Below are 72,089 nucleotides of genomic sequence, written 5' to 3' on the forward strand. Positions count from 1 at the left end.
GCATCAGGAACAATTACGCCTTTATTCGAAATATTCTGCATCTCCTCTAAAACTTCAAGGAACTGATTTCTTCTGTCTAATTTCCTCTTCTGCATCTCCTCAAGTTGTGGAAGAATTCTTTGAAGTTCTTCCTTCAAACTTCCAGTTTTGTTCTGCCTGAAATAACACAAACTTAGAGAGTGAGAGCCCCAAGTCCTAGGTAATTGTCGTCTGTATCAAAAATTGTTGTAATCCTCCAATCTTTACAAACTGTTTCTTTAAAAGGGAAAGAAACAAAATATCTTTTATCTTTTATCCTACATATAATGCTAGAAATTTTAATTTCAGAAAGAAAAAATGTAATCAAGCTATAAATTTCAAAAACATGAAATAAAAATATTGCCAACGTGAAAATAAGAGGAAAAGAAAAAATCTCATTCACCTTTTTTTTTTTTTTAAGTAATCCCATTCTAACTTTTTGGAAAAGTACTTCTAAATTAAGTAGAACATTTTTATTAATAAACTCTATCGGTTCAAATTTATTTATGTATATATATTGTTTAGATCAGATAGCAATAGGTATATATATATAAAATTTAGCTTAAATTAGAGACTCGAATTTGAGAACTAATACAAAAGAAATGATATATTTTTTTAAATTAATTTTCAAAGTAACTAATATTTTAAATGTGCAGAATGACAATGTAGAATGAATGAAGGATGTTGGCACTGCTCAAAGACTTTCATTTGATAGTTGCAGCACTTATAGCAATAGTAACCTTTGCGGCAGCATTTGTTATGGATATAAAACATTTTTGGTTTTCATCCTGTGTAAAGATGGTACATGAATAGCTTATAAAGAGCTGTTAGTTGACAAAGATAATACAAGATAAATACAAGATAATTGTAACTATAAGATACAGCAAATATAACTTAAAATACAATCAGTTATAACAACGTGATAACAAGGAGATTTGTTATCTTAACACCCCCAGCGAGCTGAAGATGGCCGGGACAAGAGCTTGTCCCGATGATGACCGAAGGCCCAAAAGTTTTATCAAAATATCTGCCAGTTGATAAGCATTTGAAATAAATTTCACTTGAAGGGTTTTTTTATTTTTCTTCATACCATTAAAATCTGAGATCAAAATATCTAACCGTCCAACTCTATGCTAAGAAGAAACAAGACAAAAGCATAGAATTTATTTTATTTTTCTAAAAACTATATTATTAATAATAATAATTCATTAATATGTTGCTAATAAATTTTAATTTTTGTATGGGACGTCGTGGGTCCTTTCTTTTTTGGTTTTTTATAAGAAATTATTTTTATTAATAAGTAAAATCCTGACAAAAGAGGGTACAAACATTAATACAAAAGCATGACCAAAACAATTCAAATCCAAACTAAAGACAAATGACTACAGAATCACACAAAAACAATCAATGCATGCAGGATTAAGAGAAAGAAATTGTGGACAACTCAATCAAAGGACAGCAGATTGACAAATGTCATTGCAGATTTTGCGGATTTATAAATTATTTTGACTTAATTTTCTTTAGTGTCATGTAAATTAAAAATATTTATAAAATTAAATTTTCAAGATTAATTATTAAAAATTTTTAAAAAATATTTTAATATGAAATTATTTATAAAAATATTTTTATTTAAAAAGTTATTATAAAAAAGAATTTTTTAATAGATTAAAGTTGACATTAAATTTATAAATAATTTTTTTACTATTCTTTTAATAATTAATTCAATTAGAACATCGTACAAATGTTAGTAATAGTAGCAACTCCATAAGGTACCTCTGAGTCTAAAAAGCAACCTACACGAAATGGGTTGCAAGTTTTTTTTTTTTTTTTTTTTTGTCTTTATTCTCATTTCAAATTTTTTGTGTACTTGGCATTAGTCCAACAAATTACGGCATTGAACTGCGTATAAACTAGCCGCATTGTAGAATTACCCATGAGAGAAAGGCCATATATATATATATATATATATATATATATATATATATATATATATATATATATATATATATATATATATCTACTTTTTAGTCATTTCCCACTTAAATCAAGTCTTAATCAACATTCCCTTTTCCACATTATATATTCTCATTTTCTTATCTTGTGTTTTCTTATCTAGGCAGCTACACCACCAAATGGAAACTTGCACACACATTGATGCCGAGTTACTGAAAGCGGCAGAAGAAGGCACATTTGAACCATTCAAAGATTATCCAGAATCTCTCGATAGCCTACTTTCCCCAAATAAAAACACAATATTGCATATCCACCTTAGCACTCCAAGTGAAAGATCCTCCGAGTTTATAAAGGGGGTACTTAGCATTTGTCCGCCGCTGTTATGGAAGGTCAATGTCCACGGTGATACTCCGTTGCACATTGCAGCAAGGTACGGGCATGCTGATGCTGCAAAAGAGCTAATCGAGCAGGCAAAGGCTTAACCACGTGATGAAATAGATTTAGAGAGTGGAGAAGGGCCAAGAGAGAGGTAAACTGTAGCAGTGAGGGAGATGTTAAGGATGATAAATAAAAATAAAGAAACGGCCTTGCATGAGGCGGCGAGAAATAAAAGAAGTCTGGGTGTTGTGAAAGCAATAATGAGTAATGAAGATCCAAATGAGTTTAAATATTCTGCCAACTATCATGGGGAAACTCCGCTTTACCTAGCTGTTAAAAATAGAAATATGGAGATAGCTTTTGTACTATTAATTCATCCCGATTCAGAATGCCTGGCTTATGGCGGTCCCAATGGTAAAACGGCATTACATGAGGCAACAGTGCTGGACTTCGAAGATGACGACTTCACAAATAAAACAGTGCCGGACTTCGAAGATGACGACTTGACAATTAAAGGTAGATCAGTAAGCAGATCATAAACTTCCTATATACGCATATTGAGTGTGTTGTGTATTAGTGCAGGAAGTGAATTGCGAATATCTTTCTTTATAACTTTTTTTTTTTAAAATCTTATAACCGCAAATGATAGTAGCTGGAAATGGCGTTAAACAGCCATAAGCACCTAAACCCAGGACAAAGAAGCCAACTTAAAGAAGGAAAAAAATGTATTTATATATTTATTTTTGTATAAATAGACTTAGAGGATGTTAAACTTGGCTTATTACAGTTAGATTATAAACACGGTTTTTTATCAAAGGGGTGTAATAAAAAAAAAATTATACCAAAATAAGTGAGCTTGAATTTAATTATCAAAAGAGTGAATCACGATGAGGTAAAAGATGTAGGGATAGAACGCTAATTATAATAGCCTTTGTAGAGTCTGGACAGCGTCCAACATTTAAACTAGATAAAAACACTATTTATCTTTCACTTTAAATTTTTTAATTATTTTATTTTATATTTTAAATAAAATATAAATATTATTTTAATAAATAATATTATAATAATTAATATTATATGTTACAATATTTTTATTTATAAAATTTTTTTTATTTAAAATTAAATTATTTTAATAAATAAAAATTTATTTTAATAAATAAAATAATTAAAAAATTAAAGTAGAAACTGGACGCTACTATAAGTAGCGTATAGCTATCATTTTAAAATTTTTAATTATTTTATTTTATATTTTAAATAAAATATAAATATTATTTTAATAAATAATATTATAATAATTAACATTAAATATTATAATATTTTTATTTATATAAAATTATTTTTTATTTAAAATTAAATTATTTTAATTAAATAAATAAAATAATTAAAAATTTTAAAGTGCAGCTTCTACTTTAATTTTTTTAATTATTTTATTTATTAAAATAAATTTTTATTTAATTAAAATAATTTAATTTAATTTTAATTTCTAGAGAGGATTTATTCCAAGTGGAGAGAATGGTGCTAGAGTTATTATGGCTGTGTTATTTTTTTTTTTTCATGTGGAAAAATATGATGTGGAGCATTTTTTTGCTGAAGAAGCAAGTCAAATAGCAATGGAAGCATGCCAATATAAAAAAAAGAAGAAAAGTAGGAATTTTTTAATAATTTTGAGTAAAGTTGATTTTTGAACAGCAAATTTCACGCTCAACTGTGAGATTTTATTACAAAGTAAAGAATCAAGTCAACACAACACTTAATAGTTAATATAATAGGAAAATATATATTTAAATTTAATTTATTATAAATTTAAAATATAAATATATATGATTCATTATTTAATAAGTGAATTTTATTATATATTCTGTGTTTTAAATTCATGTAAACCTAATTTATGTAAAAAAAAATTCCAATATAATAATATATACCTAGAGTAACAGGCTCGTCCCAAGTACATATTATTATTATTATTATTATTATTATTATTATTATTATTATTATTATCTTTATCTTTATCTTAAAATGGTGGAATTAGTAGAGAATCATGCCAGTGGTATAGGTATTCGGATCTACAACACTTACAAAAGGAAGACTGCCTCTATGTATGTGATAATTGTTGTCTTACGTTGTTCTCTTTGGACTAGTAGTCTGTTTAGGGACACGATGCATCCTTTATAACTTGGACTTCGAGCTCCATCCATTTGCCATTACACTCATATTTTTGCCTACTTGAGAACCCCATTCAATAGCAAATATACAAATTTGGGACCTTTAAGCTTTTCAATTTTTCATGTGTGTATTATTAAGTTTCCATTCGCTAAAAATAACTTTTTAGCGGTAAGTTAATTATCTTTAACATTAAAAGATAAAACCTAGTTGCTAAGGAAAATTAATAATTTTCTTAATAATATTATCATAAATATTTGATAATATAAAAATATGTGTAATAGTATTTTCTATAATACTTTGATTTCAATTCAATTATTTTCTATTTTGTGTAATGATTAGATTTAACAATTCATTGTTATTAAAAAAATAAAATTTACTTTACAGATTATGAATTTACTACAGAAACACCCACATTTGATCATTACTTTTAATATCAAGTAATTAATAATAATTAAATTAATGTTATTAACTTTAATATTTAATATAGTTAAATTTTAAATTTTTATTAAAAAATAAAGATAAATCATTCATTATCAATTTCTCAATATTTTAAGAAAAACTTGATAATTAATTAAGATTTCGATATTAGTAATTATGAATTTGGTTTTATTGACTTTATTGCAGGGCTGAGGGAGCAACTGTGGCAGAAATCCTCATCGGGCATAAAAAATGACAAAGATGATGCTCAATCACAAATTGGTCAGTTTCTCATTATTAAAAAAAAAATACAGTTAAGGATTTTGATATTAGTAATTATGAATTTGGTATTTAAATATTTTTAATAATATTATCATAAATATTTAAAAATAAATTTAAATTTTTTATTTTTATTTAATTTAAATTAAGTGAATTTCAAAAAAATTTACTTATATATATATATATATATATATATATATATATATGATTTAAACTGAAATAATAGAGCGAATTAAAATAAAGGTAGCTAAAATTTTATGAACAAAAATTTTTAGAAGGATAGAATTTTAATTATAGGTTCAAAAAATAATTAGTGAAAAATCCTTTAATATACATGATGATATGAAATAATGTAAAAGTATTAAGTAAAAAAATATTATTAAAGATTTTGTATCTCTAAAATGAAAAATATAATTTACTAACATACCAGATAAATTAATTTTAATAGTTATATAAAAGTAAAGTTGAACATATTATTGCATGAATTTAATATTTTAAAAGCGGCTCTTAATATATCAAATTTTAAGTTTTTAATTACAATAACAATTCTGATAAAAATTAAATTTATAAATAAAAAATAAAGTAAAATAAAACTTCAAACTCAATTAAGATAAAATTATTAAGTTAAGAATTATCTAATACTAATAAATAATTTCATAATTACAAACGATAAGTTAAAATAAAATTTCAAACTTAGTTAAGATAAAATTATTAACTTAAGTACAATCTAATATCAATAAAAAATTTATAATTAGAAAAAAATAAGTTAAAAAAGAGATTTAAAAAAATTGTCATTTTTTATTATGCTAAATTTCAATAGTTTTTTGCTTATTACTTATTAATTGTACATTTTTTTTACACTAATGTTAGTTATAAACACATATTTCCTTTTTTTAAAAAAAAACAACTAGAATTTAGAAATTAACATGAAATTTATAAATATTTGTTAAATATTATTTAGTATAATAATTAAATTTATAAAAAAAATAAAATGAAATGAAATTTTAAATATTTTAATAATTGTAAAATTTAAATTTCTCTTATTTTTTAAATAAAATTATTATTAAAATATGCCATGTGTTAATTAATTGTGCATCTAAATGTCAAGTTTTTGTGAATCATTATTTTAGTCTTTATATAGATGTGTAATGGAGTTTTCTATAATTATTAAGATTTTAACTCAATTTATATCTATTTTATATGATGATTAGATTTTAAATAATAGTTATTAATAAAATGAGATTTTGATGCAGCGTGAAACTCAAATAGAAATACACTCTATGTAAGGGAGTGAAAAATAGAGAAAATTATCCATCATATTTATATTGATAACCATCTATCTTTCCAAATTACACACAAATAAGGGTATTTATAGTGTTTTTAGACTCCTAAACTTAATAGGAATGTGAAACTAAGTAGGGAGTTCTAAATAAAATAGGAAGAAATCCAAATTATAGATAAAGTAAGAAAACATTAATAAGTTCTAAATATAATAGAAAACTTTCTAATTCATTCTAATCTAATTTTTACAGCTGCTAGAAGTTTTCACAAGATGTCATAGGTGAATTAGGACTGTTGGAGATTAAAATTAATTAAAAAAAAAACGTTTCTTGCCCTATTGTCTAGTAATATCTCATAGCTGGGCGTGGGATTTGCTGTCCAAAAATCAACTTTACCCAAAATTATTAAAAATTCCTACTTTTCTCCCTTTTTACATTGGCATGCTTCCATTGTTGTTTAACTTGCTTATTCACCAAAAAATGCTCTGCATCATACTCTCCCACTTGAAAAAAAAAAAAATAATAAAGACTCATCCTTGAGTTGAAATAACTTGTGATGATCTAAAAACACAGCCATAACAACTCAGCACCATTCTTCTCCACCCGGAATAAATCCTCCCTTGAAATTTAAAGTGGAAGAGAAAGAGAATCTTCATTGGAGATGTGCACCATATAACTTTCAAGCATGGAATCAATAAAATTGACATGAACAAAGTGAAATTGAGGATCTTCATGTTTTGAGTTTCTTTGATCTCCATTGTTGTATCATGGATTGTTTTTCCTCGAGTACCATTGAAATTTCCATAGCATGATCTTCATTATTCCCCAAAACACATTCTTCAAGGTCTTCATCTTCAACCATAGCAAAAGAAAATTCAATTAAAGTTTCAGATTCCAATTCTTTAAAATTTGAATCTCTTTTTTTTGTTCTTCACTTTCTTGTTTCACAACCAAGAAAAGCTTTGGTTGGACCTCCTCTTGACAAAATTTTTGTTCGAATAAAATTTGCTCATAATTTAGAGGCAAAAATTCTTGTTCCAAAAAATACTTTATTATAAACCATGTACATACTAGCCCTTTCCCTTCTTGCTTCCTTTTAGATTTTAACCATTCCCACCAAGCAAAAGTACCACCTTTAAATCGACAAGCCGCTAATTGGGCTCGTTGTTCAGGTGCTATATCCACATGATTGAAGAATCTATCCACATTTGCAATCCAATCTAAAAATTCCTCGATATTGAGATTCCCATAGAAATTAGAAATATCAAAATAACCCACGCTTTTTCTCCTGTCACCACCATACCATTCATGCCTATTGAACTTGATTGGTTCATAGTCATCTTCCTCCTCTGAATCAATATGGTACACATATTGTCTACATGTAGAAATTGGTCAGTATATAGGGTCACCACAAGCTACATCTCTTGGCCTTCTTTTATCAATCCAATTCCAGTTTGTTTTAGTTCCTAAGGCACCAAGATGATCTATAATTGTTTTTTTTTTATTTCAATTAATTAGACTTAATTAGGAGTTAATTGGATTAATTAGGGGGTGAAAGATGTCCAACGTGGTGTTTTCCTTGCTCCTTAATGGCTTTATTAACAGTAAGGTATAATTGAACAAACATAAAAATATAAAGTTTAACAATTTTTTTTAATTTACAGTAAAATTATAAAAATTTTAAAAGTTGAGATTTTTTTTTTTCTTTTATAACTTTCCCTAACTTATTTGATTGCCATTTCGTTTTAAGTTATAAATTTCCTATTAGTGAAATCGGGTATGACACAATTACACTCACAGTAGCAACCAACATAAACGATTTAAATGCACTGTTCTTTCCTTAGGATTTTTTTTTTTTTTTTTTTGTGTTGAAAAAAAAAAAAACCCTTCATTCAACTAAGAAAAGCATCAGAACATAATGCAGTAGAAATAAATTTAAGAGGAACAGGATCCCGCTCTTAAAGACTAGACATAAAAAAAACTGTTATATAATTCTTGACTCAAATAATCCTAAAGTAATTCTGCCCCAAAATCTAATCTAATTATTAGAACTCAAGGTAGCTGCCTTTTTTGAGAGGAGATTTTTTTAAAGTAATGGGAGGTTTATTAAAATTTAAAAATTTTAAACTTGAGAATAAATATTTTTAAAATATGACTTTTCGAATTCTTGAAAATCTTCAAAACTTTCATTTTTCAACCAACCAAATTAATAGATTAATAAGATTTTTTTTTTTTAAAATCTCCAAATACCTTAAAAAACCTTTCTTTTCTCCATTACAAAGATAACTAAATATCTCCATTACAAAGTAAAGAATCAAGTCAACATAACACTTAATAATTAATATAATAAAAAAATTTTTATTTAAACTCGATTTATCATGATCCATGTAGACCCAATCTAGATAGAGTAACAGCCTCGTCCCAAATACTTATTATTATTATTATTATTATTATTATTGTTATTATTATTATTATCTTCTTAAAATGGTGGAATTAGTAGAGAATCATGCCAGTGGTATAGGTATTGGGATCTACAACACTTACAAAAAGAAAAGACTGCCTCTATATATGTGATAATTGTTGTCTTACGATGTTCTCTTTGGACTAGTAGTCTATTTAGGGACATGATGCATCCTTTATAACTTGGACTTCGAGCTCCATCCATTTGCCATTACACTCATATTTTTCCCTACTTGAGAACCCCATTCAATAGCAAATATACAAATTTAGGACCTTTAAGTACTGTGCGTCATTTGCCAACACCATGTTTAATAACTTCAGCTTTTAGAGCTGCTTCTGCTTTTCATTTCCGTTTGGTGCACCCATTAAGAGTAGCACAAATAACGGATCCGATTCTCAAGAATCTGCGTCTCAAGCTCACTGCTAGTGCACCTTATTCGCCATAGTCAAAATGGTTGGCTGACGGATATTGTTTTAGGTTGGGTTGTGGTCTCTCCTTCAAGCCCTCTGTGTTGATCATGAAACCTCACTCCTAATTGCCAACCAAGATAGAGTATGATGAAGGATGGAATTTAGGTGGGTCACCGATTATGGTGGTCTGAATCGGCCGGAGCAGGATTAGTCTTCTCTTTCCCTTTCCCTATTACTCATTCCTATAGCTAATGGATTTTGACTTCCAACAAAATTCCAGAATCCTCTTGGTGCCTCTTTCTTTATTTAATGGGTCAAAGAAGACCATGTCTCTAGAACTTTCTACTTTTAATTCAGGAATGTGGGTGTTACAAATTGAATGAATTTTTTATTTTAAGCTTTTGAATTTTTCATGTTTTGTCCTTTGAGCCTGCAAAATTACTTACTTTTGGGTGTATTATTAAGTTTCCATCCGCTAAAAGTAACTTTTTAGCGGTAAGTTAATTATCTTTAACATTAAAAGATAATACCTAGTTGCTAAGGAAAATTAATAATTTTCTGAATAATATTATCATAAATATTTGATAATATAAAAATATGTGTAATAGTTTTTTCTATAATACTTCGATTTCAATTCAATTATTTTCTATTTTGTGTAATGATTAGATTTAACAATTCATTGTTATTAATAAAATAAAATTTACTTTACAGATTATGAATTTACTACAGAAACACCCACATTTGATCATTACTTTTAATATCAAGTATTTAATAATACTTAAATTAATGTTATTAACTTTAATATTTAATAAAGTTAAAATTTTAAATTTTTATTAAAAAAAATAAAGAGAAATCATTCATTATCAATTTCTCAATATTTTAAGAAAAACTTGATAATTAATTAAGATTTTGATATTAGTAATTATGAATTTGGTTTTATTGACTTTATTTCAGGGCCGAAGGAGCAACTATGGAAGAAATTCAAATCCTCATTGTGCATAAAAAATAACAAAGATGACGCTCAATCACAAATTGGTCAGTTTCTCATTATTAAAAAAAAAAAAATAAAAAAAATATATATATATATATATATATATATATATATATATATATATATATATATATATAATACAGTTAAGGATTTTGATATTAGTAATTATGAATTTGGTTTTATTGGCTTTATTTCAGGGTCGAAGGAGCAATTATGGAAGAAATTCAAATCCTCATTGTGCATAAAAAATGACAAAGATGACGCTCAATCACAAATTGGTCAGTTTCTCATTATTATATATATATATATATATATATATATATATATATATATATATATAATACAGTTAAGGATTTTGATATTAGTAATTATGAATTTGGTATTTAAATTTTTTTAATAATATTATTATAAATATTTAAAAATAAATTTAATTTTTTTATTTTTATTTAATTTAAATTAAGTGAATTTCAACCATTTATTTTTTTCTATGTATTGACAAAAAAGTTTAGTTTTATATATATATATATATATATATATATATATTAGTGTTTGATTTAAACTGACATAATAGAACGAATTAAAATAAAGGTAGCTAAAATTTTATGAACAAAAATTTTAGAAGGATAGAATTTTAATTATTGGTTAAAAAATAATTAGTGAAAAATCTTTTAATATACATGATGATATGAAATAATATAAAAGTATTAAGTAAAAAAAAATTATTAAAGATTTTGTATCTCTAAAATGAAAAATATAATTTACTAACATACCAGATAAATTAATTTTAATAGTTATATAAAAGTAAAGTTGAACATATTATTACATGAATTTAATATTTTAAAAGCGGCTCTTAATATATCAAATTTTTAGTTTTTAATTGCAATAATAGGTCAAATAAAAATTATATTTATAGTTAAAAAAGAAAGTAAAGAAAAACATCAAACTCAAATAAGATAAAATTATTAAGTTAAGAACTATCTAACACTAATAAATAAATTCATAATTAAAAAAGATAAGTTAAAATAAAATTTCAAACTTAGTTAAGATAAAATTATTATGTTAAGTACTATCTAATATCAATAAAAAATTTATAATTAAAAAAATAAGTTAAAAAAGAGATTTAAAAAAATTGTCATTTCTTATTATGCTAATGTCAATTAGTGGAAGATATAAAGTTCAAATTTTGATTAATAGTTTTTGGCTTATTACTTATTAATTGTACATTTTTTTTACATTAATGTTAGTTATAAACACATATTTCCTTTTTTTTTTTTAAAAAAACTAAAATTTAGAAATTAACATGTGATTTGTATATATTCAAAATTATTTTAAACTATATATATATATATTGAGGATCTTCATGTTTTGAGTTTCTTTGATCTCCATTGTTGTATCATGGATTGTTTTTCCTCGGGTACCATTGAAATTTCCATAGCATGATCTTCATTATTCCCCAAAACACATTCTTCAAGGTCTTCATCTTCAACCATAGCAAAAGAAAATTCAATTAAAGTTTCAGATTCCAATTCTTCAAATTTAGGATCATCCACTTTAAGTTGCATTGTTGAATTTTGAATCTCTTTTTGTTCTTCACTTTCTTGTTTCACAACCAAGAAAAGCTTTGGTTGGACCTCATCTTGACAAAATTTTTGTTAGAATAAAATTTGCTCATAATTTAGAGGCAAAAATTCTTGTTCCAACGAATACTTTATTATAAACCATGTACATACTAGCCTTTTCCCTTCTTGCTTCCTTTTAGATTGTAACCATTCCCACCAAGCAAAAGTACCACCTTTCAACCGACAAGCTGCCAATTGGGCTCGTTGTTCAGGTGCTATATCCACATGATCGAAGAATCTATTTACATTTGCAATCCAATCTAAAAATTCCTCAATATTGAGATTCCCATGGAAATTAGAAATATCAAGATAACCCACGCTTTTTCTCCTGTCACCACCATACCATTCATGCCTATTGAACTTGATTGGTTCATAGTCATCTTCCTCCTCTGAATCATTATGGTAGACATATTGTCTACATGTAGAAATTGGTCAATATATAGGGTCACCACGAGCTACACCATCTCTTGGCCTTCTTTTGTCAACCCAATTCTAGTTTGTTTTAGTTCCTAAAGCACCAAGATGATCTATAATTTCTTCGAGGTGTCTCTCAATACGCTCAAATCTGAGATACATTTGTCACTCTAGACGTCGCTTCTATCGTTGCATCATTTTGTCCCTATGGTAAAGAGCTCTAGTTTCTCGATCACCGTCGTAAGAACCACTATAATCATCACCTCCATCAAGGTAAGCCATCTCAATTGGGGCGATTTCTCTACTTTAATACCATTTGATATAGCGTGAAATTCAAATAGAAACACACTCTATGCACAAGAGTAAAAAATAGATAAATTAATTTATAGTATTTTTATTGATAACCATCTATCTCTCCAAATTACATGTAAATAAGTGTATTTATAGTGTTTTTAGACTCTTAAACCTAATAAGAATATGAAACTTAATAGGAAATTTAGATTAACTAAAATAAAATAGAAAATCCTAAATAAAATAGGAAGAAATCTAAATTCTAGACAAAGTAGGAAAATATTAATATGTACTAAATAGAATAGAAAACTTCCTAATTAATTCTAATTTAATTTTTACAGTTGCTGGAAGTCTTCACAAGATGTCCTAGGTGAATTAGAATTATTGGAGATTAAAATTAATTAAAAAATTTTTTTTCCCTTGTTGTCTAGAAAATCTCACAACTAGGCGTGGGAAATCCCACAGCTGGGCGTAAGATTTATTGCCCAATTATCAACTTTGCCCAAACTTACTAAAAATTGCTACTTTTCCCATTTTCACACCGGCATGCTTCCATTGTTATTTGGCTTACTTCTTCACCTAAAAATGCTCAGCATCAGATTTACTGTAGAAACACCCACATTTGATTATAACTTTTAATATCAAGTATTTAATATATAATACTAAGGTTTCGTTTGTTTCATGGAAAATATTTTTTTAAAAAATATGTTTTTGCATTTTTTGGCTTTTAGACATTTAAAAAAATTAGTCAACAGAAAATATTTTTCTCATAAAAAAGAAGTCATTTTTAAGAAAAATAAATTTCATTTTTCAAAAGAAGCAGTCATTTTCTATTTTCTAAACTTTGATGATCATATTAAAATGTGAACACACTTATATATATATATATATATATATATATATATATATATATATATATTATTAATTTAACATTGCAACTAAATAATGGACAATATTTTCCTAAAAAATATTTTTTGAGAATATCATACACAAATTATTTTCCCTGAAACAATCAGAGTTTAAAATTAATGTTATTAACTTTAATATTTAATATATGGTGAAAATTTTAAATTTTAAAAAAATAAAGAGGTATCATTCATTATCAATTTCTCAATATTTTAAGAAAAACTTGATAATTAATTAAGATTTTGATATTAGTAATTATGAATTTGGTTTTATTGACTTTATTTCAGGGCCGAATTCAGAGCCGAAGGAGCAACTATGGAAGAAATTCAAATCCTCATTGGGCAAAGAAAATGACAAAGATGACGCTCAATCACAAATTGGTCAGTTTCTCATTATTAAAATATATATATATATATATATATATATATATATATATATATATATATATATATATATATAATACAGTTAAGGATTTTGATATTAGTAATTATGAATTTGGTCTTTAAATTTTTTTTAATAATATTATTATAAATATTTAAAAATAAATTAAAATTTTCTATTTTTATTTAATTTAAATTAAGTGAATTTCAAAAAAATTTAGTTATATATATATATATATATATATATATATATATATATATATATATATATATATATATATATTAGTATTTGATTTAAACTGAAATAATAGAACGAATTAAAATAAAGGTAGCTAAAATTTTATGAACAAAATTTTTTAGAAGGATAGAATTTTAATTATAGGTTCAAAAAATAATTAGTGAAAAATCCTTTAATATACATGATGATATGAAATAATGTAAAAGTATTAAGTAAAAAAAAATTTATTAAAGATTTTGTATCTCTAAAATGAAAAATATAATTTACTAACATACCAGATAAATTAATTTTAATAGTTATATAAAAGTAAAGTTGAACATATTATTACATGAATTTAATATTTTAAAAGCGGCTCTTAATATATCAAATTTTAAGTTTTTAATTACAATAATAATTCTGATAAAAATTAAATTTATAACTAAAAAATAAAGTAAAATAAAACTTCAAACTCAATTAAGTTAAAATTATTAAGTTAAGAATTATCTAATACTAATAAATAAATTCATAATTAAAAAAGATAAGTTAAAATAAAATTTCAAACTTAGTTAACATAAAATTATAATGTTAAGTACTATCTAATATCAATAAAAAATTTATAATTAGAAAAAAATAAGTTAAAAAAGAGATTTAAAAAAATTGTCATTTCTTATTATGCTAATGTCAATTAGTGGAAGATATAAAGTTCAAATTTTGATTAATAGTTTTTGGCTTATTACTTATTAATTGTACATTTTTTTAAATTAATGTTAGTTATAAACACATATTTCCTTTTTTTTTTTTTAAAAAAAACTAAAATTTAGAAATTAACATGTGATTTGTATATATTCAAAATTTTTTTAAACTATATATATATATATATATATATATATATATATATATATATATATATATATATATATATTCAAGTGTTAAGAATTGCAAGGCATTCATATTTTTATTTTTGACAAAGTGTTTGTGTTTGATGTTATATTAACACGTATTTTATTTGTATTTGTACATATTTAAAAAATATCATAATTTAAAATTTTTTTAAATATGTAATAAATATTATTTTTATTCATATTAATTATATCTTATATGTACTATTTAAAAAATAAAATGCTAGTTTATTTTAAAAAATGTATAATTCTTCAATTTTAATATATGTATATATATAAATTGAAATTATATTATCTAGTTTTATTTTATATTTAAATTTAAATAATTATATATTTAAAGATAAAATTATTAAGTTAAGTATTATCTAATTTCAATAAATATATCTATAATTATAAAAAAATAAATTAAAATGAATTTTTTAATATCGTTTTGTCAAATAATATGATATAAGTATGAAATATTGGTCAATGGCTTTTTTAGTCTTCAGCATATATATATATATATATATATATATATATATATATATATATATATATATATATATTAGTTAGTACAATAATTAAATTTGTGAAGAAAATAAAATAAAATGAAATTTTTAATATTTGTAAAATTTAAATATCTTTTATTTTTTAAATAAAATTGTTATTAAAATATGCCTATGTGTCAATTAACTGTGCATCTAAATGTCAAATTTTTGTTTAGTCTTTATATAGACGTGTAATGGAGTTTTCTATAATTATTATGATTTTAACTCAATTTATATCTATTTTATATGATGATTAGATTTTAAATAATAATTATTAATAACATGAGATTTTGACGCAGCGTGAAGCTCAACTAGAAATATACTCTATGTACAAGAGTGAAAAATAAAGAAAATTATCCATCTTATTTATATTGATAACCATCTATCTTCCCAAATTACATATAAATAAGGGTATTTCTAGTGTTTTTAGACTCCTAAACCTAACAGGAATATGAAACTAAGTATGTGACACTCCATACCCGTCTACTGTATAGTCTAGCAAGAAGTGCCACATTCAATGCTGGAGCACCTTATCTTGTTTTATCATATCTATTGTAAATTTTTGATGTCATTTAAAATATGTATTTTGTGTGTAGATTTTTTTTTAATATCTTATTTCTATGGAGACCCGGACAGAGCCTCCCTTGTTTTATTAGCATCTGGCGGGTTTCACTAAACATCTGTTAACAAGTCCATATTCATTTCACACATTTCCACATCATATTCTCTTGCATCATATCATTTACAATTATATATGAGATCTAAAAATGAAGTATCATCTATTGCATTCATATAGAAATTCATAGATAATAAATTACAAGTTTTCATTTCAATCTCAAAGTTTAATTACAAGTCCAAAATGAAATACATCACGACTAGACATAATGAACTAAAATACTAGTCTATACATAGGCCCTACCAAAATATAAAAGACCGGTGAGGTGACTCTAGACAGTGGCAGATCTGGTCAGAGCTCTGTCAGTGCACTACTGGTGCTGCTGCTGCGGCTGCTGTGGCTGATGGGACTGATCTCTAGTACCTACGCGATGGAAAATCAACGCGCTAAGCATAACGCTTAGTGGTACATAATTTATAATAACAATAATTTAACAATTGAAATAATATCCGCAAATCATAATTTATGGGTCTTTTACATTTTTATTGCTCTTTAGAAGCAATTAACATTATCGAGATCTTTTATGATTACTTATTATATTTTAAGTTTTAATAAATTTTTATTAGTGCCTAAGAAACCTATAACAAATTATAAAAGTTGGATGCATGGGTGTATACTAGTTAGATAGTTATATGTCTATCCAGTATACGTCTGTCAGGCACGAGGCCAGCTGTCGGGCACGAGACCTGCTGTCAGGCTTGTAAAGTCAGAAATAAAGTAGGCACAATGGCCAGTAAGTAGGCATATAGCCTGTAGAACAATCATACCAGACATATTTTGTCAGTTCATGATTTTCTTGGTAGGCAGTACTGCTATCTGTAGTCCCTAATTGATATACTAATTTATCCAAACTAAATAAATAAGTCTAGGTATACTATGGGCAATTAAACATTTTTAATTATTTTAGCACTATTCACTATTACTATTTTCTGGTACTGTTCGGTGGTACCATTAATTTCATATTAATAGGACATTAGTCCCAATTTACATATTCATATCATTTTTAATATTTAATTAGTCTTATGAGTATTTTAATTATCATATATAGCATTTTTCCCATGAACCTTTCTTTAGGTTCATTTTGATGTGTTATCTTTATCTAGGAATTTGACTAGGTTAGGATATCTATTTGGTCACACTTCCTTCATAACAATTGCTCCTCTATGTTTAAACTTAAATTTCAGTTTTTGAATAACTGAATTTGGGGTTATAGAACTCAAGTTATGGTCAAAATACCATAACTGGTCCCTTTGCCTCTAAGATGTCCAGAATTTACAATTCCTGGTCAATAAACTTTGACCAATCATTTGATCATTTTATGGTCATTTTTAGACTTAGGTTCCTTCACAAGATATGTTCCTCTATGTCTTAGGGACTCCTAGGTACAATTTCATAATTTTTCAAGCTTGGTATAGTGAGTTATAGTCAATGTATAAAGGCAATAACCAAACTTCAGGGCATTATGTTTAACCCTCTTTTTAGGGTCTTTACACTTAGAATTTAGCAAAGGTGTCTGAATCAATGTTGTAGCCTTAAATATCATGTTTCCAGAGATCATATTGGCACATCTCAAATGGAATTTCCTAGTGGGGGTTATGGTCAAATGAACACACGGGTATCAAATGGCATTCTGGGTTCAACTTAACATTTTCTAGATTTCAATTCCTAACTTTGGCTAATATTTTCCCTAGGATGCAATGGTTTCTAGAGCTTGGTCAAAACATAAAAATTGTTGTGCTATGTCTTATAAAACTTTTGGCACTAGTTTCACTCAATTTGCAGCTTTGGAGACCAAGTTATGATATTTTTGCCAAAATTGGTCAAGCATACCAAAGGAACAGTGTTTTGGTCAATTTCTTGGTTGACAGTTTTAGTGACCCAAATTATGCGAACAATTTGACTTGGTTAAAGGCAAAACTGGGTCAAGTGGTCTTCATAAAAAGTGTAGCTCTATGTCTAAGCTTTCCATTGATGTAAAGTTTAGGTCATTTGGACTAGTATAGAGAGAGTTATGACCAAATGAACACATACTATTCATTTGGTCATTTTCTGGGTTTCAGTGTTTGGTCATCCGGGTTTGGTCATCCGAGTTTGGTCATGATTTTGGCAAAATTTGGGCATAGTGTCTACATGAAAAATGGGCTATTTTGAGTCTATTTTCACCTTCAATTGGCCTCATACCAATTGGAGTCACACATTTTCAGTTATGAGTCAATAAACCCACTAGACTCATTGAGTCCAAACCTGCAGAAAATTAAACACTCCCAATATCTCAATTCCTTCAACTTCTTTACTTCAATTTGCATGCTATACACTTCTATAAGCAACAATCTCAACTCAATAGGTCAATTTCAACATTTACACCAAGTCCTCAAGCATTTACACAAACCCTAGTTTTAAAAGTTTTAAATTTTCACAAACACTACACAATCAAACACCCAAACATTTCAACTTATCACACATTCTCATGGAACCATTTTTCATCACTTAAAAGCAACAAACTTCAAGTTTCATGGCTGCCAAAAATTCAAGGGTTCTTTCCTCAAGATTTTCTTTTTATTTCATGCACATTTTCACTTGATTTAGCATGATACTCATGCTTAAAGAAGATATTAAAAGTTTAAAGCACTAACCTTTGTGGTGACCCAACTTCAAGCTTCCTAAACTTCAACTTTTCTCCTCTGTATGGGTATCTATAGCTTCCTTAGGGTGTGGGGAGTATTTTTTTTGTGAAGTGGGCTATGGGTTTTGGGTGGATTAAGCTTGAGAAATCAAGCTTGGAAGCTTGACATCAATGGAGGAAAGAAGGAGCAAAGGTGCCGGTTCTAAGGGGGAAAGAGAGAGAGAAGAAATGGAGGAAGAAGATGGAAGTGGGTGGGAGTTTGTCCTCTAGTGCCTATTTATAATTTTTTTAATTTTTGTACTTTAAATTTTTGAATTTTCCTAAGCTTTTTCTTTTCTTTTCCTTTCTTTTCTTTTCTTTTCTTTTCTTTTCTCATTTTCCTAATATATTTTATAAATTTTAATTAATGTTAATTATTTTATTCTCTAAATTTTTATTTTAACATTTAGGTCAAAATTTACCTCTGCGAGTGCAATGACCAAAATGACATTCATAATGCATATCGGGTCATTTTTATTATTTTTGTACCAATTTATGAATCCTCTAAACTTATATTTATTTTTCTCTAAATTTTTCCTATATTTTCTTAACATTTATTTCTTTAATTCATGCCTCCTCACTATAGTTTAGGTGTAGTTCTAGACATTTTTTACTGTCCGAATAGACATGAGTAGTCGAAATAGTAAAATGTACGGACTACCTATGGTGAGGGCGTTACAATTCTTCCCCTCTAATAGAAATTTCGTCCTCAAAATTTACCTAATGTGAAGAGCTGAGAGAACTGCTGCCTCATCGTCTCCTCACTTTCCCATGTCGCTTCTTCCGTGTTGTGGTGTCTCCACAAGACTTTCACTAGTGGGATCCTCTTAATTCTGAGTTCTTTCACTTCCCGTGCCAAGATTCTGACTGGTTTTTCTTCATATGTCAAATCAAGTTGCACAATTATCTCCTTTGCTGAAATGACATGTGAAGGATCTGATCTGTATCTCCTGAGCATCGACACATGGAATACACTGTGGATCTTGTCCAGCTCAGGTGGTAAGGCTAGCCTGTAGGCTACTGGACCCACACGCTCAATGATATCGTATGGACCAATAAACCTAGGGCTCAACTAACCCTTCTTACCAAATCTCAGCACTTTCTTCCAAGGTGATACCTTAAGAAACACCTTATCGCCAACCTCATACTCTATATCCTTCCTCCTCAAGTCGGCATATGACTTCTGTCTGTCCGAGGTGACTTTCAAATTGTCTCTGATGAGTTTCACTTTTTCCTTAGTCTGTCTCACTAAATCTGGGCCCACTACTTTCTCTTCACCCATTTCTGTCCAGCATAAGGGAGTCCTACATCTCCTCCCATACAATGCTTCATATGGAGCCATTTTTATGCTGGCTTGGTAGTTGTTGTTGTAAGCAAACTCTACCAAAGGAAGATACTTCTCCCAACTTCCTTCAAAATCAATGATGCAGCTTCTCAACATATCCTCCAATACCTATCATGTGATTCATGTCATTTTTAGTAGTCTTTTAACATCTATAATAATTTACTAGGTTCTAAGGGTTACCTGAATCACCCGTTCTGACTGTCCATCCGTCTGTGGATGAAAAGCCATACTGAAGTGTAGTCGAGTGCCTAAAGACTCCTGTAGCCTCTTCCAAAACCTCGAAGTAAATCTCGAGTCTCGATCAGATATGATCGATGTTGGCACTCCATGTAGCCGGACTATCTCATCTATGTAAATTTCTGCTAATTTCTCTAATGAGTAGTCGGTTCTAACTGGTAGGAAATGAGCTGACTTGGTCAATCTATCCACAATCACCCATATAGTATCATGCTTCCTCTGTGTCAATGGTAGCCCAATCACAAAATCCATGGTGACGCTGTCCCATTTCCATTTTGATATGGATATAGATTACAATAACCCTGATGGAACCTGATGCTCAGCCTTAACCTGCTGGCATGTCAAAAATCTAGTCACAAAACCACCAATCTCTTTCTTCATTCCAGGCCATCAATAATGTGTTTTCAGGTCTTAGTACATCTTGGTACTTCCTGGGTGCATAGCATGGAAGCTACTATGCGCCTCTTTCAAGATATTCTTCTTCAGTTCCTCATCTCTTGGTACACATATTCTGCCTTTATAGTACAGGCACCCATCTCCTTTCAACTCATAATCAGTTTCCTTCCCCTCTTGAGTTCTGCCCATAACAGTTAGCAACTTTTCATCCTTTAACTGTGCTTTTTGTATTTGCTGTAACAAACTTGGCTTTACACATAACTCAGCCAAAAATACCCCATCTTGTGCTAAAGACAACCGAGCATTCAATGCTCTCAAAGCCATCATGGACTTCCTGCTTAGGGCGTCAGCCACTACATTTGCCTTCCCAAGATGGTAGTCGATCACACAGTCATAGTCTTTAAGGAATTCAATCCATCTCCTCTGTCTCAGATTGAGTTCCTTCTGAGTTGGCAAGTACTTTAGACTCTTATGATCAGTGTAGATGTAACACTTCTCACCATATAGGTAATGCCTCCATATCTTCAATACAAATATTATTGCCGCCAATTCCAGATCATGAGTTGGGTAGTTTTTTTCACGTGACCTTAACTGTCTAAAAGCATAGGCAACTACTATCCCTTCCTGCATCAGAACACACCTAAGCCCATTGTGAGAGGCATAACTGTAAATCACATAGTCTTTCTCGACTGGCCGTGTCAACACCGAGCTTCAGAAGCATAGCCTTCACTTTTCTCAAAGCTGGTTTGACATTTATCATTCCAGTCAAACTTTGCATTCTTATGCAGTAACTTAGTTAGTGGGGCTGCTATAAGGGAAAATCCCTTCACAAATCTCCTGTAGTATCCAGCTAACCCTAAAAAGCTTCTGACTTCTGTTACATTTCTGGGAGGCTTCCATTCAACTATTGCTTCAATCTTTCTTGGATCTACCTTGGTCCCATCTGCTGACACAATGTGTCCAAGGAAGGATATCTCATCCAACCAAAAGTCACACTTGGACAATTTAGCATACAACTGCTTTTCCTGCAGTGTTTGTAGTACTACTCTCAGGTGTTCATCATGCTCTTCCTGGTTCTTAGAATACACCAAGATATCATCTATAAAGACCACAATAAACCGATCCAAGTAGGGATGAAAGATGCCATTCATTAGGTCCATGAAAGCTGCTGGTGCATTTGTTAGTCCAAATGGCATCACTAGGAACTCATAGTGTCCATACTGGATCCTGAAAGTAGTTTTAGGAACATCTGTCTCCTTCACTCTCAACTGGTGATAGCTTGATCTGAGATCTATCTTGGAGAATACTCCAGCTCCCCTCAACTGATCAAACAGGTCATCTACCCTAGGTAAAGGGTATTTGTTTTTCACAGTCACCTTATTCAGCTGCCGGTAGTCTATACATAGCCGAAAGGTACCATCATTCTTCTTCACAAATAGCACTGATGCTCCCCAGGGTGACACACTAGGGCGTATGAAGCCCTTGTCTAGTAGCTCCTGTAACTGAACTTTCAACTCTCTCAATTCAGTAGGTGCCATCCTATATGGAGTAATGGACATCGGTGCAGTACCCGGCATAACCTCTATGGCAAACTCCACTTCTCTATCGGGTGGCAAACCCGGCAACTCTTCTGGAAACACATTCAGAAAATCACATATAGGGATCTCCTGCATGCTTGGGCTAGTCTTCCTGGTGTCAACCACATGTGCTAAGAAAGCCTCACAGCCCTTTCTTATCAATCTCCTGGCTATTGTGGCTAATATGATGGTGGAAAGACAACTCGTTCCTTCACCCACAACTGTAACCTCATCCCCATCTACTGTCTGTAGTGACATCCTCTTTAGCCGATAATCTACCATCGCCTGATGACGTGATAACCAGTCCATACCCAATATCACATCGAACTCATGGAATGGTAGCTCAATCAAGTCAGCTAAAAACTCATACCCTTGTATTTTCAAAGGATAACCCTTGTAGACCTTTTTCACCATGACACTATGGCCTAAAGGGTTTGTGACTTGTATGTCCTTCTCTAACTCCTCTATTTGTACCCCTCTATCAACTGGTGGTGTGATACACACATATGAATGTGTGGAACTCAGATCAATCAATGCACATACTAGCAGATCATAAAGAGAAAATGTACCTCTAATGACATTAGCTGGCTCTGGCTCATCTGGAGCTCTCATAGCATAAGCACGAGGTGCTACCCTAGTCTCCTGCCTCTGCACTATCTTTGCAGTAGGCCTCTGTGATGTGCCAGTTGTATCAAGCCTCGCAGGTCTTTTACCCCCTTGTGCTGCTGGGGCAGACCTCTCCATCTGAGGTGGAGCAGTGGGAGCACTAGCGTTCCTTTGTGGACAATCCTTCAGGAAGTGATCCGTAGACCCACATCTGAAACATCCACCCATCAACAATCTGCACTCTCCTCTGTGGGGTCTACCACAATGCACACAAGCAGGTGGTGGGGCTGATCCCCGTGTAGCTGCACCAGGTGAACAACCCATTGAAGCACCAGACTGTCCTCCTCCTCTCCTTGGAGCAAATCGAGACTTCTGTTTCTTGCCCCCGACCCTGAGTCTGACCCTGAGACTCCTTAGGCCTCTTACTACCCGTGTCTGTTGAACCAGACTAACCAGATCAAGAACCCCTCTTGCGTTGCCTATCCTTTTTGGACTGCTCTTTATTTCTGACTCTCTCCACATCAAGGGCTGATGCTACCAACAAAGAGAAATCTGTGAAGTGGTGAGATGTCACTATCAACCTGATGTTGTCATTCAGTCCGTCCTCAAATCTTCTGCATTTATCAACCTCTATCGGCATCAACTCTAATGCATATCCGCTAAGTCTCATGAATTCCCACTCATATTCAGAGACTATCAGCTGCCTTTGTCTCAGTGCCAGGAATTCTCTCCTTCTGGCCTCTAAGTACACATGACTGATGTATTTCTTTCTGAATTCAGCTAGAAAGAACTCCCAGGTGATCCGTGCAGGCTGTACCATTCTCGATACTGTCACCCACCATCTATATGCATCCTCCTGTAATAGGGATAGAGCACACTCCAACTGCTGCTCTGGGGTGCAGTGGAGCTGCTGCAAAACCCTCTCTGTCCTCTCCAGCCAATACTCTGCTGCGGCTGGATCATCATCCCTCTTACCTCTGAAGTCAACTGCCCCATACTTTCGCAGTATCTCTAGTGGAGATCTGTGTACAGGTTGCGGCTGTGGGGGTGGAGGTGGCTGTACAGGTGGTGGTGGTGGTGGTGGCTGTGGCTATGGAGGTGGAGGTGGTTGTGGCTGAGGAATGGCTCCAGTGATCGATGAAACAGCTGTGTCATCTATTCATAGAAGGCCTGCAATGCCCTATTCACAGTACCTCGAGTTGACTCTACTCTACTACCACTTTTCCCCCGACTAGGAGTAGGTGCTGGTGCGTGACTCTCTACTTCCTTCTCTATTGGTCCTGGAGGTTTGTGCTCTGAAGGATCAGATGCCATCGATCCTATAAAACAGACAAAGAACAGATCTACACTAGTGTCACCTTGACTCTATTTAAAAGCCCATGCATATGATGCACTCTATCTATTTCTAACTATTTAGGTCTAGGACCGCCTAAACCTCTGCTCTGATACCACTAAATGTGACGCCTACCCGCTCATCAGATAAAGTAGCAAGAAGTGTCACATTCGGTGCCGGAGCACCTTATCTTGTTTTATCATATCTATTATAAACTTTTGATGTCATTTAAAACATGTATTCTATGTGTAGAATTTTTTTTTTTTTTTATATCTTATTTCTGTGGAGACCCGGACAGAGCCTCCCCTGTTAACATGTCCATATTCATTTCACACATTTTCACATCATTTTCTCTTGTATCATATCATTTACAATTATATATGAGATCTAAAAATGAAGTATCATCTATTGCATTCATATAGAAATTCATAGATAATAAATTACAAGTTTTCATTTCAATCTCAAAGTTTAATTACAAGTCCAAAATGAAATACATCACGACTAGATATAATGAACCAAAATACTAGTCTATACATGGGCCCTACCAAAATATAAAAGACTGGTGAGGTGACTCTGGACAGTGGCAGATCTGGTCAAAGCTCTGTCAGTGCACTACTGGTGCTACTGCTGTGGCTGCTGGGACTGATCTCCAGTACCTACGCGATAGAAAACCAACGCGCTAAGCATAACGCTTAGTGGTGCATAATTTATAATAACAATAATTTAACAATTGAAATAATATCTGCAAATCATAATTTCTGGGTCTTTTACATTTTTATTGCTCTTTGGAAGCAATTAACATTATCAGGATCTTTTATGATTACTTATTGTATTTTAAGTCTTAATAAATTTTTATCAGTGCCCAAGAAACCTATAACAAATTATAAAAGCTAGATGCACGGGTGTATACTGGTTAGACGGCCATATGTCTATCTAGTATACGTCTGTCAGACACGAGACCAGCTGTCGGGCACGAGACCCGCTGTCAGGCTTGTAAAGCCAGAAATAAAGTAGGCACAATGGCCAGTAAGTAGGCATATAGCCTGTAGAACAATCATACCAGACATATTTTGTTAGTTCATGATTTTCTCGGTAGGCAGTACTGCTATCTGTAGTCCCTAATTGGTATACCAATTTATCCAAACTAAATAAATAAGTCTAGGTATACTATAGGCAATTAAACATTTTTAATTATTTTAGCACTATTCACTGTTACTATTTTCTGGTACTGTTCAGTGGTACCATTAATTTTATATTAATAGGATATTAGTCCCAATTTACATATTCATATCATTTTTAATATTTAATTAGTCTTATGAGTATTTTAATTATCATATATAGCATTTTTCCCATGAACTTTTCTTTAGGTTCATTTTGATGTGTTATCTTTATCTAGGAATTTGACTAGGTTAGGATGTCTATTTGGTCACACTTCCTTCATAACAATTGCTCCTCTATGTTTAAACTTAAAATTCAGTTTTTGAATCACTGAATTTGGGGTTATAGAACTCAAGTTATGGTCAAAATACCATAACTGGTCCCTTTGCCTCTAAGCTGTCCAGAATTTACAATTCCTGGTCAATAAACTTTGACCAGTCATTTGATCATTTTATGGTCATTTTTAGACTTAGGTTCCTTCACAAGATATGTTCCTCTATGTCTTAGGGAGTCCCAGGTACAATTTCATAATTTTTCAAGCTTGGTATAGTGAGTTATAGCCAATGTATTAACTTGGACTCTCAATCCTATAAAGGCAATAACCAAACTTCAGGGCAGTATATTTGACCCTCTTTTTAGGGTCTTTACACTTAGAATTTGGCAAAGGTGTCTGAATCAATGTTGTAGCCCTAAATATCATGTTTCCAGATCATATTGGCACATCTCAAATGGAATTTCCTAGTGGGGGTTATGGCCAAATGAACACACGGGTATCAAATGGCATTCTGGGTTTCTAGATTTCAATTCCTAACTTTGGTTAATATTTTCCCTAGGATGCAATGGTTTCTAGAGCTTGGTCGAAACATAAAAATTATTGTGCTATGTCTTATTAAACTTTTGGCACTAGTTTCACTCAATTTGCAGCTTTGGAGACCAAGTTATGGCATTTTTACCAAAACTGGTCAAGCATACCAAAGGAACAGTGTTTTGGTCAATTTCTGGGTTGGCAGTTTTAGTGACTTAGTTAAAGGCAAAATTGGGTCAAGTGGTCTTCATGAAAAGTGTAGCCCTATGTCTAAGCTTTCCATTGATATAAATTCTAGGTCATTTGGACAAGTATAGAGAAAGTTATGACCAAATGAATATGTACTGTTCATTTGGTCATTTTCTGGGTTTCAGTGTTTGGTCATCCGGGTTTGGGCAGAGAATTGGTCATGATTTTGGCAAAATTTGGGCATAGTATCTACATGAAAAATGGGCTATTTTGAGTCTATTTTCACCTCCAATTGGCCTAATACCAATTGAAATCGCACATTTTTAGTTATGGATCAATAATCCCACTAGACTCATTGAGTCCAAACCTGCAGAAAATTGAACACTCCCAATATCTCAATTCCTTCAACTTCCTCACTTCAATTTGCATGCAATACACTTCTATAAGCAACAATCTCAACTCAATAGGTCAATTTCAACATTTACACCAAGTCCTCAAGCATTTACACAAAACCTAGTTTTCAAAGTTTTAAATTTTCACAAACACTACACAATCAAACATCCAAATATTTCAACTCATCACACATTCTCATGGAACCATTTTTCATCACTTAAAAGCAACAAATTTCAAGTTCCATGGCTGCCAAAAATTCAAGGGTTCTTTCCTCAAGATTTTCTTTTTATTTCATGCACATTTTCACTTGATTTAGCATGATACTTATGCTGAAAGAAGATGTTGTCCCAAAATAGTCCAAGAGGGGGGTGAATTGGACTTTAACAATTTTTCGGCCCTTGCTTGTAGCCTAATAAAAAATTGTGGCTTTGTTCAACTAGGTGCTTCTTAATATATAATGACAGTGATATGTATTTCAATAAGGTGTTCCTAAGTTGCAAGTCAAGCTTTAATCAATATTTATAGCTATCAAAACATGCATCGCAAAACATTCAACTAATTTCTCATCATACTCATAAATCCTCAAATATACCAACTCAATATATTCAATCAACATTCAAGGTCATGTATAAAAATTAAATTGCATAAAAGTAAGGAGGTTAAGGTTAGAGAGATCAAACACATTGATTTTATAGTGGTTCGGCTTAACTAGCCTACATCCACTCTCTCAAAGAATCCTCTTTGAGTCTTCTCTCCACTATTTGCTCTTTTAAAGGCAAGAGACCAAAAGCCCTTTACACTTTTTCAACACCAAGCTTTTACCAAGGCAGCTTGAACCTTTGACAAGTGCTATCTCAAGCACTTACTCTCTCTCAAGCTTCAATAGGTGCTTGTACAACCTCTCTTAAATGCAACTTAATGTTTTAACACTCACTCTTGCTCAATACAAATCAAACTATAAAGAAGAGATGAGTTGATTTGCCAATGGTAGCTCAAAGACTTTAAAGCTCTTGAATGAAAGCAATAAATGAAAAATCCAAGTTGGAGTTCAAATGTAAGCTTTCATCAAGTGTAAAATAGAGTAAAGAAGGTGTATTTATAGTTCCAAATTATTTTAGACCGTTTGAAACCTTTTTGGAACGTTATACACACTGCTCAAGACAAAATAGCCATTATTTTGTCTTTTTGTGCGAAGTTGAGCAGCTCTGATCATTTAGCAAACTAATGAAATTTTGGCAACAGTAGTAAACTAGTTAATAAACTAATGTTTTAGCAAACATATTAGCAAACTAATATTTTAGCAAACTAGTTAGCAAACTAAGTCAACAGCTGCATGTCTCAACTTGCAATATTAAAAAAATCTGATTTAGACCTTAAAAAAATGTTCCAATAGTAGTATCCAAGGTCATGATAAAAATAATCAGAAAATAATGTTTCATTTTTGAGCTCCATTCGACTAAACTCTCATCTATTCTTTTCACATAAGTCCTAAGACTCAATCTCTACCTCTATGACTTTCATACCTTTACTTTGGGTCTTGGTTTTCATAATCTTGTTCTTTGCTCATCTTGGATTTGTCTTAAAATGCCTTTGAGTATCCTTTCTCCTTAGATGCAACTTCAAAAATTCTTTATGAATAAGAGAAGGAATCTACACATCACTTTAAAGTTGGATTAGATAGATTCTGTTTGAGTTTTGTTATCATCAAAATCAATGCTCATTTTGAGCTACACGGGGTTAACAATCTCTTCCTTTTTGATGATGACAAAACTCAATTGAATCAATAATCAAAAATAAAAGTGTGTGAAAGTTTATGTGAATATGTGAATCTAAGCAAGATAGTATGCCGAAAGTGCTCACCCTAAAGATATGCACATAATTTCCAAGATATTTATTTGCTGTACAAAAGCTCCCCCTGAGTTTATGCTATAAAGCATGTTCATAAGATATTCACAATATTCTCAAAAAAAAATAATATGCATAATAGTTCCATTTGTCAAAGTATAAACACATATCCATCAACACAAGTATAAACACATATCCATCCTATTCTCCCCCTTTTTGTCATCATTAAAAAAGGAAACAGGAGAAAGTAACCCAAAAAGAATCATGTTAGCCCAAACTTAAACGCAGTAAGGTAAACAGTAGCAAACTAAAAACCAATAGTAGCAAACAGACTAGTAAACTAAAAATGCAGATAAGAAACTAAAAATCCAGATTATGTGCTAATCATTAAGTCTTTTGCTCCTGCGAGTGGCTTTGGAAGGCACCATCTTTTTTCTGGTGGGTTTAGCAGCAGGTGGCTGAGAACCTTGGTCAGCCAGCTGGTCATGCTTCTAGGCTTCATCTTCATCAGATGGTGGTTGAAAAGAAGCAGCTAGGGACTAGTATGGGTTTGACATGGTAGATTTAGATCTTTTTCTACCTTTCTTAGCTGGAGGTGCAGCAGCTGCAGAGAATTGAGATGGAGCACTCTCTTGGTAATCCTTTAGAGAGGCTTCCTTCTGCTGTGTAGAGGCAGCTGCAGGTTCTAGAAGTGGTTCACTCTGAGGTTTAACAGCTGGCTCACTTTCGGGTTCTACAACTTTTTCACTACCATGCTCAATAGCGACATCAGTTTCAGGACCAACTTCAGGTTCAACAACCTGTTCACTAGCATGTTCAACAAAGGCTTCAGCTGCAGGTTCAATTTCAGATTCAACCACTTATGCACTTTCATGTGCCACAGCAGTTGGAGACTTACCAACCTTATTACTTTCACTCTTATCAGTACTATGGGCAGAGACTTGAGTAGCAGCCTCAACTTTAGTTGGGAAACCAGTTTCCTTGGCCTGCTGAAGATCCACAATTAGCTTCTTTAATTCCTCATTTTGAGTAAGCAAGTGACTCACTTTGTAGTCAACCACATCCACAAATTTTCTCAGAAGTTCAATGGACTGATGGGTTGAACTAAATTGATCATTAATAGCAGTTTTTAGCCCTTGAAGCTCACTCATAAACTCATTTGTAGAATCTGAACCAACCTTAGCTGAGGAAGAACCACCTTTTTCAAACCTTTTCTTTCTTCCATCAGTGTCAGAGTGAATTTCTCGAAGCACAATCAAATCAGTCCTAGAACTTTCCTTAGAGACATTTATATTCAGCTCTTTGAACAAAGCAGTCAAGAGATGTGCATAAGGCAATTTTCCAATCCCATAAGCTTTGCACATGTTCTTGAAAATCAAATAAGCCAAATTCATCCTTACTTTGTTAACAATGTGCCACATGATACACATGTCCAGATAACTTAAATAACCATAACTGCCAGACTTAGGACAGAAAATGTAGTTCACCATACTATGAATGATTTTAATATGTTAAAAGGCTTATGTGCTAGTGGACTTTTCATTTGTGGCAGTGTTGGCAGGGAAGACTTCATTTTCAAACTCAGCCAAATTAAAGCCTGGAACCCTAGCAACATCTCTATGAGTGGAGATTTTAATCCCATCATTAGGCAAGTTCAAAGCTTTAACAATCATCTCAATAGAAACAACATACACACTATCATTCAAAACAACTTCAAATTTGTTTTCGTCATCAAATGTTCTTAGAGTTCTATAAAAGTCTTGAACCAGTCTAGGGTAATACGCATTTGTACACTCACAAACAGTCATCCATTCTTGAAACTCAAAAAGTTCTTTGAATTGAAAATTTACCTGACCAAAGTAATCCCATTTGATAAATTTACAATCAAGCAGCGCCTTATCCACTGAACCCGAAGATTGGGCAGCGCCCTTTTTGCATTGGGTATCCATCCCTTGCATTTTTCTCCTCTTTTTCTTTTCTGGTGCCGACACAGTGGGTTCGACAAGCTTAGATGGGTCAGAGGATGCACCAGTTGATTCAGGTTCAGGTGAGTTCTTCTTTTCTTTCAATTTCTTTCGTAATGCAGCGACAAGGAGATCGTCAGATGTAGATGAGGATGACGAAGTAGCAGCAGCAGCAGCGGGGGATTTGCTTTTAGTGCGAGCCATCGATGAAAAATAAAAATGGTGAAATCTAAAATGGCTTTCGGGGCAATGATGAATGAAGAAGAGAAGAGAGATGAGCGGTCTGATGAAAATGGGTTAGTTTTGCCGGAAAGAAAATTTTAGGAGGTGTAATGTCGTAAACCAATGCAGAGGAGAGAGGAAAAATGGGTGACGATTTCGTGTAGCAGAGGTTTTAAGTTTTCTTGAGTCCCGCGCTTTTCTATTCTAGTGTACCTTATCTGAACTTATTTCCCCCTTTTTTTTTTAATTTCAAATATATCTATCCATCTTTACATGCACATATATATATTTCTACATGTCTGACACAGCACTGAGAATGTGATACGAAATGTGAATAGATAAATGCATTGCTGGATACGCAGAGAATTTCAAGCACAATCACTTTTTGGTTTGAAATTTGAACAGTACACGATATAGCAAACTAGTTTTAGTCACGCAACATTAGCATACAACTTAGTAAACTAATTTCTCGTGTACGCAAACAAGTTAGCTAATGTTCTTTAGAGTTTTCTCAGCAAACTTATATCACTGCAAATCACTCACACATTGGATAATATGCAGATATATTCCTATGACTTAAATTTCAAGCAAGTGGTTCACACATACCAATTTCCCTTCTAATTTTACAAAAGGTTTCCTCATTAAGTGGTTTTGTAAAAATATCAGTAAGTTGATTTTTAGAGGCAACAAATTCTATTTTGATATTTTCATTTTGAACATGATCTCTAATAAAATGATGTTTGATCTCAATATGTTTTGTTCTTGAATGTTGGACTGGATTTTTTATCAAGTTTATGGCACTTGTGTTGTCACACCTAATTGGAACAAGATTATATTTTAAACCAAAATCTTCCAATTGTTGTTTCATCCATAAAATTTGAGCAACACAACTACCAGTAGCTATATATTCTACCTCAGCTGTAGATAAAGCTACTAAAGTTTGTTTCTTACTATGCTAAGAAACTAGTGCAAGACCAAGAAATTGACAAGTACCTGAAGTACTTTTTCTATCCAATCTACTTCCAGTAAAATCGGAATCACTATAACCAACGAGATTAAATGATTCACATTTTGGATACCATAAACCAATTGAGTGTGTGCCAATGAGGTATCTAAAGATTCTTTTAACTGCACTTAGATGGGATTCTTTTGGACACGATTGAAATCTTGCACACAAGCAAACACTAAAGTGTATGTCTGGTCTAGATGCAGTAAGGTACAAAAGAGAGCCAATCATACCTCTATAAACCTTGGTATCTACTTCTTTACCTTTTTCATCATTGTCCATTTTAATTGTTGAACTCATAGGAGTGCCCATGCTCTTCGAATCTTCCATTTTAAATTTCTTTAGCATATCCTTGATGTACTTTGATTGATTTATGAAGATGTCATCTTTCATTTGCTTAATTTGAAGTCCAAGGAAGAATGTGAGCTCACCCATCATGCTCATTTCAAATTCATTCTGCATAATCTTAGAAAATTTCTTGCAAAGAGATTCATTAGTAGCACCAAAAATTATATCATCAACATAAATTTGCACAATGAGCATATCATTATGATGCTTCTTAACAAAAAGTGTTGTGTCCACTTTGCCTCTTTGGAAATTATTTTGTAAAAGAAATTTACTAAGCCTTTCATACCATGCTCTAGGAGCTTGTTTTAAACCATATAAAGCTTTAGTAAGTTTATAAACATGATTTGGATGATCATGATTTTCAAAGCCTGGAGGTTGTGCAACATACACTTCCTCATCAATATAACCATTTAAAAATACATTCTTGACATCCATTTGATAGAGCATAAAGTCCTTGTAACATGCAAAGGCACACAACATTCTAATAGCTTCAATTCTAGCAACCAGAGCAAAGGTTTCATCAAAATCGATCCCTTCCTCTTGGTTGTAGCCTTGAGCCACTAGTCTAGCTTTGTTTCTAACAACATTGCCTTTTTCATCCATTTTGTTTCTAAAAACCCATTTAGTACCAATAATTGAATGATCTTTTGGTTTAGGCACTAAATTCCAAACTTTATTTCTCTCAAATTGATTTAGTTCTTCTTGCATGGCAAGAACCCAACTTTCATCATTTTGAGCATCTTCAAAACATTTAGGTTCAATTTGTGAAACAAAAGTAACATTATCAAAATATCTTCTCAACTGTGCTCTAGTCATCATCCTCTGAGATGGATCATCAATAATGTCTTCTTGGGGATGATTTCTATGGAATCTCCATTCTTTAGGTAAATCTTCATGTTGGGGCTCATTTACTTGTAATTCTTCCAAGTTTGGCATTTCTTCATTGATTTGATCATCATTGGCATTATGGACATCTATTGTAGTATCTCCTTGAGTTTCTTCATCTTTGTCATCAATTTGTTCCGTTTCTTGACTTGATATTATATTTTCTTTTCCAAACACCTGTTCATTATTATTGTCGACACCATATTTTGGCCAATCCCCAGAATCAATAAATTTCAAAACCGATCCCCAGCACTAAGTCTCCCTTTGCCAGCCAATTACATTTCGGATCTCTCTTTGCCGGACAACCACATTTCCGATCTCTCCTTAAAAGGAATCAAATCAATACTAAGTCCCCATGTCATTTAAAGCCTTGCCGACCTCTCAAACCAATTGTCCAATCTCCTGACTAGTCAATTACATTCCCGATCTCTCTTGACAAATGAAATTGAACCAACACTAGATCTTTATGTCACCAGTTTTATTGCCGATCTCCCTTTTAAAAGTTTAGGAATAATCAAGTTAAGGTTCCAATCCGGTTTAATGATGATCCCGATCTTAAGTGTTCAAGCCAAAATTCCAATTTTAATCAAGTCCCGTTTAGCGTTGGTTCCCTACCAATCTCATGCTTATTGTGTTTTCCGATCTCTTACACTTAGACTAATAATCACTTTTAGTTGTTTTAATACGCTCAGACAATCAAGTGCTTAAGTAATTTAGAGATTTTCCGATCACATCTATTCACTGAACAAAAGGGAATTTCATTTCATATTAAAATTTGTACAAGTCATTCGGCTGGAGGATCACCCCCAGCCCGATCTACATTTTGCTCACTTCCTCTCTCGCCTTCAACCTCCTCCTCGCTTTCCTCTTCGTCTTGGGGAGCCAGGTCGACCATCCAGGAGAAGTCCTCCTCGGGATAACGCTTCTGGAGCTCGGCCAAGAGATCCCTGTGAGCATTTACATAAGCGCCGGCCTCCCTTGTTACCACCTCTTCCTCTTTCGCTTTGAGCTCCTCAGTGAGGTGAGCAACTTCACCAGCCCGAAGCACCTGAACTTCTTCAAGAACATGGGTTCGCTCGGCCAGAACATGAGCTTGCTCGGCCAGCTTGTCCTCGTAGAACTTCATCCGCCCCTCAATTTCAGATATGTAGTTCTAAGCGGATGAGAGTTGGGATCGGAGAGAAGTCACTTCATGACCCATCTTCTCGACCTCCTTACCCAGGCGGTGAGCCTTCTCCCGGATGATGTGCTGATTCACCAAGCACTCCACGTTCAGGCTCATGGATCGGGTCAGGATGTCATCAAGATTGTCTGAGGACAGCCTGTCCCAATCCTCCTGAAGGTAGATAGAAGCCCCCAGAACCTTAGCCAAACCCGGATTCTCCCGAACAGTTCGGTTCTTCTCCAGGGAATGGATCAGCACCTGAGCACCACGGGAGAGGGTCCTTGGGGTAGGTTGGGAAGGACCCCCTTCCATACTCGAAGCGACTGGAGGAGGTGGACGTGGCTCTTCTTGGCGAGGAGGAGATTGGATCACTTCTACCTCGGGGATCGGCTGCCCCGAAGGTTGAGATGAGCCCCCTTGTATTTCCCCAGGCTCATGGCTGGGTGTCTGGAGCAGCTCGGATCGCTTCATCTCCCGCACTTTCCGGGAGACCTCTCTCTTTCGCTTTCGGCTCTCCTTGGAAGCTTCGCAGCTTGCCATACCTGCAAAAAGAAGAGGTCAGTGAGATCGCTAAGGTCCAAAGATCTGAGATATAGAAAATACCGATGCCGAGGTCAGAGAGCTGAAGCCCCCGATTTTCGCCAGTGATCAACTCCATTGTCCAGTGATGCAGTTCGGCAGTCACTGCATCCAAACAAGAGAACTTCTCTCTGCCCGCCTATTCTTTCAGCTCCATCACCATCTGGCCTTCTTCCCTATTCAAGGTGAGGCGCTTCGGAATTAAAGGGCCTTGGTGTAGCCAGCTACGAGGGAAACCCTCAAAGCCGTTCGGAATTTTGCTCCTTAAAATGAAGAAGCGATTCTTCCAATTCTTCAGGGAGGAGGGCAGATCGGTGAAAAGCCCGCAATGCAGCTTCGCCTGGAAGAACCAATACTCGTCGTCCTTTTGACGAGTTAATCTATGCAGTTCGGCGAATACCTTAGCTGTAGGACGGAATCCCTTAGCTCAGCAGAGGCCTCTGAAGGCTACTAGGATCCGCCACGAGTTCGGGTGGACTTGGGCTATGCACACTTGGTGAAATTTTAAGACTTCCTTGAAGAAGTCATCAAGAGGGAACCACAGCCCGGTTTTTAGTTGCTCTTCGTATACTATAATCATGTCGTTCTCCTCGAAGAAGTGATCGGCTCGGAGATCGCCGTGACACCGGATAAGTTCGTATGAATCAGGCTCAATGTTGTACTCCTGGCTGAACGACTGCAGGTCGGTTTCTTGCAAGATTGATGGCAGCTCGTCCATGGGAAGATTCTCTCTCCCTGAAGAAGGTACGTGCCTTGATGGTGCTGCTTGCCCCCGAGCTGGAACAGAGACCCTAGGAGGTTCAGGTCGCACGCTTGGTCCGACCACCTCCACTTCATCAGATGACCACGAGATCTGAACGGAAGGGGGGCTTGCCGCTCTCTGACCCTCGGCGCCGCTCATTTTCAAAGGAAATAGAGATTTTAAACTAAAAGAAAGATCAAAACCCTTACCGGAGTCTGATCGGTATCGGAAGAACTTGAGAAAATGAGAGAATTTTGAAGTTATTCGCGAGAGGCTAAAAATGACATAAGGGAGCAACTGGCTAACCCTTCCCCTATTATACCCGTCCGAGCATTTAATGCTCACGATGTCCCAAGCGGTGCATCGGTTAACGAGATCTGCCAGTCTTTTCTGACACGCCTCACGAATATTCCGGAGATTCCATAAAGAGATCGGCTAACTATAGAGCGGCAGATTAAAGTGCTTTGAATTACGGATCGGATAAAGTCATTTAAATTAAGAGTCAGATCGGGTAGATACTTCAGAGATCGGAAATAACCAATGAAATAATAATAAAAATGATGATTGACAAAATAAAATTTTATTTCCAAAAGGTCGGATTACATCATTTGGGCGATCTTTAGAGATCGGATTACATTAAAGGTCTGATTACATCATTTGGGCGATCTCTAGAGATCGGATTACATTAAAGGTCTGATTACATCATAAGGGCGATCTTTAAAGATCGGTGGAACATCCTATCTAAAAGGCCTATGTCAAAGCCTAGTCTCGTGGCTGAGTCAAAAGATGTGTTTGACCAGGAGACCAGCTGTTGACATCGGATAGATGTACAGCTTAGATGGGGGAGACTATGACTCTCATGAGAATGAGAGAGGTCGTCATCCAAGTTACCGCTCGAAACTGAGCCGCTGTCTGAACACCCAGTGTGGTGAGGAGCCAGATGAATGCCAAGGAGCAGTCACTGGTGTTAAGGGGAATATTAGCAGTCTTCTCACCCGAAATCAGTTCGCCATTTGTATCAGTCGAACGATTCGAGATCAATAAGATCGAGGTCCTCGATCCAGGTCGGTAAATTAGTCCGGTTCTCTCACGGTCATCAAATGAGGTTATCATAATCTCCCATTCACTAGGATTGTAAGTTTTCAGGCAAGGGACAATAAGGGCAACCGGAAAAAGATCAAAAGCGATTATCATGTCCGGGATTGTTGCCGGAGCAGTTAGAACAGGAAAAATGAGGAGAAAAGGGGAGAAAATCAAATGCAGAAAGTTTCCCTATTGAAGGTATATATAGAGGAGGTCCGAGCATTTATTGCTAATCAGAAAACGAAGCGGACGCCTCGAGAATTGAGGGAAATAAATGCTTTGACTGGACCGAACCCAATAAAAGGGAAGATCGGAGTGATAGAGATCGAAAAAGGAGCGTGTTAGGAAGACCAGAATTGAGGAGAGGTCGGAGGGCAAAGAGAACAAGACAACTTTCGCTAACTGTCATCATAATCGGAGCTGAGGTAGTTAAAGCGTTGCAGACGAGATCACAACCGCACGCCTCAGAATCGCCCACATTACTGACGGGCGCTAGAGTATGTCGTGACAGCACTATACATCCCAATCTCCACCGTTGATCTTACTTGTAAGGACGAGCCCGGAGCCCTTGGATCGAAGAAGAAGACGACAAGACCAGCGCCTTTCACTCCTAGCCCTCGGATCGCCCTTGATGAGAAAATTTTGGGTCGTCAGATTAGAAGAGAGAAAGGATAAATATTCTGAAAGGAATCTCAGCGGTTCGTTCTAATTCTCTTTAATTCCTGAGCCTCAGATCATGTCCTTTAAAATCCTGACCTTCCATCTCCCTCACAATGAATCCTGACCCTTCATGGAGAGTACCCAATCCCTATAAATACCTTCATAAAAACTGTTCAAGGGAAGGGATGAATAGTGAATATAGCAGAGGGACTCTGAAACTTAATTCAGTTCGTTACTCTGCTATTTTGAGCTTTCAGAAGAAAAACTTTTGAAACCAGTTTTCTGAAGTATTTTCTTGTAAAGGGATTTCTGAATACTGAAACTCTCCATTTTCAGTTCGTTCATTATCCTGTGACACTCTCACTTTCTGTCTTTGTTATCTTTATTTCCATTCCAGTTGTCCAAGCTCAACTTCATTCAAACTCAATTATAATTTTAGCAAGGTATTCTTCATTTTAAGGCGAACCTTAGTCTTCAGGTTATCAGCCCACAGCCCCATTACGTTTTGCGATCCCGTAGTTAGTTCAATAGATTTGGCTTCCTACAGGTGAGTGCTTATATCGCTGCTTTATCAAGTGCTTGTTTTAATTTTACGTATGTCCTTTATTTTTGTGTTTGTAATTTTCACCAAGTTTATATTGCGTTAAAAAAATGCGTAGAAGGTTATTCCCGGGTTTACTTCTTTGTTAATCAGTCCATTCTTTTGTCAATCTTCGTTACTTCTAAATGCAAGAGTTCTAGTTGGATAAAATGTAGGTAACTATATCTAAGGCATTTCTTTAAAAATGAAAGGTCTGAATAATAAGTCACGAAAATAGTAAAATTGAATCATTAGGCTAACGCAGAAGACGATCGGGTAAGACGCCATAAGGCGAAATAAAAACCAAACCTCAGATAAATAAATAGAACAGATCGGGTATCAAAAGGTACTGGCTAGGCGACCACTTAGGAGGTCGGTAAAATTCAGTTCGGTATCCCCTGTCTAGTCACGAGGTACCAAGGAGTTAAAAGAAGTCTTATTCCGATCCCCGGCACCTTTGAATGCCAGAACCCTTAGTCTTAGGCTCTTATGATGTATAGCTGTAATCAAATTTCGATAGGTCGGAAAAGTCCTTATCCGACTCCCATTAAAATAGAAGAGATCGGAAGAGAGTTCTTATCCGATCCTCAAGCCTAAAATTTTAACAAATATTTAAAAAGAGATCGGAGGAGAGTTCTTATCCGATTCTCTCTTAAAAATTTTAACAAATATTTAAAAAGAGATCGGAGAGATTCTCACTTAAAATTTTAACAAATATTTAAAAAGAGATCGGAGGAGAGTTCTTATCCGATTCTCACTTAAAAATTTTAACAAATGTCTAAAGGAGATCGGAGGAGAGTTCTTATCCAATTCTCTCTTAAAAATTTTAACAAATATTTAAAAAGAGATCGGAGGAGAGTTCTTATCCGATTCTCACTTAAAAATTTTAACAAATGTCTATAAAGAGATCGGAGGAGAGTTCTTATCCGATTCTCACTTAAAAATTTTAACAAATATTTAAAAAGAGATCGGAGGAGAGTTCTTATCCGATTCTCACTTAAAAAATTTTAATAAATATTTAAAAGGAGATCGGAGGAGAGTTCTTATCTGATTCTCAATCCAAAATTCTAATTTTAATCTAAAAGAGATCGAAGGAGAGTTCTTATCCGATTCTCAAATTGAATTCTAACAAATATACAAAATGGCCCCTTAAACAAAACTAATATGCAACAGTAACTCACTAAGGGTCGACTCATTTATTTATGTATCTGGGCAACCCGAATTGGTGAAAAATCAAATATTCATTTTTACCAAGAGGATTAACATCTCCATTCGAATCCCCTAACTATCAATTGTAGTTTATAAAAAGCTTGAAGTTAAATCTGCTTACCCTCATTGAGGGACGAGGTGGGGTGCCTAACACCTTCCCCACCCGTTTACGGACCCCGAACCTAGAATCTCTGTTTTTGAAGTGGTTTCGTTTTAATTTATTTTCGCAAATGGTTTTCTTTAATTTCCCACAAAATTAAAGTGGCGACTCCTCACTTTTTCCCACTTCGGTGAGGGTTCGTTCAGGAGACCGCAAAACCCCTTGTGACAATTATCATCACAAATATTTTTCCTTCTGATAGAAGGGTTAGTCTCATTAAACAAAACATGAATAGTTTCCTCAATAACTAAAGTTCTTCTATTGAACACTCTATAGGCTTTACTCTTTGTTGAATACCCAAGAAAGATTCCTTCATCGGATTTAGCATCAAATTTCTTCAAGTTATCCTTCTTGTTATTTAAAATATAGCACTTACAACCAAATACTTTGAAATATGAGATGTTTGGTTTTCTTCCTTTCCACAGCTCATAGGGAGTCTTTTTTAAAATTGGTCTAATCAAAATTCTATTCAACACATAGCAAGATGTATTAATAGCTTCAGCCCAAAAGTACTTTGGCAAATTATTTTCATTCAACATAGTTCTAGTCATTTCTTGCAACGTCCTATTTTTCCTTTCTACAACTCCATTTTGTTGTGGTGTTCTAGGAGCTGAAAAATTATGATTGATTTCATGTTTATTACAATATCTCTAAAATTGAACCATTTTACTAAAAGATGTGAATTTTTCAAAAGTTTCATCTTTGTGAGCAAGGAAGAATGTCCATGTATATCTTGAATAGTCATCAATAATAACTAAAGCATATGACTTCCCACCAAGATTAGTAGGAGATACGGGTCCAAATAAATCAAGATGAAGTAATTCTAATGGCCTAGTGGTAGACACAATATTTTTAGATTTAAAAGATGCTCTAGTATGCTTTCCTAGTGCACATGCTCTACATTGAAATTCATTTTCACAATTAATCTTAGGAAGACCATTAACAAGTTCTTTCTTAGACAATTTTGAGAGTGTATGCATGCTTGCATGACCCAGTCTTCTATGCCACAAATAACTAGAGTTATCAAAATATACTATACATGTACCATGATTAGTTTCAAAATTATTCATGTTAAGCAAGTAAACATTATTAGATCTATTGGCAATGAACAATGTGTCATTTTCTAAGTTATTGATTGTACATAGAGAAGAAGTAAACTTTACCTCAAAACCTTTATCACAAAGTTGGCTTACACTTAGCAAGTTATATTTCAAACCTTCAACAAGTGACACATCTTCAATGCAAGGTTTGGTTCCAATTGTGCCATTTCCAATTATTTTTCCTTTCCCTTTATCTCCAAATTTTACATGTCCTCCATCTTCCATTGTGATTTTTGAAAACTTATCCTTTTTCACCAGTCATGTGCTTTGAACAACCACTATCTATATACCATTTTTCACTTTCCTTCATCCCTTTGAAACAAACCTGAAATTTAATCACTGAGCTTTAGGTACCCAAGCAACTTTGGGTCCTTGGGGGTTAGTGACCTTAGGTAAGGTTCCCTTTGGCACCCATACCTTTTTTTACCTTAAGAAGACATTTTCTAAGTACACAAGAACTAATCATATGACCTCTTTTATTGCAATAATAACATGTAACATTAGGCAAGGAGGATGTAGATGCTTTAATGAAATGATTCTTATATTTACCATAGTTCATGAAACCATCAAAACCAATTCCATATTTTTCATTTGAAATTCTTTGGTTTCCAAGAAGTACATTTAGAGTTTCTTTTCCTTTTGTAAATTTTGCCAAATCATTTGTCAAAGATTCTATTTTAGCTTCAAGAACTTTGTTTTCCTCAATGAGCATTTCACAAGTTTCTTTTGAGATTTTCAACTCTAAATCTAGTTCTTTAAACAAAGCAATTTGTCCTTTGTAAAATTCATTTTCTTTATGCACATTGGACATGGCAATATTTTGTGATCTCAATGATTCAATTTCTAAATTCATTTTAGTGCACTTTCTCTTGTAATTTCTATACTCATCATATACTTTAGCAAATGCAATCTCAAGTTCTTCTATATTAGGAGATTCATAGGGGTTTACCTCATTGTCACTTTCTTCTTCCTTTTGTGAACTCTCGAATTTCTCTTCAAATGCCATCATACAAAGGTGAGCAGTCTCCTTGTCACTTGATTCATCATTTGAAGATTCTTCACTGTTGCTCCATACTACTTTCATAGCTTTCTTGCTCCTATCTTCTTTTCCTTTCTTCTTTTTGAGTAATGGACATTTGGGCTTGATATGTCTAGGTTTGTGACACTCATAACATACAACTTCTTCTTTTGAATCCCTGAAATGTTTATCCTTGGGAGTATACTTTTTCAAGAATTTCTTATATTTACTTCCTCCCTTCTTGAAAGCCCTTTTAAATTTTCTTGCAAGCATAGCCATTTCATCATCATCATCACTAGAAGCACTTGAGTTGTCACTTGAGTCAACTTTGAATGCAACTCCTTTCTTCTTATCTTCATCCTTGTTTGACTTGAGAGCAATGCTTTTCTTCTTCTTTTGCTCATTTTCAACTTCATCTTTCTTATACACCATCTCATGTGCAATGAGAGAACCAATGAGTTCATCATAAGTGAATGTTTTAAAATCTTTGGTATCTTGGATAACTGTTGTCTTTGCTTCCCAAGATTTTAGAAGTGATTTAAGAATTTTCTTCACAAGTTCGGCTTCCTCAAATTTTTTACCAAGTGCTTTGAGAAGATTTACAAGATCAGTAAACCTTGTACTCATATTTGCAATTGATTCTCCTGGCCTCATTTCGAACAGCTCATAATCTCGGATAAGAAGGTTTGCTTTGGACTCTTTGACAACATCAGTTCCTTCATAAGTGACTTCAAGCTTATCCCAAATTTCCTTAGCAGATTGACATCCTGAAACACGATTGTATTCATTAAGGTCAAGTGAGCAATGCAAAATATTAATAGCTTTAGCATTTATAGAAGTTTTCTTCCAATCATTATCATCATATTCATCTTCATGTTTTGGAACTTTTGTAGTTCCTGGACCATTCTTTGGAGTCACATGTGGACCATTTTTAATAATTCTCCATGCATCAATATCTACAGATTGTATGAAATTTCTCATTCTTACTTTCCAAAATGAATAATTAGTGCCATTGAAGAGTGGTGGTCTAGTGATTGAGTAGCCTTCAGCTAGTGGTGCGGGTATACCGGCAGTATTGCTAGATGAACCAGCCATTATGGATCACTCTAAAGTTGTAACACCCTAAGCAAGAGAGACAGGCTCTGATACCAATTTGTTGTTCCAAAATAGTCTAAGAGGGGGGTGAATTGGACTTTAACAAATTTTTGGCCCTTGCTTGTAGCCTAATGAAAAATTGTGGCTTTGTTCAACTAGGTACTTCTTAATATATAATGACAGTGATATGTATTTCAATAAGGTGTTCCTAAGTTGCAAGTCAAGCTTTAATCAATATTTATAGCTATCAAAACATGCATCGCAAAACATTCAACTAATTTCTCATCATACTCATAAATCCTCAAATATACCAACTCAATATATTCAATCAACTTCAAGGTCATGTATAAAAATTAAATTGCATAAAAGTAAGGAGGTTAAGGTTAGAGAGATCAAACACAATGATTTTTATAGTGGTTCGGCTTAACTAGCCTACATCCACTCTCTCAAAGAACCCTCTTTGAGTCTTCTCTCCACTATTTGCTCTTTTAAAAGCAAGAGACCAAAAGCCCTTTACACTTTTTCAACACCAAGCTTTTACCAAGGCAGCTTGAACCTTTGACAAGTGCTATCTCAAGCACTTACTCTCTCTCAAGCTTCAATAGGTGCTTGTACAACCTCTCTTAAATGCAACTTAATGTTTTAACACTCACTCTTGCTCAATACAAATCAAACTATAAAGAAGAGATGAGTTGATTTGCCAATGGTAGCTCAAAGATTTTAAAGCTCTTGAATGAAAGCAATAAATGAAAAATCAAAGTTGGAGTTCAAATGTAAGCTTTCATCAAGTGCAAAATAAAGTAAAGAAGGTGTATTAATAGTTTCAAATCATTTTAGACTGTTTGAAACCTTTTTGGAATGTTATACACACTGCTCAAGACAAAATAACTGTTATTTTGTCTTTTTGTGCGAAGTTGAGCAGCTCTGATCATTTAGCAAACTAATGAAATTTTGGCAACAGTAGTAAACTAGTTAGTAAACTAATGTTTTAGCAAACATATTAGCAAACTAATATTTTAGCAAACCAGTTAGCAAACTAAGTCAACAGCTACATGTCTCAACTTGCAATATTAAAAAAAAATTGATTTAGACCTTAAAATAATGTTCCAATAGTAGTATCCAAGATCATGATAAAAATAATCAGAAATTAAAGTTTCATTTTTGAGCTCCATTCGACTAAACTCTCATCTATTCTTTTCACATAAGTCCTAAGACTCAATCTCTACCTCTATGACTTTCATACCTTTACTTTGGGTCTTGGTTTTCATAATCTTGTTCTTTTCTCATCTTGGATTTGTCTTGAAATGCCTTTGAGTATCCTTTCTCCTTAGATGCAACTTCAAAAATTCTTTATGAACAAGAGAAGGAATCTACACATCACTTTAAAGTTGGATTAGATAGATTCTGTTTGAGTTTTGTTATCATCAAAATCAATGCTCATTTTGAGCTACACGGGGTTAACAATCTCCCCCTTTTTGATGATGACAAAACTCAATTGAATCAATAATAAAAAATAAAAGTATGTGAAAGTTTATGTAAATATGTGAATCTAAGCAAGATAGTATGCCGAAAGTGCTCCCCCTAAAGATATGCACATAATTTCCAAGATATTTATTTGCTGTACAAAAGCTCCCCCTGAGTTTATGCTATAAAGCATGTTCATAAGATATTCACAATATTCTCAAAAAAAATAATATGCATAATACTTCCATTTGTCAAAGTATAAACACATATCCTCTAGTGCCTATTTATAATTTTTTTAATTTTTGTACTTTAAATTTTTGAATTTTCCTAAGCTTTTTCTTTTCTTTTCTTTTCTTTTCCTTTCTTTTCTTTTCTTTTCTCTTCTCATTTTCCTAATATATTTCATAAATTTTAATTAATATTAATTATTTTATTCTCTAAATTTTTATTTTGACATTTAGGTCAAAATTCACCTCTGGGAGTGAAATGACCGAAATGCCCTTCATAATGCATATCGGGTCATTTTTATTATTTTTGTACTAATTTATAAATCCTCTAAACTTATATTTATTTTTCTCTAAATTTTTCCTATATTTTCTTAACATTTATTTCTTCAATTCATGCCTCCTCACTATAGTTTAGGTGTAGTTCAAGACATTTTTAACTGTCCGAACAGACATGAGTTGTCGAAACAGTAAAATGTACGGACTACCTATGGTGAGGGCGTTACAAAGTAGGAAGTTCTAAATAAAATAGGAAAAAATCTAAATTATAGATAAAGTAGAAAAATATTAATAAGTACTAAATAGAATAGGAAACTTTTTAATTTATTATAATATAATTTCTACAGCTGCTAGAAGTTTTCACAAGATGTCCTAAGTGAATTAGGACTGTTGGAGATTAAAATTAATTAAAAAAAATGTTTTTTGCCCTGTTGTCTAGAAAAATCTCACAGCTAGGCGTGGGATTTGTTGCCCAAAAATCAACTTTACCCAAAAATACTAAAAAATTCCTACTTTTCTCCCTTTTTACATCGGCATGATTGTTGTTTGACTTGCTTCTTCACCAAAAAATTGCTCCACATCATACTCTTCCACTTTTTAAAAAAAAAAAAACTGCAATGATCTAAAAATACAACCATAACAACTCTAGCACCATTCTTCTCCACTTGGAATAAATCCTCCCTCGAAATTTAAAGCGGAAGAGAAAGAGAATCTTCATCGGAGATGTGCACCATATAATGACATGAACAAAGTGAAATTGAGGATCTTCATGTTTTGAGTTTCTTCGATCTCCATTATTGTATCATGGATTGTTTTTCCTCAAGTACCATTGAAATTTCCATAGCATGATCTTCATTATTCCCCAAAACACATTCTTCGAGGTCTTCATCTTCAACCATAGCAAAAGAAAATTCAATTAAAGTTTTAGGTTTCAATTCTTCAAATTTAGGCTCATCCACTTAAAGTTGCATTGTTGAATCTTGAATCTCTTTTTGTTCTTCACTTTCCTTTTTCACAACCAAGAAGAGCTTTGGTTGGACCTCCTCTTGAGGAAATCTTTGTTAGAATAAAATTTGCTCATAATCTAGAGGCAAAAATTCTTGTTCTAACAAATACTTTATTATAAACCATGTACATACTAGCCTTTTCCCTTCTTGCTTCCTTTTAGATTGTAACCATTCCCACCAAGCAAAAGCACCACCTTTCAACTGACAAGCCACCAATTGGGCTCGTTGTTCAGGTACTATATCCACGTGGTCGAAGAATCTATCCACATTCGCAATCCAATCTAAAAATTCCTCTATATTGAGATCCCCATAGAAATTAGAAATATCAAGACAACCCATGCTTCTTCTCCTGTCAACACCATACCATTCATGCCTATTGAACTTGAATGGTTTATAGTCATCTTCCTCCTCTGAATCATCATGGTAGACATATTGCCTACATGTAGAAATTGGTCAATAAATAGGGTCACCACGAGCTACACCATATCTTGGCCTTCTTTTGTCAACCCAATTCCTCTTTGTTTTAGTTTCTAAAGCGTCAAGATGATCTATAATTTCTTTGAGGTGTCTCTTAATAAGCTCGAATCTGAGATACATTCGTCACTCTAGACGTCGCTTTCATCGTTGCAACGTTTTGCTCCTATGGTAAAGGGCTTTAGTTTCCCAATCACCATCGTAAGAACCACTATAATGATCATCTCCATTAAGGTAAGCCATCTCAATTGGGGCAATTTCTCTACTTTGATACCATTTGATATAGTGTGAAATTCAAATAGAAACACACTCTACACACAAGAGTAAAAAATAGATAAAATTATCCATAGTATTTTTATTGATAACCATCTATCTCTCCAAATTACTTGTAAATAAGTGTATTTATAGTGTTTTTAGACTCCTAAACCTAATAAGAATATGACACTTAATAGGAAATTTAGATAAACTAAAATAAAATAGAAAATCCTAAATAAAATAAGAAGAAATCTAAATTCTAGATAAAGTAGGAAAACATTAATATGTACTAAATAGAATAGGAAACTTCCTAATTAATTTTAATTTAATTTCTACAGTTGCTGGAAGTCTTCACAAAATGTCCTAGGTGAATTAGAACTACTAGAGATTAAAATTAATTAAAAAAAAATTTTGCCTTATTGTCCAGAAAATCTCACAACTAGGTGTGGAAAATCCCACAGCTAGGCATAAGATTTACTACCCAATTATCAACTTTGCCCAAACTTACTAAAATTGCTACTTTTCCCATTTTCACACCGGCATGCTTCCATTGTTATTTGATTTACTTCTTCACCTAAAAATGCTTAGCATTAGATTTACTTTATAAATTATAAATTTACTCTAGAACACCCACATTTGATTATAACTTTTAAAATCAAGTATTTGATAATACTAAGATTTTGTTTGTTTCATGGAAAATATTTTCTTAGAAAATATTTTTCGCATTTTCTTGCGTTTGGGACATTTAGGAAAATTAGTTAATCGAAAATATTTTTCTAGTCAACAGAAAATATTTTTCTGGTAAAAAAATTTAAGTCATTTTTAAGGAAAATATCTTTCATTTTTTAAAAGAGGTAGTCATTTTCTGTTTTTTAAACTTTGATAATCATATTAAAATGTGAACACGCTTATATATATATAATAAATTCATATCATTAATTTAACATTGCAACCAAATAACGGACAATATTTTCCTAAAAAATATTTTTTGAGAAAATCATATACAAATTGTTTTCCGTGACACAAATAGAGTTTAAAATTAATGTTATTAACTTTAATATTTAATATATGGTGAAAATTTTAAATTTTAAAAAATAAAGAGGTATCATTCATTGTCATTATTTTTAAGAAAAACTTGATAATAAATTAAGATTTTGATATTAATAATTATGAATTTTTTCTTGTTGACTTTCTTCCAGAACATCTTATACAATTCATGCTAATTTATGAAATGAGAAAGTTGACCAAAGAAATAGATGAAAAAGGATGGACTCCACTTCACTATGCTGTGTACACAAGAAAACGGTTAGCGGTCAAGTTCCTATTAGACATTGATATATCTAGCGCCTATATTGCTGATAAAGATTGGAAGAGGACTGCTCTTCACATTGCAGCCTGTCGAGGCTTCCAATATGGAATGGAAGAAATCATTTCTGTATGTCCAAATATCTGCGAAATTACTGATATTAGGGGCTGGAATGTTATTCATTGTGCAGTGATCAGTAAAAATGATGAAGTACTAAAAGCAGTGCTCAAAAATTCATCATTGATTTATCTTTTAAATGAGAAAGATGTTAAAGGAAATACGCCTGTCCATTTATATAAGGCTTGTCATCCTCGTTTGCCTTCTTTCATACAACATGGAGATACTGATATGTTCAAGCATTGGAGAACATTGCACAAGCAAATTCAAAATGAAAGAGACTTTCCGTTAAAAAAGGTCAGCCAACTAACATCTTATCATTATATAGATCGATATTACCTTATGGTTCTTCTCAAAGCAAAATATCGTATGCACCAACTCTTTTTTTTTTTTTTTTAAGGATCATTATAATACTGAGAATTTCACAATAGTAATCAATAAAAGGAATCAAACCTCAGTTACATACTTTTTATACCCTTGAGGAAGTGTGAGAATAAGACTAGACTGGAACGTTATTAGCAGATATGGCCTGGTGAGACTAGAAAAATTTATAATTTATTCTTTTCTTTTATTAATATATATATATATATATATATATATATATATATATATATATATATATATATATATATATATATATTATGGGTTTGAATTCAATAATTCCAATATCACTAAGGTAGAACTTATTAATGAGTGAAGAAATCTTTTAATTAATTCAATTTTAGATATACAATAACTAATTAGTATATTTTTAACATATCTTAGGAGTAAATAATAACTAATCCAAAAAACTTTCTTTTAAGTAAATATTGAATTGAGCAACAAAAAATGGTACAAATAATTTTAGAAATGGTAGAAAAGAAATTATATCTTCTTTTTTTTTTTTTTTAATCAAACAAAAGAAATTATATCTTATTATTCTTTTTAATTATTGTTCAAAGTAACTAATATTTTAAAAATGCAGAATGAAATTTTAGCGTGGATGAAAGATCTTGGCACTGGACCATTGGGGAAAATTGAAATGCAGAACATAGAAGGGTCAAAGACAAAAGAAAATATGATACTTAAATTTGAAAAAGTTAAAGACTCTCATTTGGTAGCTGCAGCACTTATAGCAACAGTAACGTTTGCAGCAATGTTCACCGTACCTGGAGGTTATGTAAGTGATGAAAACAATTTAAAGAAGGGGACTCCTATCTTAAGTGGAAATTCGGCTTTTACAGCATTTATGATATCAGACACTATAGCTATGGTTTTATCTACTTCTTGTGTCTTCATCCACTTTATACTGGTGATGTTAGGATATCTGGAAAGATACTATTGGTTAATAAGATGTGCCTTCAGCTTCCTCTTCTACGCTATGTTAGCAATGGTGATTACATTTGTGACAGGCGCTTATGCAGTTCTAGCACCTTCCATTGGATATGGCATTTGTGTCATTGGATTGAGCTTCTCCTACTTCATATTTTATTCGATCATGAGGGTAACATGGAGTTTATTTCTTTCGGCGGATGATGATGAAGAAGAAGTTAATCAGTATAAACATCAAATAAAAACTTTGTAAGTAGTTTTCTATATATTATATAACTTTTAATTCCGTTAATATTTTCATTATTTTAACTTTTTTTCATTCATTATTGTAGCTCGTGGCTGACTGGTGGAATTTTTTGGTTGGGTTTCTTGTTCATTGCCCTTTATTTGAAGCTTCAACGTATGTGTAAAAAGTTTAGCAAGTGGCGGAAGGAGCAAGTCAACCGATTCATCAGGTATTATTAGATGCCAGGAAAAAGAGACACGTACTTGCTATTATCCCATGGGATGTAAATAGCGTCTCCCTTCATATGGATGTGTTTAATTTAACTGACTTTTTTACATTTTTACTTTAAAAACATTTAGAAGGAATAAATGTTCATTATTAGGGTAATTTCTTATGACACTAAAGACACATATACTCGTTATTAGCTTAATAGCATATGTGTGGCGTGTTATATCTTTTTATTTTAATTCATGTATATATTTACTAAGATTGGCATTTATATTTACCATAAATAAATAATTTTATAATAGACAACAATAGATTTTTTGAGCCTGCAGAAGCAATTAATGGTAGAAACCCTGGTCCTATTCCTTTTGATGTTCAAAAGGAAGCATGGCAAACATTATCAGTGGGTAACCAACTTGGTTTAGTGTTCTCACAACCTGATGATGTTGTGCTTAATTTCTTGGTCAAGCAAATCAATTATGATATGTTGGCTTTCGAGGCTTCAAGATCCTGGGGTTTTCTTGCTTCTAGGTTGTTTGGGAAGAACCTTCAATCTCACTAGGAAAGGAAGCTTCTCTCTCTTTTCTTTTGGATTTGGACTTTTCTTATAGCGCCTATTCTTCTAGTTCAGCCAGTTCCTTTTAATCGCGTTATTTGTCTTGTTTGGGAAGGTTCTTATTCATTGTTGCTTTTTTGGAGTTTTCTTGAAGTTTAGAGCTAGAGGGATTCTGTGCTTTGGCCTTCCTCTCCTTTCTTGTGTTCTCTTTGTTGCCTTGAAGCTGCAGTTGTTTTGGGTATTTGGTTCTATGAGGATTTCTTCTTTACTTCTCTATTTCTTTTAAATTTCCGTGGGAGCTAGCTGTTGTTTTTGGTTAGGGTATTGTAGCTGCTGCATGTTCTTGTTCTGTAGTGTTTGGTGTAGATTTTGTTGCTCCTGGTTGGGTTAGCTGGTTCGCTCCTTAGATGCAACATATTTTTGCTCCGTTTTTTTGACCTTGCCCTTTGCATTTGAACCCCTTTTTTGCTGTGTTTTTTGGTCTCTTTTTTTCCACGTTTTTGGTCTTGTTTTCCTATCTGTCTTGGCGCTGCTTGCTCTTTCTTTTCATTTAATAAATTCTTTGCTTATAAAAAAAAAATAATTGTATAATAAAATATACCTCCAAACGATTCTAAAAGTTAGATTAATTAGAATAATAATTGAAATCAAAGTATTTGATAGAATTAACTTTAGAGTGAGCCCATTTATTTTATGGAAACGGAAAAAAATTTATTTATTAAATATATTTTTTATAAAAAATATTTTTTAAAAATAAATTTTTTTATTTACTTGTAATATTGAAAATAAGTTAAAAATTAAATTATTTCTTGATAAAGTGCATTTTAGTGGAGTCGATGAATAAAAAAAAAAGTCCTTTATTTCTCACTTTACAAGTTTGTTAGCAATTTTATACAAAAGTGAGAAAAATACTTAACGACTTAAGGCATGCTCAAATTGCTTAAAAAGTTGCAAACAATTTAAAAACATCTAGAAGGAAAAAAATGTTACTAGGACGACTTCTTATCCTAAAGGTAGATACTCGTTGGCCTAATGGCGTATGTGTACATAGAATGTAATATTCTTTTTATTTTAATTATGCATATATTTAAAAAAATTAGAATATATATATATATATATATATATATATATATATATATATATATATATATATATATATATATTTATTAGAAAAAAAAATAATTTTATTATAAAATATACATGCAAACAATTTTAAAAGAAAAATTCATTAGATTAATAATTAAAATCAAATTTTCAATATAATTAAGTTTAGAGTTAAATTCAGTTTGTTTTATAAAAAAATATTATGGGAAAAATTATTTATGTTATATGGTTGAAAAATACTTTTTAGTATGTGGCGCACATTAATAATGTCATAATCTACTTTTTAGATCAGACCAAAAGTAAGACTTACAGTAATTTTTACTAATGTATTTTTTACTCATCGGATCTCAATTTTAAAGGTCATCTTATTTACTATAAAAATATCTTTTTAGTCTAATAGCATATGATAATTCACATGAAATATAATTTATTTTTGTCAAAAATATCTTTGAAAAGTAAATTATTTTTTATTATTTAATTGTAGTGCTAAAAAATATTGAAAATTAGTTTTTGGGGTTTGATATGCATTAATAATATTACGATCTATTTGCAACATCAAACTGATGCTTAGATATTGGCTATTCTTTAGAAAAAGAAAAGTGAATATATACAAATAAATTTATAATAATATTAATTAACCCAATTATTATAAAGAATTGAAATAAACCACAAAAAGATAAATTAATTATATAGAAATTATAATTAAACTTTTTTTTAAAAATAATTTCGGTTTTCTCTTTTCGTTTTTATATATATTATAAATTGTAGATATTCAATAATTTTGGACATAAATAATCTCTTTGTTAAAATTAAAATTAATTTTAAAATTTGGGAATCAAAATTAATAAAATAAAAAAGGTTTAATTAAAGTTAAAAACTTACATAAATGTTTCTATAATTTCATATTGTGTATTTAAGCCCTGAGTTGGGACTTGATTGTGATATATATATATATATATATCATAGAAAATAATCAAATTATTTTAACCCTTATAATTTTAAATATTTCTTGTTACACCCAATACATATATATTTAATGGTCTATAAATTTTAGGTACCAAATTAATATATGTTTACAGTACAATAAAAATATTTTTAACACATTTATTGTTACAAATTTATGACGCTACATATAAAGGATATATTAATAAAAAAATTATATTTATCATATTTTAGAGATTATATATATAATTATTTAAATATAAAATTTAGATGGAAGGATTATTTTGTTTATAAAATAAAACTCATCAACTTAATTTTTACAAATTGAAAATAGAGTTATGTTATTTTTGTTATTTTTATTATTATTAACAATAATTGATCAAATTTAGATGGAATGACCAATTTATTAAATTGAAATAGATAAATTAAATTGTGAGTTTTGACAAATTTCATGACCATATAATTTATTCTAAAATTTTCAACAAGCCAATTCTGTGCTCTTAAAAGGTAGAAAAAATAATTAAATAATTTTTTCTCAGTATGATTTGTGACGCCTCTCACTCGTCTATAGTACAGCCAAGTACATTCGGTGCCAGAGCACCATATCTTGTTTTATCATATCTATTGTAAACTTTTGATGTCATTTAAAATATGTATTCTGTGTAATTTTTTTTTATATCTTATTTCTGTGGAGACCCGGACAGAGCCTTCCCTGTTTTATTAGCATCTGGCGGGTTCCACTAATCACCTGTTAACATGTCCATATTTATTTCACACATTTTCATATCATATTCTCTTGTATCATATCATTTACAATTATTTATGAGATCTCAAAATGAAGTATCATCTATTGCATTCATATAGAAATTCATAGATAAGTTTTTATTTCATTCTCAAGTTTAATTACAAGTCCAAAATGAAATACATCATAACTAGTAATTACATTATGATTAAACATAATGAACCAAAATACTAGTCTATACATGGGCCCTACCAAGATACAAAAGACTGGTGAGGTGACTCTGGTCGATGGCAGATCTGGTCGAAACTCTGTCCGAACACTACGGTGGCGGCTGCTGATCTCTAGTACCTATGCGATGGAAAACCAACGAGCTAAGCATAACGCTTATAATAATAATAATTAAATAATTGAATTAATATCTGTAAATCATAATTTCTGGGTCTTTTACATTTTATTGCTCTTTAGAAACAATTAACATTATCGGGATCTTTTATGATTATTTATTATATTTTAAGTCTTAATTAATTTTTATAAGTGCACAAGAAACCTATAACAAATTATAAAAGTTGGATGCACGGGTGTATACTGGTTAGACAACCATATGTCTGTCCAGTATAGGTCTGTCCAGTATACGTCTGTCAGGCATGAGGCCAGCTGTCGGGCACGAGACCTGCTGTCAGGCTTGTAAAGCCAGAAATAAAGTTAGGCACAATGGCCAATGGGTAGGCATATAGCCTGTAGAATAATCATATCAGACATATATTATCAGTTCATGATTTGCTCTATAAGTAGTACTGCTATCTGTGGTCTCTAATTGGTATACCAATCGATCTAACTATATACATATAAGCCTAGGCATACTTTGGGAAAATTAGTACTTTTAAGTACTTATAGTTTTATTATTTCATGCTATGTACTATTAAGGGTTCATAACATATTCTCATTTCACTTCATGTACTACCCATGCTTTATACCATTTCCATGTAATTACAATGGGAGCATAGGTCCCAAGCACTTATTCGTATAACTTATGTATTTATCACTCTCATTATTTTATGTCATGTATTATATATATTTATAGTATTATTATTTCATATATGATGGAAACATATTTTCCAAGTGTATTTTCCTATGACTTATGTGTTTAGCAAACCATTTAGGTAAATTTACATTTTATGTATCAACTAATTTCATGTCACCTTATAGTGAGAAAGTAGGTCCCACATACCTATTTCATGTAATTTAGCATGTAGAAACTTATTAGGGATAAGTCCTTACTAAAAACAATTTAATTCAAGAACCTTTCTTTAGGTTCAGTTTCACTGTTTTGACTTTACATATCACGTTGAGCAATTACACATTATTACTTATTTCTTTGAAATGTATATATCGCTTTATAGTGGGAAAATAGGTCCCACATACCCTTTTTATGTGGTTTAGTGTTTAATGGCTTGTTAGGGTTAAATTCCTACCATAAGATAATTTATCTCATGGACCTTTCTTTGGTTTCAGTTTTTGTGTCTTACTTTTACCTATCCATATGATCAGTTTGTAGCCACTCTTTGGCCATACTTCCTTCATGGAAGTTGTTCTTCTATGTCTTATCTTTATTTTCCCTTTTGAATCATGTCAATTTGATTTTTAGAACTCAAGTTATGGTCGGATCCGACCATAACTGACTCATTCCCAGATTTTGGTTCCTTAACGAGGTAGCTTTTAGACTTAAATTTTATCTAATTAATAGAACAGGTTGCAGTCACTTTTAGGCATGGTGATCTTCATAAAAATTGTTGCCCTGTGTCTTATGATCATTGAGAAATTTGTATCACAATTTTTCAAGTTTTGTGAAATTATTTATGGCCAATTAACTGTCTTGAGTTCATGTACCCTATGCCGATAGGGGCTCAGTTCAGGACAATGACTACAGGTCACTTTTTGAGATTCTTAAATTCATAATTTGAGGAAGGTTCCTAAAACAAATTTGTAGTCCTATTTTTCAGGTTTCTGGAAAGGTATGGGTCATCTCAATTGGATTTTTCTAGTGGGAGTTATGACTAAAAGACTGTTCTGGGGTCAAGCAAAGTTTGGTCAGATTCCAGGTTTTGATGCAGTAACTTGTTATAACTATTTAACCTAGTTCTCTTGATTTCTAGGTTTTGGTCAAAATACCAATTTTGTAGGTATGTGTCTTGTGGACATTGTGCCACTAGTTTCACTACATTTGATGTAACACCCTAGGCAAATCCCACATCGACAAAACACGGGAGAGATGCTGGGTTCATAAGTTGATGGTTCGTAACCCCTAGTGACGCGTTTTAAAACCGTGAGGGCTTCGGTCCAGAGCGAACAATATCACTAGTGGGCCGGGCCATTACATTTGTGGTATCAGAGCCGCTCCGCGTGCAACCTTGAACGATGGTGGGGCAAACCTCAGCGAGGACGCTGAGTCCCATAAGGGGGGTGGATTGTAACACCCTAGGCAAATCCCACATCGACAAAACACGGGAGAGATGCTGGGTTTATAAGTTGATGGTTCGTAACCCCTAGTGACACGTTTTAAAACCGTGAGGGCTTTGGTCCAGAGCGGACAATATCACTAGTGGGCCGGGCCATTACATTTGAGTTCTTGTAGACCATGTTATGGCCATTTTGCCAAAACTGGTCAGGTAAGTTCATGTCTAGAAATTTTTGGGTAACACAGGTCTGGACAGTTTTGTAACCCAACTTGAGCCAGCAATTTGGCTTAGTTCTTGGCATTTCTGGGTTTGGTGGTCTTCATGAAAATTGTAGCCCTATATCTAAGCTTTCCAATGGTATTAAATTCAGGTCATTTGGACCAGTATAGAGGGAGTTATGACCAAATGAATATATACTGTTTATTTGGTCATTTTCTGGGTTTTTGTGCAGGGTCATCCGAATTTGGGCAGTGTTTAGGTCAAGTTTTGGATAGAATTTGCGTATAGTTTCTTCATGGAAAATGGGCTATTTTGGGTCTAGTTTCACCTCCAATTGGCCTCATACCAATTGGAGCAACACACAATCAGTTATGGTTCATCAAACACACTAGACTCATTAAGTCCCAAACCTGCAGAAAATGGCACTCCTAATATTCAATCTCCTCCAACTTCCTTACTTCAATTTGACATTCAAAGCACTTCTAAATATCATCAACACATCTCAACAATCCCAATTGCAAGGTATAATACAAAAGGACCCAAGTTAGGTCAAACCCTAACTCACAATTTCAACCTCATGAAACTTCAATGTAAATCAACTTCTAATACTTATAAATGCATCAATCAACATCACTAATTACTTTATATACACTAAAGTCATCAAAGACCATCACTCACCATGGGTAACAAAAATTCACTCCCCTCATAACTCACCAATTTCTTTTAGTTTCTTACAAATTTCACTTCATTTTAACCTTAACTCAAGGATTAATAAAGGAAGAAAGGAAGATTAGGCACTAACCTCTTATGATCCAACTTCAAACTTCAACTTTTCTTCTTCTTATGGGTATCTAAAGCTTCCTTATGGAGTGGGGAGGATTTTTAATGAAGGGGACTAGGGGTTTTGGTGGATAAATAAAGAGAAACTGAAGCTCAAAGCTTGAGCAAAAATGGTGGAGGGGAGAGACGGCAAGGAGAGAGAGAAGAGGAAGATGAAGAAGACTTGTGGTTGGTGAATTTTTGTCTCTTGTGTCTTATATATATTCTATAATTATTGTACTTTAATTTTTTTTTTTAAATGCCATAAGTCTATTTCCTTTCTTTTCTTTTCTTTCCTTTTCTTTTTTTTTTCTTTTCTTCTTCTTTCTCTTCTCATTTTCCAAATTCAAATTCATAAATTTAATTTATGTTAATTATTTTATTTCCTAATTTTAATTTGACATTTAGGTCAAAATTCACCTCTAGGGGTGAAATGACCAAAATGCCCTTCATGGCGGTCATCAGGTTATTTTTATTATTTTATACCAATTAATAAATTTTCAAAATTTTATTTTATTTCTCAAAATTTTTCTTATATTTTTTTAATATTTATTTCATTAATTTATGCCTCCTCACTATAGTTTAAGTGTAGTTCCAAACATCCTGACTGTCCGAACAGACATTAGTCATCGGAACAGTAAAATGTACGGACTACCTACGGTGAAGGCGTTACAATTCTTCCCCTCTAAATAAAATTTGTCCTCAAAATTTACACAATGTAAATAATCGAGGGACCGCTATCTCCTTGTCTTTTCGCCTTTTTGTGTTATAATACTTTACTTTTTCTTTTAGTCTGTCTTATTAATCCTAGTTCTACAATCTTATCCTTATCTCGATTTACTATTAGAAATACGTAGCTCTACACAATAGTCCCAAGTCGGTACTGTAATCTGCAACTTACAGCACAAACATGAAGAGCATTGCATAGTTACCACGGTATATCCCAATGGACTAACTCTTTTTTTTTTTTTTCCCTCAACCAGTTCTGTACTCATCTTCTTTCATCTCATATACAGTCTCTTTCTTATCTCTATCCATTATCTTTAATATGATCCTTTTAGGTTGATAACTACCATCACCTTATAGCCTAAAGGTTTGGTGACAAGCATGTCATCTTCTAACCCATCTCTCGGTATCCTCTTTTAACAGGAGGTACAATGTATATATAGGGGTGAATATAATTAGGGTCTATCAATATATACTTAAAGGTATTATAATTAGGAAATGTACCTCTGATAACGTGTAACGCCCTCACCATAGGTAGTCTGTACATTTTACTGTTCCGACAACTCATGTCTGTTCAGACAGTCAAAATGTCTAGAACTACACCTAGACTATAGTGAGGAGGCATAAATTAAAGAAATAAATGTTAAGAAAATATAGGAAAAATGTAGAGAAAAATAAATTAAAATTTAGAGAATTTATAAATTAGTATAAAAATAATAAAAATAACCCAATATGCACTACTAACGGCATTTTGGTCATTTCACCCTCAAAAGTAAATTTTAACCTAAATGTTAAATTAAAAATTCAGAGAATTAAAATAATTAGTATGAATTAAAACTTTATAAATTGAATTAGAAAAGAAAGAAGAAGAAAAGAAAAGAAAAGAAAAGAGAGGAAAAGAAAAGCTTATAAAAATTTAAAACAAATTAAGTACACATATAAATATAAAAATATAAAGTATAAGAGACAAAACTCACCAACTAAAGTCATCTTCTCCATCTCTCCCCTCTCTTTGCCGTCCACCATTGTCCCCCATTTCCTCCATTGTTATCAAGCTTCCAAGCTTGATTTCCCAAGCTTCCACACACCAAAACCCATAGCCCACTTCACAAAAAATACTCCCCACACCCTAAGGAAGCTATAGATACAAAAAAAAAAAAAAAAAACAAAAAAAAAAAACTAAGAAAATTGAAGTTTTGCAAGACACTCAAAAAGGTTAGTACTTTAAACTTTTAATCTCTTCTTTAAGCATGAATATCATGCTAAATCAAGTGAAAATGTGCATGAAATAAAAAGAAAATCTTGAGGAAAGAACCCTTGAATTTTTGGCAGCCATAGAGCTTGAAGTTTGTTGCTTTTAAGTTATGAAAAATGGTTTCATGAGAATGTGTGATGAGTTGAAATGTTTGGGTGTTTGATTATGTAGTGTTTGTGTAAATTTAAAACTTTGAAAACTAGGGTTTGTGTAAATGCTTGAGGACTTGGTGTAAATATTGAAATTGACCTATTGAGTTGAGATTGTGGCTTATAGAAGTGTATTGCATGCAAATTGAAGTTAGGAAGTTGAAGGAATTGAGATATTGGGAGTGTTCAATTTTCTGCAGGTTTGGACCTAATGAGTCCAGTGGGTTTATTGACCCATAACTGAAAATGTGTGACTCCAATTGGTATGAGGCCAATTGGAGGTGAAAATAGACTTAAAATAGCCCATTTTTCATATAGACACCATGCCCAAATTTTCATCATAGACTAGTATTTTGGTTCATTATGTCTAGTCATGATGTATTTCATTTTGGACTTGTAATTAAACTTTGAGATTGAAATGAAAACTTGTAATTTATTATCTATGAATTTTTATATGAATGCAATAAATGATACTTCATTTTTAGATCTCATAAATAATTGTAAATGATATGATACAAGAGAATATGATATGGAAATGTGTGAAATGAATATGGACATGTTAACAGGTGATTAGTAAAACCCGCCAGATGCTAATAAAATAGGGGAGACTCTGTCCGGGTCTCCACAGAAATAAGTTATAAAAATAAAAAAAAATTTCTACACATGGATTACTACTTTTAAATGATAAAACAAGATAGGGTACTCCGGCACCGAATGTGGTACTTCTTGCTCGGCTATACAGTGGACAGGTAAGGGGCGTCACATAACGTCTACCAGATTTGGCTCCTCATGAGCCATAGCATACACACGGGGTGCTACTCTAGCCTCGGGTCTCAGAAGCCCTCTGTGATGTACCAGCTGTCTCAGGCCTCACAGGTCTTCTACCCCTCTATGCTGCCGGGGTAGTACTCTGTGTCTGTGGTAGTGCAGTGGGAGCACTGCCCTGTGGACAACTTCGTATGAAATGATCCGTAGACCCACATCTGAAACATCCACTAATCAACAGTCGACACTTCCCTCTGTGTATCCTGCCACAGTGGGTACATTCTGGCATTGAAATTGATTCTCTTGTTACTGTACTCGGGGAACTAGCTATAGATACTCCAGACTGACACCTCTGGCCTTGTGTCTAGCTCTGTGAACCGTTATGCTTCTTACTACTAGTAGCTGGTGCACTAAACTGGCCCTGTCCAGGACCTCTCTTACGCTGTCTGTCCCTCCTGGACTACTCCTCATTTCTGACTCTCTCCACATCCAGAGCTGACGCTACTAATAGGGAGAAATCTGTGAAGTGGTGAGATGTAACTATTAGTCGGATGTTGTCATTCAGTCCATCCTCAAACCTTCTGCACTTATCAACCTCTGTAGGCATTAGCTCTAATGCATATCCACTAAGTCTCATGAATTCCCGCTCATATTCGGAGACTGTAAGTTGCCTCTGCCTCAGTGCCAGGAATTCTCTCCTTCTGGCCTCCAAGTACACATGGCTGATGTATTTCTTTCTGAATTCAGCCAGAAAGAACTCCCAAGTGATCTGTGCAGGCTGTACCATTCTCGATACTGTCACCCACCATCTATATGCATCCTCCTGTAATAGGGATAGAGCACACTCCAATTGCTACTCTGGGGTGCAGTGGAGCTGCTGCAAAACCTTTTCTGTCCTCTCCAGCCAATACTCTGTTGCGATTGGATCATCATCCCTCTTACCCCTAAAGTCAACTGCCCCATACTTCCGCAGTCTCTCTAGTGGGGATCTATGTACAGGTTGCGGCTGTGGGGGTGGAGGTGGCTGTACAGGTGGTGGTGGTGGTGGTGGCTGTGGCTGTGGAGGTGGAGGTGGCTGTGGCTGAGGTATAGCTCTGGTGACCTGACGGAGCAGCTGTGTCATCTGTTCATAGAAGGCCTGCTGTGCCCTACTCACAGTACCTCGAGATGACTCTGCTCTGCTGCTTTGCTCCCTACTAGGAGCAGGTGCAGGTGCATGACTCTCTACCTCCTCCTCTATCAGTCTTGGAGGTCCGTGCTCTGAAGGATCAGATGCCATCGATCCTATAAAATAGACAAAGAATAGATCTACATTAGTGTTACCTCGACTCTATCTAAAGGCCCATGCATGTGATGTAACTATTTCTTTCTTTTTATCTATCTAGGTCTAGGACCGCCTAAACCTCTGCTCTGATACCACTAAATGTGACGCCCCTCACCCGTCTATAGTACAACCGAGCGAGGAGTGCCACATTCGGTGCTGGAGCACCCTATCTTGTTTTATCATATCTACTGTAAACTTTTGATGTCATTTAAAACATGTATTCTATGTGTAAATTTTTTTTTTTTTATATCTTATTTCTGTGGAGACCCGGACAGAGTCTTCCTTGTTTTATTAGCATTTGGCGGGTTCCACTAATCATCTATTAACATATCCATATTTATTTCACACATTTCCATATCATATTCTCTTGTATCATATCATTTACAATTATTTATGAGATCTCAAAATGAAGTATCATCTATTGCATTCATATAGAAATTCATAGATAATAAATTACAAGTTTTTATTTCAATCTCAAGTTTAATTACAAGTCCAAAATGAAATACATCATAACTAGTAATTACGTTATGATTAAACATAATGAACCAAAATACTAGTTTATACATGGGCCCTACCAAGATACAAAAGACTGGTGAGGTGACTCTAGTCGATGGTAGATCTGGTCGAAACTCTGTCCGAACACTACTATGGCGGCTGCTGATCTCCAGTACCTATGCGATGGAAAACCAACGCACTAAGCATAATGCTTAGTGGTGCATAATTTATAATAACAATAATTAAACAATTAAATTTATATCTGCAAATCATAATTTCTGGGTCTTTTACATTTTTATTGCTCTTTATAAATAATTAACATTATCGAGATCTTTTATGATTACTTATTATATTTTAAGTCTTAATTAATTTTTATCAGTGCCCAAGAAACCTATAACAAATTATAAAATCTGGATGCACGGGTGTATATTGGTTGAAACGACCATATGTACATCAAAGATATCGTCTGTCGAGCACGAGGCCGGTATCAAGCATGAGACCTGCTGTCAGGCTTGTAAAGCCAGAAATAAAGTTAGGCACAATGGCCAATGGTAGGCATATAGCCTGTAGAACAATCATATCAGACATATATTGTCAGTTCATGATTTGCTCTGTAAGCAGTACTGCTATCTGTGGTCCCTAATTGGTATACCAATCGATCCAATTATATACATATAAGCCTAGGCATACTTTGGGCAAATTAGTACTATTAAGCACTTATAGTTTTATTATTTCATGCTATGTACTATTAAGGGTTCATAACATATTTTCATTTCACTTTATGTACTACCCATGTAACGCCCTTACCATAGGTAGTCCATACATTTTACTGTTCCAACGACTCATGTCTGTTCGGACAGTATAAAATGTCTGGAACTACACCTAAACTATAGTGAGGAGGCATAAATTGAAGAAATAAATGTTAAGAAAATATAGGAAAAATTTAGAGATTTTATTAATTAGTATAAAATAATAAAAATAACCCGATGAATACCATGATGGGCATTTTGGTCATTTTACCTCTAGAGGTGAATTTTGACCTAAACGTCAAATTAAAAATTAGGAAATAAAATAATTAACATAAATTAAATTTATGAATTTGAATTTGAAAAATGAGAAGAGAAAGAAGAAGAAAAGAAAAGAAAAGAAAAGAAAAGGAAAGAAAAGAAAAGAAAGGAAATAGATTTATGAAATTTAAAAACAATAAAGTACACATAAATGTATATATATAAATACCCACAAGAGACAAAACCCCACCAACCATCTTCTTCTTCCTCTTCTCTCTCTCTCTCCTTGCCGTCTCCCTTGGTCTCTCCCTCCCCACCATTGTTATCAAGCTTAAAGCTTGATTTCCTCTTCATTTACCCATCAAAACCCATAGCTCTCTTCACAAATAATTCTCCCCACTCCATAAGGAAGCTTTAGATACCCATTTGAAGAAGAGAAATTGAAGTTTGCAAGTTGGGTCACAAGTTAAGTGCAAAAATATCACTCTCTCTCTTCTTTAAATCTTGTAAGAATGATGAGATAAGTGAGTATTCCATGAAAATGAAAACAAATAAAAAGGAATTGAAGAACCCTAATTTTGGCAGCCATGAATCTTGTGAGGTTTGCTATTTTTAAATGATGAAAAATGGTTCCATAAGGATGTTTGAATAGTTGATATGATAAGAAGTGTAAAAGAGTTGAGTTTGTGTAAATTGGGTGATTGGAATTAGGGTTTATGTATATGATGTGGAGACTTTATGTAAATGCTTGAAATTGACTTGTTTGAGTTGAGATTGTTGCTTATAGAAGTGCTATGCATGCCAATTGAAGTAAGGAAGATGGAGGAAATTGAAATTGGGAGTGCTTGTTTTCTACAGGTTTTGGGACTCATGAGTCCAGCATGAGTTTTGAACCATAACTGAAAATATGTTACTCCAATTGGTATGAGGCCAATTAGAGGTGAAACTAGACCCAAAATATCCCATTTTCTATGAAGAAACCATGCCCAAATTCTGTTCAAAACTTAACCTAAATACTGCCCAAATTCGGATTACCCTGCACCAAACTCAGAAAATGACCAAATGAACAGTACATGTTCATTTGGTCATAACTCTCTCTATACTAGCCCAAATGACCTAACATTACATCAATGGAAAGCTTAGACATAGGGCTACACTTTTCATGAAGACCACTTGACCCAGTTTTGCTTTTAACTAAATCAAATTATTAGCATAAGTTGAGTAACTAAAACTGCCAACCCAGAAAATGACCAAATGAACAGTATGTGTTCATTTGGTCATAACTCTCTCTATACTGTTCCAAATGACCTAAAATTACATCAATGGAAAGCATAGACATAGGGATACACTTTTCATGAAGACCACTTGGCCCAGTTTTGCTTTTAACCAAATTAAATTATTAGCACAAGTTGAGTCACTAAAATTGCCAACCCAGAAAATGACCAAATGAACAGTACGTGTTCATTTGGTCATAACTCTCTCTATACTGGTCCAAATGACCTAAAATTACATCAATGGAAAGCTTAGACATAGGGCTACACTTTTCATGAAGACCACTTGACCTAGTTTTGCTTTTAACCAAATCAAATTGTTAGTACAAGTTGAGTCACTAAAACTGCCAACCCAGAAATTGTCCAAAATACTGTTCCTTTGGTGTGCTTGACCAGTTTTGGCAAAAATGCCATAACTTGGTCTCCAAAGCTGAAAATTGAGTGAAACTAGTGCCAAAAGTTTTATAAGACATAGCACAACAATTTTTATGTTTTGACCAAGCTCTAGAAACCATTGCATCCTAGGGAAATTACTAGCCAAATTTAGGAATTAAAATCTAGAAAATGTTAAGTGGAACCCAGAATGCCATTTGATACCCGTGTGTTCATTTGGCCATAACTGCCACTAGGAAATTCCATTTGAGATGTGCCAAAATGATCTGGAAACATGATACTTAGGGCTACAACATTGATTCAGACATCTTTGCCAAATTCTAAGTGTAAAGACCCTAAAAAGAGGGTCAAACATACTGCCCTGAAGTTTGGTTATTGCCTTTATAGGATTGAGAGTCCAGGTTAATACATTGACTATAACTTACTATACCAAGCTTGAAAAGTTATGAAATTGTACCTGAGAGTCCTTAAGACATAGAGGAACATATCTTGTGAAGGAACCTAAGTCTAAAAATGACCATAAAATGATCAAATGACTGGTCAAAGTTTATTGACCAGGAATTGTAAATTCTGGACAGCTTAGAGGAAAAAGGACCAATTATGGTATTTTGACCATAACTTGAGTTCTATAACCCCAAATTTAGTGATTCAAAAACTGAAATTCAAGTTTAAACATAGAGGAGCAATTGTTATGAAGGAAGTGTGACTAAATAGACAACCTAACCTAGTCAAATTCCTAGATAAAAATAACACATCAACATGAACCTAAAGAAAGGTTTATGGGAAAAATGCTATATATGATAATTAAAATACTCATAAGGATAATTAAATATTAAAAATAATATGAATATGTAAATTGGGACTAATGTCCTATTAATATGAAATTAATGGTACCAATGAATAGTACCAAAAAATAGTAACAGTGAATAGTGCTAAAATAATTAAAAATGTTTAATTGCCCATAGTATACCTAGACTTATTTATTTAGTTTGGATAAATTGGTATACCAATTAGGGACTACAGATAGCAAGATCTGCGTCTGAGAAAATCATGAACGGACAATATATGTCTGGTATGATTGTTCTACAGGCTATATGCCTACTTACTGGCCATTGTGCCTACTTTATTTCTGGCTTTACAAGCCTAACAGCGGGTCTCATGCCCGACAGCTGGCCTCGTGCCTGACAGACGTATACTGGATAGACATATGGCTGTCTAACCAATATACACCCGTGTATCTAGCTTTTATAATTTGTTATAGGCTTATTGGGCACTGATAAAAATTAATTAAGACTTAAAATACAATAAGTAATCATAAAAGATCCCGATAATGTTAATTGTTTTCAAAGAGTAACAAAAATATAAAAGACCTAGAAATTATGAGTTGCAGATATTATTTCAAATGTTAAATTATTGTTATTATAAATTATGCACCACTAAGCGTTATGCTTAGCGCGTTGGTTTTCCATCGTGTAGGTACTGGAGATCAGTCCCAGTGCTGAATGGCAGCAGTGGCGCCCGATGAGTGCTGTGATAGAGCTCTGATCAGATCTGCCATTGTCCAGAGTCACCTCATCGGTCTTTTGTATTTTAGTAGGGCCCATGTATAGACTAGTATTTTGGTTCATTATGTTTAGTCATGATGTAATTACTAGTTTATGATGTATTTCATTTTGGACTTGAAATGAAAACTTATAATTTATTATCTATGAATTTCCATATGAATGCAATAGATGACACTTCATTTTGAGATCTCATAAATAGTTGTGAATGATATGATAAAAGAGAATATGATATGGAAATATGTGAGACGACTATGAATATGTTAACAGGTGATAGTGGAACCCGCCAGATGCTAATAAAACAGAGGATAATCTGTCTGAGTCTCCACAGAAATAAGATATAAAAAAAAATTTCTACAAATAAATTACCTGATTTAAATGACATTAAAATTTACAATAGATATGACAAGACAAGATAGGGTGCTCCGGCACCGAATGTGACACTTCTTGCTCGGCTATACAATAGACGGGTAAGGGGCGTCACAACCCATGCTTTATACCATTTCCATGTAATTATAATGGGAACATAGGTCCTAAACACTTATTCATATAACTTATGTATTTATCACTCTCATTATTTTATGTCATGTACTATACATATTTATAGTATTGTTATTTCATATATGATAGAAACATAGTTTTCAAGTGTATTTTCCTATGACTTATGTGTTTAGCAAACCAATTAGGTAAATTTACATTTTATGTATCAACTAATTTCATGTCACCTTGTAGTGGGAAAGTAGGTCCCACATACCTATTTCATGTAATTTAGCATGTAGAGACTTATTAGGGATAAGTCCTTACTAAAAACAATTTAATTCAAGAACCTTTCTTTAGGTTCAGTTTCACTGTTTTGACTTTACATATCACATTGAGCAATTACACATTATTACTTATTTCTTTGAAATGTATATATCACTTTATAGTGGGAAAATAGGTTCCACATACCCGTTGTATGTGGTTTAGTGTTTAATGGCTTTATAGGGTTAAATTCCTACCATAAGATAATTTATCTCATGGACCTTTCTTTGGTTTCAGTTTTTGTGTCTTACTTTTACCTATCCATATAATCAGTTTGTAGCCACTGTTTGGCCATACTTCCTTCATGGAAGTTGTTTCTCTATGTCTTATCTTTATTTTCCCTTTTGAATCATGTCAATTTGATTTTTAGAACTCAAGTTATGGTCGGATGGCCAAAACTGGCTCATTCCCAGATTCTGGTTCCTTGACTAGGTAGCTTTTGGACTTAAATTTTACCTAATTAATGGAACAGGTTGTAGTCACTTTTAGGCATGGTGATCTTCATAAAAATTGTTGCTCTATATCTTATGATCATAAAGAAATTTGTATCACAATTTTTCAAGTTTTGTGAAATTATTTATGGCCAATTAACTGTCCTGGGTTCATGTACCCTGTGCTAACAGGGGCTCAGTTCAGGACAGTGACTACAAGTCACTTTTTTAGATTCTTAAATTCATAATTTGAGAAAGGTTCCTATAACAAAGTTATAGCCCTGTTTCTCAGGTTCTTGGAAAGGTATGGTTCATGTCAATTAGATTTTTCTAGTGGGAGTTATGACTAAAAGACTGTTCTGGGGTCAAGTGAAGTTTGGTCAGATTCTAGGTTTTGATGCAGTAACTTGTTATAACTATTTGACCTAGTTCTCTTGATTTCGAGGTTTTGGTCAAAATACCAATTTTGTAGGTATGTTTCTTTTGGACATTTTGCCACTAGTTTCACTACATTTGAGTTCTTGTAGACCAAGTTATGGCCATTTTGCCAAAACTGGTCAGGTAAGTTCATGTCTAGAAATTTCTGGGCAACACAGGTCTGGACAATTTTGTAACTCAACTTGGGCCAGCAATTTGGCTTGGTTCTTGGCATTTCTGAGTTCGGTGGTCTTCATAAAAATTGTAGCCCTATATCTAAGCTTTCCAATGGTATCAAATTCAGGTCATTTGGACCAGTATAGAGGGAGTTATGACCAAATGAATATGTACTGTTCATTTGGTCATTTTCTGAGTTTATGTGTAGGGTCATCTGGATTTGGGCAGTGTTTAAGTCAAGTTTTAGACAAAATTTGGGCATGATTTCTTCATGGAAAATGGGCTATTTTGGGTCTAGTTTCACTTCAACTGGCCTCATACCAATTGGAGCAACACACAATCAGTTATGGTTCATCAAACACATTGGACTCATTAAGTCCCAAACCTGTAGAAAATGACACTCATAATATTCAATCTCCTCCAACTTCCTTACTTCAATTTGTCATTCAAGGAACTTCTAAGTATCATTAACACATCTTTACAATCCCAATTGCAAGGTATAATACAAAACTACCCAAGTTAGGTCAAACTCTAACTCACAATTTCAACCTCATGAAACTTCAATGTAAATCAACTTCTAATACTTATAAATGCATCAATCAACATCACTAAATCACTTAATATACACTAAAGTCATCAAAGACCATCACTCACCATGGGTACCAAAAATTCACTCCCCTCATAACTCACCAATTTCTTTTAGTTCCTTACAAATTTCACTTCATTTTAACCTTAACTCAAGGATTAATAAAGGAAGAAAGGAAGATTAGGCACTAACCTCTTGTGATCCAACTTCAAACTTCAACTTTTCTTCTTCTTATGGGTATCTAAAGCTTCCTTATGGAATGGGGAGGATTTTTAATGAAGGAGACTAGGGGTTTTGGTGGATAAATGGAGAGAAACTCAAGCTCAAAGCTTGAGCAAAAATGGTGGAGGGGAGAGAACAATGGAGACGGCAAGGAGAGAGAGAAGAGGAAGATAAAGAAGACTTGTGGTTGGTGAATTTTTGTCTCTTGTGTCTTATATATATTCTATAATTATTGTACTTTAATTTTTTTTTAAATGCCATAAGTCTATTTCCTTTTCTTTCTTTTCTTTCCTTTCCTTTTCTTTTCTTTTCTTCTTCTTTCTCTTCTTATTTTCCAAATTCAAATTCATAAATTTAATTTATGTTAATTATTTTATTTCTTAATTTTAATTTGACATTTAGGTCAAAATTCACCTCTAGGAGTGAAATGACCAAAATGCCCTTTATGGTGCTCATCGGGTTATTTTTATTATTTTATACCAATTAATAAATTCTCTAAATTTTATTTTATTTCTCAAAATTTTTCCGATATTTTTTTAATATTTATTTCATTAATTTATGCCTCCTCACTATAGTTTAAGTGTAGTTCCAGACATCCTGACTGTCCGAATAGACATTAGTCGTCGGAACAGTAAAATGTACGGACTACCTACGGTGAGGGCATTACATGATCTGCTAGTAAAATTTAAACAGGAACTAATAAAGCATGAAATCTACACAATAAAACTATAAATAAAATAAAACTAATCCAAATACCAATTACTTACGAAAATAGAGATGTTGGTATATAAAAAAAAATAGCAAGATTGGTATAAAAAGAAAGCCCATAAAAATATTGGTTTAAAAAAGAAAAAGCAAGAATGATATTAAAAAATTAGGAAGATTGGTATCCAAGAAAAGCTCATAGAGAGATTGGTATCAAAAGCTAAGCAACGTTGATATGAAAAATTAAGAAGATTGGTATAAAAAAGCCTATAAAGAGATTGCTATCAAAATAAATGCCATGAGATAGGTATAAAAAAATGAATAAGATTGGCATAAAAAAATAGCAAGATTGGTATCAAAAGAAAGCCAATAAAAAGATTGGTATCAAAAGATGAGCAAAATTGATATTACAAATAGGAAGATTGATATCAAAAGAAAGTCCATAAAGAGATTGGTATCAAAAAAATAAGTAAGATTGGTATCAAAAAATGGTCTTTAAAAATATGAGGTCTCAAATTCAAATCAAAACAAAACAAAAAAAATAATAATAACAATAAAAAATATATATACACACAATAATTTAAATATAAAATTTAGATAGAAATTTTTTTTATTAATATAATAAAAAACCTCAGAAATTTAATTATTTCAAATTAAAAATAAAGTTGAAAATATTTTTATATTTTTGTTATAATTAATAATAAATTAATCAAATTAGGACAAAAAAAAACCTAAAGAGCTAAATTATTTTAAATTAAAAATACGACAACTATACTACCTTATTGACTTTGACATATTATATTTTTTATTTTATAACTAATAGCGCACGAAAATTTTACATTTTTCTTGAAAACTCTAATATTGATACGACTTTTATACGAATTGTCCTTGAAGCTTATCCTCATTTATTTATTTTTATGATCTTATTTGATCATTTTGAACATGGATTCCTTTTTTTCTTTTTTTATGGCATACAACTACTTTTGGTCTCATTTCATCACCATGTGCAACTTTATTTGAAGGAGATATTGATTATCTATATAAATCCAACCATTATCCGATTAATTATGGTAATATCAAATCTGAATTATACAATTTATTTAAATTATAACTCTTGCACTATGAATATGCCTGGATTCAGGTATGAAATATTATCTTAAGCTGTTTGTGAATTATCTTTTCCTAAACTTTCAGACCTCTAACTTAATTGTTGGAGAGAATTCTAGATATCTATTTTAAAGTCTTTTTTATTATTATAAGTGATTTTCAATTTCTTTACGTGACTATCGTTAATAACTAGAGGCATAACTTATCAAATTTATCGATAAAAATATTAAATATATCACTTGATATTTTTTTATAATGATTTAAGCTTAAAATTTCATTCAATTGTTTATTATTAAATAGAAAAATTATGTGTATTGATTAAATAGAAAAATCCGTCGCTAACCTAGAGATCTATAAATCCGTCGCTGATACTTTATTTTTTTTTTTTAGTGAATAAATCATGGTACATATAATAAATACATTATAAAACTTTTTGCTTTATAAGTTCAATTCATAAAATAATTACATAAAATAAAATATGAAACAGGTTATCACCACTTGCTTCAAATATCAGTCAAAAACCACTCCTGAACCTTAAAAGGTGGCAACTATTCTCTTTTGAGGGAAATAAAAGAAAATGAAGAATGAGCAAGATTGGCATCAAAAAAAGAGCAAGACTGATATTAAAATATTGGAAGATTGGTATCAAAAGAAAGTCCCTAAAAATATTCATATGAAAAAATGAGTTAATTTGGTATAAAAAAATAGCAAGTTTGGCATCAAAAGAAAGCCGATAGAGAGAATTTTTAAAATCACTAATCTTTCTCAATTCCTTATATCAGAATCTCTATATTTCTTTTTTCTTTTTCTTTTTCTTTTTTCTTCTTTAAATGACCTAAAATGTTACTATTTATTACTATTCATAATAGTATTTTTGTCTTTTACTATTTATTTATTAGTTATATTGATAATTAATATCTTATTTATAGACACTAAAATGATAAATTAAATTATTTCCGAATATTATTTTTTTCTCATATTAATTTTCCACATTCTTTGATTTAAGACACATATAAATTCTCATTAATCACATGTCTCACTTATTAAGTCATATAATCCACTTAATTTAATCACTTGTCTTAAAGTAAATAAAACCATAATATTCTTTCTACATATATTTTTATTATTCTTTTTATACTGTAAAAATTTGTCAAACATACGCATCTCGAAATATTATAAAATATGCATAAAAAATTAAAAATTTAAATTATATTTTCATTTTTTTAAAAAAAGGAATGAAGATATTTTTGTCTTCATTCTCATTTTGTTATAATCTTTTTACACTTGGCATTTTGATAGTAGTCCAAGAAGACCAAAATCAGCTATAGTCATTGTAGAATTACTGAATTGCCATAAGAGAAAGGCCTTGGCTGTGACTGGTGTCTATATATTCTCACTTGTTTCCACCATTCCCCATTATATATTCTCACTTTCTTGTGTCATCTTATCTACGCAGCAATGACCATCCACCGCCACATCAATGCCGACTTACAGGAGGCGGCAAAAAAAGGCAAACTTGATCCATTCAAGGCTTATCAGGGGAATCTTGGTCGCCTACTGACCCCAAATGAAAACACAATATTGCATATCTACCTTACCTCTTCTAAAAAAAGATCCACCAATTTTATAAAAGAGGTAGTGCACTAAGGAAGCTATAGACACCCATTAGAAGCAAGAAAATTGAAGTTAAGGAAGCTCAAGTAAGGTTAGTGCACTAATCCCTTTTCTTCTCTTTATTAAACATGAAAAGCATGTTTAGCCAAGCATAAATATCATTAAAACAAAAAGAAAATCTAGAGGAAAGAACCTATGAATTTTTGGCAGCCATGGAACTTGAAGTTTGTTGCTTTTAAGTGATGAAAAATGATTCCATGAGAATGTGTGATAAATTGAAATGTTTGGGTGTTTGACTGTGTAGTGTTTGTAAAAATTTAAAACTTTGAAAACTAGGGTTTGTGTAAATGCTTGAGGACTTGGTGTAAATATTGAAATTGACCTATAGAGTTGAGATTGTTGCTTATAGAAGTGTATTGCATATAAATTGAAGTAAGGAAGTTGAAGGAAATAAGATATTGGGAGTGTTTAATTTTCTGTAGGTTTGAACTCAATGAGTTCAGTGGGTTTATTGACCCGTAACTGAAAATGTCTGACTCTAATTGGTATGAGGCCAATTGGAGGTGAAAATAGACTCAAAATGGCCATTTGTCATGCGGACACTATGCTCAAATTTTGCCAAAATCATGACCAATTCTCTGCCCAAACACGGATGACCAAACACTGAAACTCAAAAAATGACCAAATGAACAGTGTGTTCATTTGGTCATAACTC

At 32.6% G+C, this 72,089-nt stretch overlaps 1 protein-coding gene across 4 annotated transcripts; it reads left to right on the plus strand.

Moving 5' to 3' along the window:
- The first annotated feature begins 2,058 nt into the window (after positions 1-2,058).
- LOC110648867 (protein ACCELERATED CELL DEATH 6) lies at positions 2,059-49,792 on the plus strand. Of its 4 annotated transcripts, none has more exons than XM_058131778.1 (8): positions 2,059-2,865; positions 5,137-5,211; positions 10,314-10,394; positions 10,548-10,628; positions 13,868-13,960; positions 47,544-48,064; positions 48,732-48,926; positions 49,159-49,313. In XM_058131778.1, exons 1-8 carry the CDS (start codon positions 2,523-2,525, stop codon positions 49,174-49,176), a joined length of 1,407 nt encoding a protein of 468 aa, XP_057987761.1. In that variant the 5' UTR covers positions 2,059-2,522; the 3' UTR covers positions 49,177-49,313. The 4 variants fall into 4 exon arrangements, with proteins under 4 accessions (XP_057987761.1, XP_057987758.1, XP_057987759.1 ...); XM_058131775.1 differs by adding an exon at positions 49,411-49,792 and having other exon boundaries at positions 2,061-2,865; positions 48,732-49,327; XM_058131776.1 differs by lacking the exon at positions 10,548-10,628 and adding an exon at positions 49,411-49,792 and having other exon boundaries at positions 2,062-2,865; positions 48,732-49,327.
- The last annotated feature ends 22,297 nt before the right edge of the window (positions 49,793-72,089 follow it).

The sequence above is a fragment of the Hevea brasiliensis genome, chromosome 13, assembly GCF_030052815.1.
Source record: "Hevea brasiliensis isolate MT/VB/25A 57/8 chromosome 13, ASM3005281v1, whole genome shotgun sequence".
Classification (NCBI taxonomy): Eukaryota; Viridiplantae; Streptophyta; class Magnoliopsida; order Malpighiales; family Euphorbiaceae; genus Hevea; species Hevea brasiliensis.

Coding starts and splice junctions, on each gene's coding strand:
- LOC110648867 (XM_058131775.1), top strand. CDS start 2,523: ATGTTAAGGATGATAAATAAAAATAAAGAAACGGCCTTGCATGAGGCG. Junction 2,866..5,136: donor TGACGACTTGACAATTAAAG/GTAGATCAGTAA, acceptor ACTTTATTGCAG/GGCTGAGGGAGCAACTGTGG. Junction 49,328..49,410: donor AAACATCAAATAAAAACTTT/GTAAGTAGTTTT, acceptor TCATTATTGTAG/CTCGTGGCTGACTGGTGGAA.